Below are 72089 nucleotides of genomic sequence, written 5' to 3'. Positions count from 1 at the left end.
ATTTATTTGATCATGCCCTAATGTGATGGTGCCATGATGCCACCATTCGTGCGCAATTCCTTCCAAGTGCAATGCAACAAATTTGATTGCTTCTTCTTCTGGCATAGGATTCAACTAGAAGTAGGTATCGACTTTCATTACCCACGCTTGTGCAAATATGGAACTGAATCCATCAAATGGAGATAGATTTACCTTACTCAAATTTCTTCTAAGATCATCGTTAAAGTATCCTCTGTTTCATCCTCCCGAATATCTCATTCTCAAATCCGCGTAATCTTTGTAGGATATATCTTCTTCATGGTTTGCATTCTTTTAGTCTTCTCTCAGTTGTTCTTGCATCTCTTTGAAGGTTGGTTGTCTCCCTCTTTTTTGTGCCTCCATCCATTGTGGAAAGGTTGGCATGGAAGGTCAAGAGCGTGTTGGTTGAGGGTTTGATTTACCCGACACTGAGTCTACATTGTCACCATTTGGTTCTCTAGATATTTTGTTGTCTGCCAACTTCTTGAGAGTTTCTTCCATGAGTCGCTATGTATCAGTGATCTGTGCCTGATTCTTGTCAAGTTCCCTTAGTAGTGCCACAAGTTTGGCAGTGGTTGGTTCTAGTTTGATAGCCATTCGATCAAAAAAAATTGTCCTTCTCTTCTGGCTATAAACTCTCATTCACTACCCACAAGCTAGCAGGATTGAAGCACTTTGATACCATTGTAGTATTCCGTTCCTATCACCTTTCTCAGACTCTGATAAAAAATATGATGTATTGAATGTCCGTATAATGGAGATGTTTATTGGGATGGTAGTACATTGATGCTCTGATGGTGATGCCCATATGGTGGTAGGGGAATTAGTTCGTACAGTAGAGTGGAATGACCATATGGTAGTAGAGGATACTGCAGTATTGGAGATGGGGGTGTTCATCCAGTGGAAATACTGGGAATCATTACAAGTTCTGATGCATGTCGTACTATAGTTGTTAATGGCCATACAATGTTTGTGTATGGGTGTATGGTTAGAGGATGGAAGCCATATGGTACTATGTATGCAGGTGTGCAGTTGGGTGTTGAAGGCCATATGATGGTGAGGAAAGAAAGGCCGTACGGTGGAAGATTCACAGGTGAGCACAATGTCCGTGCGGTGAGATATCTATAAGCCTTATAGAGTGGTGATTTCTTGTGTGTGCTAGGGTATATATGGCAAGTGTTTACCAGACTCTTAAGCATACAATTGTAGTTCCAAATTCCTCAGATAAGCCTAAAAAATAATGGAGATTGTACACAAATAATTCTTCAGTTAATAATTGCTGAAAGATGGTGCTCTGACTTGCCAGATTCAAGCGAAGTATTACATGAAACAATGAAATAGGATGAGGGTTGAATTCGACCAAAATTAAAATAAGCCAAATAGGGAAGATCTTTCACTTTCGAAATGGTGAACAACAGAGAACCCTAAATAGGAGTTCGCAGTACAAAGAGATAATCTATAATGCATGCCTATAGACTACCTACAAGCTATGCTTAAATACCTATTGGAAAACTTTTTGAGGATGTACAAAGATAGCCGAAAATGACATAAACTATGGAAACAAAATAAAAATGGGTCTGAGATACATTAAATCAATCGGCTCGTTACAAAAGTTTGATTTATTATTTATTTTATAACAGGAACATTACATTCTCCACAAAATCACCAATAAAAAATAAACCAACCTTAGAAAACATCTCTTATGCCTCCTTAAATAGGTAGCTATGATCTTTTGCTGCATAAACATCACCATAGATCTAAGGGTTTGATTAGATTCAATGAATCTATCCATCATTTTGTCCTTCAAATCATTTCTTGATACTTCTAGAAACTTCTCCTTAAATCCTTTCCTTTGATTGCATAACAAACTTAATTCATGCATTTAATATGCCAGCTCATCAATCCTTATCATCCATGCATTTTGGCTAATCCAAAAATTCAACTATGTTAGCCTCAAACTTGATTCTTTTGCAAACTATTAATTTGCAAACACTCGGTCATCACTGTGTTATTCTACTCAACCAACACTGTGTAGCTCAGTCATCACTATTCTATCTTTCTTAGCTTTTACTGGCTTGCTTGGTCTTTACTACACTTGATTGCTATGTAATACCCCTCATTTTCTATCATTGTAGACTTAGTTTATAAGTTCTATATGACTCTTCTATAGATGTGTTAGCTCTTATTTGATATTTGAAATGCAATACTTTGATATGTTGAGTAATTGATTATGTCAAGTTGTAACAATTTCCTACTTGCACCAATGATGCTTTGATTGCTACTAGTTAGTTACGATGATGAGGTATTCATATTAGAATATGATGTTATTTATATTTAGGGTTTACTATTTTACTTACCCCAAACTTGCATGTGTATGGTGTGTGTATTTGTTTTACATTTATATTTGATGTGCCTAATATGGTTGAGAGAGGGAGTCATAGTCACCTGCTAGCTGAGATCTACATGATGTACCACTCTCGACCATTGTCTATTTAGCTTAGATATATATGCACATGTACATGCTCATCTTTTATACAAATTTGTAGGTATCGAACATCAATTTTTCTAAATTGCCAGGATGAGTGTGCTTTATCGCAATAATTCAATGGTAAGAATGGAGAGATAATGTTTAGGTCCAATCCCAACCATAACCTAATTACTTGTCCTAAGAAGGAGGACATGTATCTGACTTTCTACCATTTAAAAAACCCATGAGTTTATTTTTGTTTGCGTTGTTTAATTATGACTTTTCGTCAATTTTGGTAATGCTACTTTTATGTGGATTTGACTATGTGATTTATTTGGTAAATTATTTAATTATAATATTTGGGTTAACCATATAATATTGAGAATTATTAAATATTATTTGATTAAAAATGAAATATTAAAATATGAGAATATTTAATTAATTAAAAACTAATTAAATATGTGCTTCAATTTAAAAGATTTAATTTGGAAGTTTAAATTGAAAAATTGGTTAAAGAGAAATTAAAATATGATGATACTAAATTAATTAGAAATTAATTAAATATTTGCTTCAGTTTAAAGATTTGATTTAAAAGTCTATTTTAAGAAGTTGGATAAAAAGAGAATTAAAATATTAAAAGAGTACAGATTTAATATTGTTTAATTATAATTATTCAATTAATAATAATTAAATTAGGTTTGCGTTTAATAATGAACTTTAATTATTATTATCGATTTAGATAATAAACTACGCTTTAAATAGTGCTTGCACTAATTGATAAAGTTAAGAAAAAGAAAATAAAAGAATACTTTAATTAAAAAGTTGTTTAAGTGTGCATGAAAAGATTAAACAATTAAAAATATTAATATTTTTAATAAAGTTAATGACTTTTTCAATATTGAAGAGCACAAATCCTAGTTAGAGTTATGGTTTTTTATTAGAGGGTTGGTAGTTAATTTGATGGACACACAAATTTTTGGGAGCAAAATTCAAAATTGGATTAAAAGAATTGTTGAAAGTTTTAGAGGGTTTGGATTTGCACATGTTCACAGATTGTGTCAGGTTTTAGTTGTGGTGTAGAATTTTATAGAAAAATTTGTTTACTTTGTGTCTTGCTAGGTGCTTCATTATACTTATTAATTTATTGTATTAATTCTAGATAAAGAATTATGTTGTAGATTTTGAAAAGAAAACTTGTTAATTAATAAAACTTGATTGGGGAAGACTATATTAAAAAAATTGAATTTTTTTATGATTGTATTATTTTAAAACCCTTTCTAATATAGGGAAAATTCGATCATAGAAAATTGGAAGAAAATAATAAATTGAATAGCTAAGGTTTCAATTTTAAATTTGTCATTAGAACAATGTGATTATCATGAATTTTCTAAATAAAGATAAATATTCTTCTTATATCTAAAATAATGTGGTTGCAAAATTTATTGGAAAAACAAAAGATTAATTGAGAGGACATGATGTTGTAACTAAACTTATATATGCATGTGAAAACTTATACGAAAGATAGACAACTAAGTATATTATGGGCGCATGATTTGAGAGATCAAAGACATGCAAAAATACTAATTGCATGTTTATTTTAATTTTATAAAAATATAATATTATTTTCAATTTTTTTAACAATAATTTTATTTATGATTAATTATTAATTTAAATTTTTTTAAAAATAAGATTTATTTATTTTGAAAAATAAATAAATACATAGTATTTATTTTCTTATAAGTGGGTTTTTAATATATATTACTTTAAAAACTTTTAGTGGGATATAACTTTTTATATATTTAATAATGCAAGTGGAGTTACAAATTAATAAATATATAATTGTGATTTAGTTATATTTTAGGAGAAGCTATAGCGTAGTTCACTATATAATCATCTAGTTATGAATATTTAATATTATGAGAGATTGTAGATAACTTACTTAAAATTATAATTTTAAATTTGAGTTATCTCTAGTTGCATTATGAATTAAAAAGGAGAGTAAATATTAATACCGAACTTAAATAAAAGTGAAATTAATATTGTAGAGATAAAATTGATTTTAATATTTAATATAATAATATACATTTATGTTATTAATTAAATCATTTATGATTTAATATTGTTTAAATTAATAACATGATAATTTATATGCACATAGAAACTTGATATTTAATTACTTATTGATTTAAATAAGTATATTAGCATAACAAGTCATATTAACATATATATTTTTACTTTATTTTTTAACACATCTTTATGAGTAAAACTAAACAACAGAAATTGATGGAATTAAATCATATGGCTAAAAACTATGTGTTTTCTTATAATCTATTTATAGTCTTGTGATGTTTATTTTCATGATGATTTTCTTTGTGGGTTGTTTACTTGTCCAAGTTAGGATGTGCACTAGAGACATTTTTGAGATTTCTTTTATGATTATTTGACTTGATCTCATGATACACTTTATGATTTGAATTGAGATTTATTTTATCATATATCTTTTGATGAGCATTTATTAGAACTTAAGTTTTGAGAACTGATGTTATTTTTGGGTTTCCTATTAAGGAACCAGATTTGATCAACATTACTTTTGTGGTATGAGACACAATTATAGTTTGTGAGTTTTAGGAAGGTAGTCTAGGTGCTTGTCTATGGGAGTGGCTTGCAATGGGGGCCAGGGTCCAAAGTGGCTGCTAGGGTAACTTATTGTAAGTTGTGTAACAAGTGATAACATAGTAATTTTAAATATTTAGAAAGACATTAAAAAGATAAGTTAGAGACGTTGCCTCTCCTTTTATAGGCTAAGGATGGGAATGAGATGATATCTAGTGAGAGGTATGACTAGTTTTACTTATATTCATGAGAGGGTATTTTGGTTTTGCATGTGTCATGTTGAGGGTTTGGGGTCCAGAGTGACAAGTCCAGGGTAACTCAATGCTTGAGGGTTTGGGGTCTAATGAGAAACCAATCCATGGTAACTCAAGTAGTTTTACCATATGATGACACTCCCTAGTATGCAACCTTACTCTCTTTCATAGTTTTTTAGTATTTGCCTCTAGTGGTGTACTTGTTGGATGTTACTTTTGGAAATGTATTTTTTGGTGGTGTTTTATCATTGGATATATTTATTTTTGATGATTACTTTCATTGACAATAGTTGGTGATTTGTTGGTTATTGTACTTTTGACATGTGACTTTTGACTTGGAGTGGATATCTTTCATTGATGTTATCTATTTTTAATTTCATACTTGATTTATACTTGGTATTTGTATGTTGACTTGGTATGTGGTGTTGGTATTGGATTAAGTGTGTTTTTAATTTTAATTATCTCTTGTGGATCATTCATTATCTTCCCTGCACAGTGGGAGTGGAATCCTGACTAGGTGACAATGCAGTCAGGAGATAGTGTCTTCTTACCATTTGGGCCCCCCTCAGTTTGACAGATGTTGGATGTTCATGGATGTAGTTGTACCATTACCATTCTTATTCTTGTCTTAGATATTTCTATTTAATTAATGTATGTATGCTATCATGTATCTTGTATTATGATGTACTTGTTAGAGTGTTTTTTAGTGGTGAATATTCATAATTTTGGAAATTTTAGATTTTTTTTGCTAGTAATTTGGCTAATAATTTAAGATTTAATGCAACCTAAATTGCCAAATTTTTATAAAATTAGTTCTAAAATATTTAAAATTGCTCAATAATTTATTTTGTTAAAAAATTTAAACTAAAAGATTCGATACATAATTAGACTTGATTCACTTAAATATTATATATTATCGAAGAAATTAAATTTAATTCGCCAATAATTATCATTATTATTAGTAACTTTAGGGATATATTACCAATATTTAGTTTTCATTATTGATTTAAAATATAATGTAATTATCCTCATAATTTCTATGAGATAAAACATGTTCAATTTTGATTTGTAATATTCTATGATGATCAGCGAACTTCCTATTAATATTGAGATTTGCCATTATTTTCTACTAAAAAATAATGATTCCAAAATAATCACCAATATAAATAATATTTATAATAAAAAATTGAGAGGTTCGCTGATTAAAATAGTTTGGTTTTTCAAAATAATGAAAGATTCGCCAATAATTTATATCTTTTTCTAGAGGGGGGTTTCTTACCCTAATACTTGTATCTATTCTCACATACTGTGCAACATGTGTAGTGGATGTATTTTAAAATATTAGTTGTAGTTATGCATTTTCTTATAAGATAATTTATCTATTATTTCTTTATGATTCATGAACATGTAGTGAATACTTAAACTAATAATTATAAACTTCTTAAATATGACTCAACGTGAAGGAAACCTTGAGGAATGGAAAATCGTATTTGTAATTGCTTATGTGTACTTGATGTGTATGTGTATATTACTTTCACATTGTTATCTTGTGTTGTTTAAACTTAAAAAAAAAATAGTTCAGTAAACATTGAATCATGTTAGGTTATTTCTCTTGGGTTTTGTTAGTTGCTTTAACCCCTCCAATTGTATTGCCCTAATGTCATTTGTGCCCTAGGTCTCTAAAATTGGTTGACATTGTTCACATTTTCAAATATGTGTAGGAAGGTTGTTTTTAAAATAAAGCCCTAAAACCTTTAAAAATCCTTTTATTATATAGTTTTGTGCAACCTTTTTTAATAATTTTGTGAAAATATTTTTACCCTATTGCCTGACCCATCTCCAACCTAGGTTTACTTTTGGTTAGCCGCCCTTTGTTTCATTTTATTTTCTTAACCCAAGGGAGTCTTTTTGCGATCATTAGATCTCAGATGATCGACAATTGTCGCTTTCTCACTTTTGGAAGATGCACAAAAATTAACTAAAGAAAGGAAGCAACGAGTTGATACCTATCCTTGTGGGCCCCTCTCTAAGAACTATAAATGATACATCTTCTGAGCCGTTGATCAAATGTAGATCAATGCTTGTCATATTCTCACTTTTTGAAGTTGCACAAAGGATAGCCAAAGTGGGAAAGAAAGCGTTTGACATGTGGACATAGTGGGACTGGACTCAGGTGTAGGACACAAAAATAATTTTTTCATATCAAGTTGATAGAGTGGTATGTTTTGGTTGGTTGAAGGTGCTGACTATGACAAAGGAACTTTAGTTTTATAGAAATCGTTAGATCTTGTTAGATTGATGGATGTCGTATTCTTGCTTTTCAAATATGCATAAGGGATAACTAAAGCAAGAAAGCAATGAGATGACATGTGTCCTATTTTCCAAAAAGGTAAAGGTAGGAGATCGCATGATTGCATGTAGTATCAAGCTTAAGATATGTTAAGTTACAAAGGTGCTATAAAGGGAAGCAATAGCTAAGTTCATAGTTATCACTCCATCAAACATGGTTAAGGGATACCTAGAGTTAGGGTGGCAAAGTAATGAAATTCTTTGATCACAACTTCATAGGTTTAAGTGTTAAGTTAGATTTTCAAGTTGCGAGGTTGGGATTAAAAGGGAATTGTTAGCTTCAAGTAGTTATCGCAGTGCTGCACCATTAGAGCATGCCTTATGTTTAGTGGTTGCAAAGGGGTGACAAAGGTAAGGATAAAGGCATCGTAGCATCATAGGAAAAGGAAATGTTAAGTCATCAACATTTGTAAGGATGTGAAGTAGTTAGTTTAATGGTTATTGCCGGATCATTACAGTTAGTGAATTAAAGTGAAAGACAATTGTGAAGCAACAATAAGGCATATAATGAAGAGGCCTCCATTTTTCATGACCAAATAGTCAGTAGAGAAAAAGGGTTGAGAAGTAGTGATTAGAGGAAAGTGCAATATCACAAGTTTGACATGGCAACAAGATGATTTGGCATAACACTTCAAAGATATAAGGCCACATGGAAAGGTTGACTATTGAATTCAATTGAATCGATGACATAACTAGCCTGGTACTATTATAACACTATAAAAAGTAGGTCATTGATGGTGAACAAACCCTTTGATCACTTGAAACCATATTTTTGGTATTCTTGATGCCTAATAAATGCAAATTTCATTCCACCACTGCTATGGTTATCCATCTACTAGTCAGAGTAGTTATGGCCACCATCCCTATCTCTTTAGGGGCCGAGTTGCACTTAAAATTCAGGTTTTTTTGTATCCAATCAAATCTTCCTCAGATCAATAGTTATTGTTCTTTGCAACTTGAAGATAGTGGTTGAGTTTTAGGGTTTCAGTTGAAGTCTTCTCAGTTATGCCTAAGCTATAAAGGAAAATTTTGTAACTCTTTCAGGGGTCAATATTTTCTCTAATTTTGTATCAACTATATTGCATACTTTGCTACTTTAATTTCCTTTGCCTCTGAGTGAATATACTTCTTTTCTATACCTCTTTCTTCCATTAATATATTGCACAATATCTTCTTGCCTTTTGTTAATGTATTTCTTCCATTCTTCAACTTGTATGTTGTATCTATTTTGCCTTTGAATGATATAGAGTGAAGCTCCTTCCTTATAGCATTGTATTGGTTTTTGATCTATATGTGATTTTTAAGTTTAAGCAAGGATTGAATCTATATATTTTGGGATTATATTGATAAACTATGCAGTTCTAGGCAGAGATAAGACTGAAAGTACTATTTAGTGTATCACCCTTCTACATTAGATTAGGTAGTTTGATTTCATGCATTTCCTTCTCCCTTTTCCTTCAAATAAGTAGTTAGGTGCATCTTGATTTTTAGGAAGCCAACCTTCTCCAGAGACTCAATCTCATTGTTCAAGTCCCACAACTTGGAGATTGTTTCTATGTTTCACAAGGTTGCCTTTATGTCAAACTTCGGGCAAGAGTGCAAAATTTTGTGAAAATAGGTTCCCGAGTGGGGCATTACACACTACTACATTTTCTTCTTCATCTTACTAGGCCATAACTAATACTCAACTAATACTATTTACTCGACTAACTCTTAAGTTTCTTAATCTTTTGTTTCAGTAGCCTAGTAAAACAATCACTTGGTTAAGCTTAGTATTTTTCTCAACTTCTTATTTTCTCTTCTAAACATCAACTCAACTATCTTCTTCACTTTCCTATAATGATTAAACAACACATTATCTTGTCAAAGACTAAATGATCAAGTGCCCATTATGATTTCAATATACTCCTCATTACTCAACAACTTCACTAGTTCATATAGTTTTCTCTCTTTTCAAATCATTTTCATCAATCAATTGATATGACACTATACACTATTAGTAAATGGCTCTCCATTAGGTTTGACATCAATGAAAACATAACAATTGTTTCAATTGTTATTTCCAATACTCCTCATCTTTGACATTAATGACAACACATTTAATTGCCATACAAATGTAAAATACTTTGTATGATTCATTGGTATTGACTTCCTTTATGATTTGATTCATATCTTCATTAATATCCCTAGTTTCATTCTGATTCTCATATTGCACTCACTTACAATTCTCCCTCTATGATACCAATTTATATTCTTCAATGCTGACACCAAATTATAGTACCAACTGTATTGGCTCCGTCTTTCATATTTCTTCTTATAATTTATCTTCTCCCTCTATCACTGGATGGATGGCAACTATACATATTCTCCCTCTTTGACAATAATGCCAAAGACATCATCCATTCCCATACACATCAACCTCTCTATATCACTCTTTGACTAATATTTCAAGATTACTTTCTCTTTCATGTTTACCTTGATTCCATGTAATCTCATCTTCTCATGCTTCAGTTCATATTTTTGCAATCTTTAGGAAGCTCCTAAAGTCTAACATCTTGCATCAATGTGTAAGATATTTTGATTTTAAAATTTAATACAATGTTGCATATCTTCTTAGCTTTCTTTAGACAGGGGAATGACCCCTAACTTACCTCTTAGATACTCAAAAGCATCCTTAGGTAATGTCTTAGTGAATATACCAACTATCTGCTCCATTGTGTTCACATACTCCAATCTCACTTTTTTATCTTGTACCAACTCTCATAAGCAATGATACTTGATAGCAACATGTTTGGTCTTTGCGTGCATCACATGATTCTTTGATATATTTTTAGCACTTGTGTTATTACAATAGATCACAATAGGTTTAGTAATTTCTTCCTTCATCCCTTTGAATAATTTCTTTATTCACACAATGTTTGAACAATTAACTACTGCAACAACATACTCAACCTCTACTAAAGATTGAGAAATACATTTTTGCTTCTTGCTTGTCCATGAAATCAATCTCCTACCTAGAAAGAAAGTGCCTCCACTTGCACTTTTTCTGTCATCAATATTTCCTGCCCAATCAACATCTATGTAAACTTTTAGTTCAAACTTTTCACTCCTCTTGTACCATAATCCATAGTATTATGTTCCTTTTAGATACCTTAGTATCCTTTTTATAACCATCATGTGATTTTCTCTAGGATTAGCAAAAAATATAGCAATAATACCAACTATTAATGTAATGTTAGGTCTACTATGTACAACATATTGCAATTTTTCAATCATCTACTTGTATAATGTTTGATTAACTTTAGAAAAATCACCATTCTTTGAAAGTTTATGACCAATAAATATAGGTTTTCCAACTAGTCTAAAGGCCTTAGATATCTCCTTGATATACTTTGATTGAGTAATGTGAATACCCTTCTTCATCTAATAAACTTGCAAATGAACAAATAACTTGATCTCTCCAAATATTGACATCTCAAAATTCTTTATTCATCTCATTAGAAAATGATTTACACAACATATCATGTCCTCTAAATATGATATCATCAACTAAAATTTCAGCTAGCAATATCTTGTTCTCAGGTTCACTTTTCAAGTACAAATGTCTATTGCCATTAGTTCTTACAAAACCAAATTTCACTAGATAATTATGCACCTTTCATACCAAGCTCTAGGAATTTAAAACCATATAATGCTTTGTGCAGTTTACATACCATATTCCTCTTGCTAGGATCAACAAATCTTTTAGGTTGATCAATATAGACCTCTTCTTCTAGGATGCTATTTAGAAATGCAGATTTGAAATACATTTGGTATACCTTGAAATCTTTTTAAGCAGCATATACAATAAATTTTCTCACTCCTTCCAATCTCGTAACTGGGGAAAATGTGTCTCCATAGTCAACTCCTTCCTCTTGTGAATATCCCTTACAAACTAGTCTTTCTTTGTTTCTTATGACTTCACCTTCCTCATTTAGTTTTTTCCTAAATACCCACTTTTGTTCTAATCACACTCTTATCCTTTGGCCTAGGTACCAAGGTCCATGTCTTTCTATTTTATATTTATCAATTTCCTCATTCATTGCCTTAATCCAATCTTCATTTTCTAGTGCAAATTAACTAATTTAGGTTCAACCTCAATAAAAAACATGTATCATTATTCAACTTACTCCTATTCATGACTCCTAAAACTTTTCTTCCAATGATTTAGTTAGGTAAATGGTTTCTTCTTACATATTTTTCTAAGATAGGTTTAGGTCTTCTTTCTTCTTCATGTATTTCATCAGGTTCTGCTTGTCCATCTCCTTCCAATATCTTTGGATACAACTCAATGTGGTTGGTGTTCAGTTTCCTCTCTTTGATGTTAGGCTTCTTCTATCTATGACTTGAATCCTATAGCTTGATGCTTGATAGCATGTTAATGCTTTATAGAGCTTTTTTGCTTAACCTTGGTAGTGCCTAGCTGCTAATGTTTGACAACTTCTTTCTCTAGTTCAGGTAAAGTACTAGGTTTTCCTTCATAGATGTGGGAAAATTTTATGCAATATCTAGGTTTTTTCTTGTATTCCTCTTCATTCTTATCTGCAAATTCATCAGCTCAAATATTTTCTTTTTCCATAATTTTGTTAGTGTTGAAATTTAAATGCTTATTTGCCTTGCTTTTAGTGGAATATCCTAGGAATATACCTTCATTACTTTTTGCATCAAGTTTTCCTTTACTTGCACCTTTCAATATGTTACACTTCCAAAAAAATTGAAATAATTAACATTAGGTGCATAGCCATATCAAAATTCAAAAGGTGTTTTGTTTGTACCTTTCTTAACTTGAACCTAGTTTAGAGTATAGACTACAATACTTACAACTTCTCTCCAATACTTTTGGTAAACATTCTTCTCCATCATCAGTATCCTTACACAATCCATGATATATCTATTCCTTCTTTTAGACATCCCTTCTATGGTGGAGTCCTTGGTGCACTCATTTGTATCTTTATTCCTTTGTCATAGAATAATATGTTGAACTCATCTGATATAAATTCACCATCTCTATCTGATCTCAAATACTTCAAACTCTTACCTATTTCTTTTTCAACTCTATCCAAATACCAACTAAATATTTGAAATGCATCATATTTTTCTTTAAGAAACATCACAATCATCATTCTAGAGAAATCATCAACAAATATAATTAAGTATTTTCCACCACAATAGCTTTGCACTCCAATAGGACCACATAAATCAATATGAACCGACTTCAAAATATCACTAGAACAATAATTCTTACACTTGAAACTAAACTTTCTCATTTTTTCCATTTGACATTGTTTGCACACCACTTTATTAGGTTGTCTCAATCTTAGTAATCCTCATACTCTTTTCATCTTACTAATGCTTACTGAATTATCAAAGTTAACATGACATAGCCTCTTATGCCATAACCAAATGTCTTCAAATAATGCAAATATACAAGTATCTTCCGATAGGTCTAGATAAAACAAGTTACATATTTTTTGATTGCTACTTCCAATTAGTTCACCAATAGCATCATAAATATTTGCCTTCCTATTTTGGAATTAAACTCAGTAGCCTAAACTATTCAACTGTTCCACACTTAATAAGTTATATCTTAAACCATCAACCCAATATGCATTATCACATCTAATCTTATCATTTAGTATAATTGATCCTTTACCTTTCACATAATATGGTGCATCATATCCAAAATTTGCACCACTTCTATTATAATGTTCTATCTTTTCAAGCTTACTTGTATCACCAGTCATATGATGTAAACAACCACTATCAATTATCCATTTGTCATTCTTATTCACATGTGAAATCAATTTAGTTTTTCCATCTTCATTAGATTCATATTTCATTGCAACATAAATAACTTCATTATTTTTTCCAGAATCACTATCAAAACCATATTCTTCAACAATGTAACATGATTTCTTACCTCTACCTTTGTAGTCTTTGTTACCTTGAATATCTTTGCTGTCTTTCCTTCCTTGATTTTTTTGTCCTTCCTTTCTTCCTTCTCATCTTTGTCAAGACATCTTGTAGTAACATGACCAACTTTGTGACATGTAATTTAGATAATAGGAAGTCTACCTTTGTATTTTCCTTTCCTCTTAGTATCCTTCTTACCAATAATACTTCAAGATCTTCAAGATCATCATATGATTTACTATCACTATCCACATGCTTTCTCTTTTTCTTTCTCTTAGATCCATCAAGGGTTAGTTGAGACTTAAAACAATATTAAATACTAGATGGTTTATAGTTATCAAATTTGACAATTCAAATGTAGTAAGTCTACAAATTAGACTCTCCAAGGTTAGGTCATTACTAGATGTCCATATTAGTTTTTGAATTATAGATACACTAATTACATAGATCGAAAGTAAAGTCCTCAATACCTTACTTATCACAGTCTCATCACATATGATACCTCTAGCTCCTCTAATAGTATTCACAACCTCTTTGATTCAGCCACAATATTGCAAAAACATTTCTCCTTTTTTCATTCTCATGCCATCAAATTTGCCTCTCAAACTTTCATCTTTAGATCTCAACACATTTTTGTCTCCTCCATGGATTTGTGCCAACTTGTCCCACATTTACTTTGTAGTAGTACATTCTTTCACATCATCAAATTTGACATAACTTAGGGAAAATGCCAGATCTATCATCAATTAATTATGCTCCTTCTTCTCCTTTATTTGTTCAAGAGTCATGGGTCTAGGAATTTCAATGTATTCATTTTCTAGGTAGTACAATGTAGAATCTCCAACTATAGATAGATGCAATTTTATCAATCTTTTCCATGCTGGAAAATTCTCCTTGTTCAACTTAGGTACCTCTCTCTTGCACATCTTTATCTTTATCTTAAGTCCTTCAAACTTTCCTTACAAGCACCAAAGCTCTAATACCAATTTTTAGAATATTCAAAAAAAGTGAGGGGGTAGGTAGGGATGAATTAGTTATCCTGAGGTTCAGATGTACCATTTCAACTTTTACTAACTTCAAATGACTTATTAAAACTCATAAAACCACTTAGTCCATTTAGCAACTCATCACCAACTTAACATATTCATTCATCACTCAACTCTATGTTTAGGTAGTGCTGACTAACAATAAATAAAACATAGTAAATAAAATGCATCACACATATATGATACCAAGATTTAATGTGGAAATCCAAATTGGAAAAAAAATCACCAAGTAACATGCTACCACTTTTCACTTTCTGAAGTGAGCTTAGTTAAGAGCCAACACTATTAATGGTTACAAAACACACTACTAGGTGTGAATTTGTTAAAAGATTTAATCACCATGTTAGGAGTGGCATAGTTAGAGGACCTTGATTAAATGATTTACAAAATTACTATTAGGTCAACATTGATGAAATGATTTTGATTGCCACAATAGTTAGAAAGTAACAACTAGGTTTGATCTATTTAGATACAACTCACTTTGCTAATTCAGATCTCTATTTAGCTCATTTTCTAGTTCATTGACTGGACTTTGTTATCATCTCCTTTTTTGATCTTCTTGTCAACCCTTTAAGTAATGACACTTCTCCAATCTTCTCACTTTTTTGCTGCTACCATATTCTTCACAATCTCTACAAAATTTCCAAGCAATGATGAACCAACCTTATAAAACATCTCCTATTCCTCCTTAAATAGGTAGCTATGATCTTTTGTTGCTTAAATATCACCATAGATCTTAGGGTTTGATTAGATTTATTGAATATATCCATTACTCTATCCTTCTACTCCTATCTTGATACTTTTAGAAACTTCTCCTTAAATCATTACCTTTAATCACATAGCAAACTCAATTCATGCATTTAATACACCATCTCATCAATCTTTATCATCCACGCATTTTGGATAATCCAAAAATTCAACTATGTTGGCCTCAAACTTAATTCTTTAAAAAACTACTAAATTGATAACACTTAATCATCACTCTATTGTTCTATTTGATCAACACTATGTAGCTCAGTCACTACTATTCTATCTTGCTTGACTTTCATTGGCTTGCTCAATCTTCACTACGCTCAGTCACTACTACATTTTCTTCTTCATCTTGCTCAACCATAACTAACACTCAGCTAATACTATTTACTTGACTAACTCTTAAGTTTCTTAATCTTCTATTTCATTAGCCTAATAAAAATATCACATAGTTAAGGTTAGTGTTTACTCAACTTCTTATTTTCTCTTCTAACCATCAATTCAATTGTCTTCTTCACTTTATATATTGATTAAAGAACACATTATCTTGCCAAAGACTAGCCGATCAAGTGCCCATTGTAATTTCAACATACTCGCTCCACATTACTCAACAACTTCACTAATTCATCTAGTTATCTCTCTTTTCAAATCCTCTTCATCAATTAATTGATATGATGCTCTATGTTGTTAGTAAATATCCCTCTAGTAGGTTTGACATCAATGACAACATAACAATTGTTCCAATTATAGTTTCCAATATTTCCTTAAGCTACACTAAAAAGATAAGTTAGAGATGTGTCTTTCTCATGCCTTGAGTGCTTGTATAGGCTAAGGATGGGAATGGCATGATACCTAGTGAGAGGTATAATTATTTTTCTCATTTTCATTAGAGGGTATTCTGGTTTGGCATGTGTCACATTGAGGGTTCAAGGTCTAGAGTGACCAGTCTAGGGTAACTAAATGCTTGAGGGTCTGGGGTCTAATGAGATACTAGACCAGGGTAACTCACTTAGTTTGACCATGTGATGACACTCCCTAGTAATTAGCCTGATTCTCCTCCATAGATTTAATATTTTCCTCTTTTAGTATTTTATTTGTTAATTGTATTTATTGTTGATGATTTACTTTCATTAGTGTTTGTTGATGTTTGGTTAATTATTATACTTTGACATGTGGCCTTTGACTTGAAGTGGATATTTTTCATTGATTTTGTCTCTTGATTGATGATACTCAATTTATACTTAGTATCTTTATGTTGGCTTGGTATGTGGTGTTGGTATTGGATTGAACGTCCTTTCGATTTTGACTATCTATTCTTCTTCAGTAATTGTGTACCCTTGAGATAGTTTTGGCTATTAGGATTCCTTTCCTAGGATTAATTTATGATTGATTAATCATATATAGATTTTTCATTATCTTCCCTACATGGTGAGAGTGGGATCCTGACAGTTGACCATGCGGTAGGGAGGTAGCAACTTCTTATCATTTGGGTCCTCCTCAATTTGACAGATGTTGGATGTTCATGGATACAACTGTACCATTATCAATCTTATTCTTATATTAGACACTTCTATTTAGTTTATGTATATAGTTAACATGTATCTTGTATTTGTATGTACTTGTATCTATTCTCACATACTCTGCAACATGTGCAATGGATGTTATTCATTAGATATATTTCATTGTATCAGTTATAGTTATGAATTTGCTTATGAGATGATGCATCTGTTATTTTTCTTATGATCATGAAAATTGTACTTAAGATTTAAACTAATTAATGAAAACTTCTTGAATGTGACTCAATGTGATGAAACCCTTGAGGAATAAAATCTATATAGTATTTTCTTATGTGTAATTGATGTGCGTGTGTATTTTATTTTTGCATTGTTACTTTGACATTGTTTAAAATTAATAAAAATACTTCTGTTAACATTGTAGCATGTTAGTTTTATTTATCTTTGGTTCTCGAGTGGGGCATTACGTTGTTGCAATGTAATGAAGAACACAAGCTTAACTGAGTGACAAGTTTAATGAAGGGATATTGTATTCATTGAGTGACTGCAATAATGGTGGAGTGATTGGAAAAGACAGAGAAACACAATATTGTCCTAGTGAGTCGAGTAATAACTAAGTGCTAAGGAAATGTTATGTTTATCAAGTAACAACTGGATGAAAGAATTTGAAGAAATGGTATCCAAGGTTGAGTATTATGGAATATGGAAAGTTTGAGATGGTCTAAGGCATGAGTCAAAGTTTTTTAAAAGATCCACAACTTGGAAAATTCAAGAAGTATTTGATGATGGAGATTAGAGAAGGATAAGGACAAACATAAAGTTCTATACAAGTTATATTTTTTGAGTGTCTAAATTTATTGTATGGAGTTTGAATATGGAAATTTGGTATAAACACTAAGATTGATGATTATATTAAGTGGTAAAAGATGGAAGAATCTATAATCTTGAAGAATAATATTTAAGAAGGAGATTAAGACAATTTTAGGTTGCTAATTGAAGGTTTCTAGTTGGAAGCTGATCAAGTAATATTAAGGTTGTTATGAATGTGAAGTTGTTGAGGTTGAAAAGAAGATAGTTGGGCCAAGTGAATCAAGTAAAGGAAGGAGAAAGAGAAGGTGTAAATAAATGACTCAAAAGAATAGAGTGAGAGATCAGATAGAGATAAGAGCAAGGAATAAAGATCTAAATAAACAAAGGTAGTTACTATTCTTAACATATCATTTCTACTATTACTTTTAAACCATTTAGCATAAAATATTAGAAGTATCAAGATAAAATCCTATATGGTAACATTGATTAGTGGTGTTGTGAGTCCTTTAGAATAGGAAACTCTTTAGAAAGGTCAAGGAGTGATAAGGTCTAGATGATCTTTTGGTAGAATCCTCTAACAAGGTCACATTAACAATGTGTATGTAACCTATAACAAGGTTGGCTCTTAGCAGAGCATACTTCAAAAGATTGAATATTTTTGGGTTGCCATTCCTAGGTGTTTTTTTCCTTCACAAGGTTTCCACATTAAAATCATGGTGTCAAATGTGTGAATATTATTTGTGTTGCAAGTCATTTTACATATTTTTACAATTTACTGCAACTTGGTAATAACTAAAAAATTGCAAAGTGATAACTAAGATATTATATTGATACTCGGTACTTCTGAGATTTATGAATGGTTAAAGTGAGTGATTGTTGTTAAATTTTATGAAGTTTTATTAGTATTGAAACTATTTAAAGGGACTATACAATAATTGGACATAACTGATTCACCCCTCCTTCTCAATTGTCTAACAAAAATATTTCATACAAGAACTTATTAATGGTGAAAATGTTGGTGTGGATGGATTGATAATAAATTCTAATCATAAGGATTTTAAGGAACCTTTTCCAAAGTATGAACAAGGAGACACATCTAAACCTTAGAATGGAGATGCAAAAATAAACTACACTTACACTAGAGCCAACAATGTAATTTTTATTCTTGTAACTATGGATGAGAGCATTTACATGATTTGATCAAGGGGAAAATGAACCTATTATGATTTAAATGTTGTTTAACCTAGGATGTACCTTATGAGAAGATAATCTAAACATTCACACAAAGACACAAATGATGAGAAACCTTTGATCATGATTAGGGGTCCTAATTTACATTCCTTTGAGAGTTTGAATGTAGTCACTAGAAGTTAACAACCCCTAATTATGCTTAGAGGTCCCAAAATTGTCTCAATCATCTATGTCAAAGAAATTGTGTCGAAGCATACTGTGTTTAAGCAAGTTTCTACCTCAAGTAAGTCACGCTATAACCTTGTGGATTAATTACAAAGAACCTGTTGTCACTTAGGTTTGCACCCTTTTCCAAGGCCTATGTGCGAGGACAACCTAGTGAAACATGGAAACAACCTCCAAGTTGTGGGACTTGAACTGCGAGGTTGAGTCTCCGGAGAAGGCCGGCTTCCTCTTACTATCAGGGTGCACCTAACTACTCTTGGAAGGAAAAGGGGAAGAAGGAGATGCAAAAAACAACTCTACCCTACCTAAACTATGGAGGTGATGCACCAAAATAGAGTGTTCAGACCCATTTCTGCCCATATATGCACTATTGAACTAGAATGAAACTAAGGATATATACATACAGGCTTGTTTTGATCTAATAACCTCATGCAGATCAAGAAACCAAACTGAATAACACAAGGAAAGAGGAATCTCACTTATATATTATCCAGTAGGCAAAGATAGATATAGTATGCAGGTTACAGATCTCGATAATACACCAATGAGAGGTGAAAAGGAATGCACATACACATTAATGGCTGAAGGAGATAAAAAAAAGAATCACTTAATTCACAGATACAGGGAATGTTACACTGAGAGTTGCAAAGCAATATCAGAGAAATCAGAAAGAGACGACTCTTGGAAAAGGTTACAAAATTGCCTTTATAGTTCAGGCATAACTGAGGGAAATGATTCTGCATTAACTGCTCAACTACTGCCATTGAACCCCAAAATATCTAATCAAAGATCACACTTGAGCATGGTTCTGAAGTACAAAATTAGATATTCGACTGAAGGAACACCTCGAGTAGACAAAAGCGGTGCCAATGAATGATCCTGACACAGTAGATGGATCGAATGAGACAGTGGAGCGTTTCCTTATGCCTTGCATTCATTTCTGGTAGGTCAGAATTGATCGCGAAGATCAGATCGCAAGATAACCTTGATCATCTTTGCTTCCTGGTTCATGAATCAACAGGGTTGAAGCAAGTCAAATAGGCTATACGAGCCAGCTAGGTCATGTGGGCCAATCACCTTTCTTCATTTTGCCACCTAGGGAAGTCTTTCGTGGTTGACCTTCTTTCATCGAACTAACCGCGCCACCCTTGCAGATATTAATATTAGCTATGATGATTACATTAACCGCCAGCCACTGACCGTCCTTTCTGATGGGGCCAGCGAGACACGTGTCAACAAGGCGCTGTATCACTAACATAAACCTCGAGCGACTTACCCATAGCGAGGTGGCGATGACCATCGATCGGCCTTGATCTGATGATCATGAAGACTCATCATACTCCACGCTATCCTTACCCTGGGCCCATCATTTTTGGTGCCACCTTTGCAACCGCTATCGTATCCAATTGACACCTGGCAACACCTCAGTGACCGCACCCTGGCGAGACCTGGCCTCACTGACACATGGCGAAAGGGCGCCATGTTGCTATGGTAAAGATCACACATCTTTACCATGGTGACATGGCGATAGTCGTTGGTCTTCTCTAATCTAATGGTCATGAAGACCCACTTTCCTGCGACCTTCCCTCCTCATAATTCGCTGGGCTCGCGATACATGTGGGACTTCCTTGTTGGTCCGTCAGTCGTTTAATCCCTACTGCATTGGCGGCATGAAATACAGTCCCACTAGGACATGTGGCACCCTGTCGCTACGTCGCCGATGTTATCTCTCGAGCAGTTTCTAATGGCAAGATAGCGCCAGCCATAGATCTCTGCAGATCTGACGATCGTGAAGACTCGTCTCTGTGCTGGCTGAGCTGAAGATCCGGTGCACGTGGTTCCCTCTGATTTGCCACCATGACACTGGACTCTACCAACTGGGCAGATGAAGTACGTAACCCAACCGCTTGCCTGAAACCTTGCCATTTATCTTCTTCGACCTGCCAAACCTTGCCGCTGAACATGCTGACTCATCGTTGTCGGCACACCTTTTTCGACGGGCACTATGTCGCCATGGGAATTTCTCGACCAACACGTGATAGCGACATAGCGCCTATGGTGCCGTAAAACATTTTTGACCCGCACCATCCTCTGCCCTGCAAGCTAGACCCACCGGAAACACATCGACCAGATGCTATGTTGCCATCGTAACCCTCGCACAACTTCATCATAGCAAGATGGCGACGACCATTGATCAACCTTGATCTAAAGGCAGAGAACTTGCGAGGTGTAAAAATATCATAAGGTTCAGAACTTAGGTAATTTCGATATCTTCGTGGGTATTAAAATATTAGTAATCGGGGAGGTGACCGTTGGGTGGGGTAACATTCAAATTTTGAAATTTGGCGGGGCAAAAAAAATGTGGTAACATTCTGGCGACTCACAGGGGGCATAAGCCTACTCGATGCATAAGACCAGTGCCTGTAAACAATCCATTGGGCTATGGAGTCAAAAATGGGTCTGAAAGGTACAAGTTTGAGAACTACAAAACCCTAACCCCTCTGCAAGGAATTAAAACATAAAAAAACCCTAGATCTGCCTTTGTAACTAAAACAAAACAAAACTTTCTCTGCAACTTGAGATTGTCAAAACTTCAGAAGCTAGCAACTCAAAAGGAGAACCCTGTGCACACGCACTTCTTGAAATGTAAGAAATAACAGAAAAGGAACTAGACTAACTATGTACATGGATTCACAATCTTCATCAAAAGCAAGCTTTAAGATAGATCCCATTGACTGGGATGGGTAGAACTTCACCGTTGGGTCTGCTCAGTTGGAATGCATTAGCCTATTTGCAACTAGCAATTAGGTAAGGGCCACTCCATAATGCATCAAACTTAGAATGTCTTCCTAGTTTCGCCCTATCAGCATCCCATTTTAGAACTAGATCCCCCTCTTTGAAAGTCCTGTCCCTGGCCCTCCTGTCGAAATTCCTTTTCACCTGTTGCTGATGCAACTCCAGGGTCTTCATAGCTTTATCTCTTTTTACTTCTAGCTCCATCAGCTCTGCCATTCTTACTGACATGGCACTATCTTCAATCAATTCCAGCTGATGAGCCAACTCTAAGAAAGGGAATTCCAGTGAAATTGGGAGTCTAGCCTCCCTACCATATACTAGCACAAAAGGTGAATTCCCAATAGATCTCTTGGGTGTTATCCTATCAGCCCATAGAGCAGTTCTTAATTTCTTATGCCAGACCCTCTAATTGTCTTCTATTGTCCTCTTCATGATCCTGATCAGATTCTTGTTGGAAGACTTAGCCAAACCATTGCCCTAGGGATAATAATTTGATGATGTGCTTAGGTAGATATTGTGATTCATTGCCCATGCACAAATCTAGATTCCAAAAAAATATTTAGAATTATCTGAGATGATAGTAGAAGGAGCACCAAACCTAGACACAATCCCATCAAGGAATTCAACAACTGATGGTTCTACGGCATCCTTCAAGGCAACTACTTCTGTCCACCTAGTGAAATAATCAGTAGTAGCCAAAATCCATTTATGACCTACACTAGATGGAGGATTAATAGGGCCTATAAAATCCAACCCCCACTGGGTAAAGGGTTGATCCACTTGAATAGGATGAAGGGGGAGAGCTGCAAGCCTTTGTTTGCCTGAAAAGAAAGCACATTTCTCACATTTTCTCACATACCTATAACAATCATGGAACATAGATGGCCAATAATAACTAGCCCTCATGATCTTCATGGCAATTGTTCTTGCAGAAAAATGGCCGCCATCAGGGCCATCATGAAGTTCTTTAATCATCCTTTCAGCCTGGTCCTCTTCAATGCATCTCAACAGGGTCCCATTAAAATCCCTCCTGAATAGGATACCATCAACTACAACATAGGGAATGGACTGCAATCTATATTGTCTTCTTTGAGCTCTATCCAATCCCTGAGGGTATCCATCCCCTGATAAGAAGCTCTTCATATTATTTATCCAGCTCTTTGGGCCGTTAACATTTCCTTCCTCTTGCTGCTTTGTTAATACCATAGCAACCTCTTCATCAGAATCCTGACCTGATAACATTTCTTTGCACAATCCTCTCCCTCTTACCAGCTTGGTAATCTGAATATCAACATCATATTCCATTACCCTAGCGATCCATCCAGCTCTCTTTTCACTGATATCCTTGCTTAATAGAATTTTTTTTACATTGGCATGGGGCACCAACAAATGGATCCTATTGTGGGATAAGAGGTGCTTGAATTTCTTCAAGGCTCTGATGACTGCAAGGGCTTGCTTCTCAACAAAGCTATACTTATCTTCATATTCTTTGAGCCCTTCACTAAAGAAAGCTATGGGCTGCTCCTCATCCTTGCCATTTCTTTGAGTCAAGACAGCAGAGATACTCGACTCACCACCTAAAGTGTAGAGGATGAAATCTTTCTCAAAATTTGGGTTCATGAGAGTAGGGGCTGAGGCTATGGCTATCTTGATCTCTTCAAAACTCTCCTTCCCATCCTTGGTTCATGAGAAAACCATGTCTTTCTTAAGCATTGATGTAAGAGGTTTCACCATGGTAGCGAGATTAGGGATAAACCTTCTCACAAAGTTTATTCTACCAAGGAAACTTTGCAGCCCCTTCTTGTGTTTAGGAAGGGGAAGGGCAAGTATTGCCTTTGTTCTTTCTAGATCAACGGTCAGACCATCCTCAGATACAATGTGTCCCAATAATTTTCCTTGGCTTGTAGCAAAGACACACTTGGCTGGGTTGAGGGAAACCCCAAACTCTCTACATCTTAGAAATACCTGCCTTAGATGATCAAAATGATTTTCTACATCTTTTGAATATATAGTTATATCATCAAGGTATACTAAGACAAACTTATCAATTAATTTTTTGAAGGCCATCTCCATTACCTTCTGAAATGTGGCACCTGCATTGGTTAGTCCAAATGGCATCTTGTAGTAAGCATAGGTGCCCCATTTAGTAGTAAATGCTATTTTATGTCTATCAGATTCTTTAACCAGCACTTCATTGTAACCAGAGAATCCATCAAGAAAAGAGAATCTCCTTGATCCACTGACCTTGGATAGAATTTGCTCCATGGAAGGGAGAGGATGGTGATCTTTAAGAGAAGCCTGATTAAGATCCCTAAAGTCCACACACAATCTGATTTCCCCATTCTTCTTCCTTACAGGGACAAGGTTAGCTACCCATGATGAGTGTTTGACAAGAAATATTATATTGGCCTCTATCAACTTGGACAATTCTTTTCTCATTAGGGGCTCAATCTTAGGATTCACTGGTCTCTGTTTTTGCCTTACTGGTTTGGCCTTATCAACTAGATCTATGGTATGCTGAAACAAACTAGGGTCAAACCCTTTTAAGTCATCATATGTCCAAGAAAATACATCATTAAATTATTGACATAAATGACTGAAGTTTTCTTGCTCAGTTTCAGAACATACCTTCCCCATATTCAGAGATTTTCCATCAACAATTGTAACTGGGGCATAATCATCCTTTTTTGCAGCTAGATTTATTCCTTTGCCTCTTATTTGATCATCAGGATTAAAAAAAATCTCCAAAGTAATGAAACCCTTGGGCAACTTGTTAGAACTAAGGTGAATGATCTGATCACCATACTGATCTTGTAGCCTTGACTGGTTTCTATCTAAGAATTCTACCTCATTCTACAAGAAACTCACAATTTTCTCATTAGAGTCAAACACTTGCCAATGAGTGTTGTTGTCAGGGATGGTAGGCCTCACTACCACCCTAATTTGTTGCTTCTTCTCCTCCTCAAGATTCCCTGGTACATCATAAGCTGCACCCACCACTGCAAGTCTATCAGCATGTTTATTTTCTTTCCTAGGAATGCTCTGAATATTAAATGCATTGAAACCCTCAAGAAAATCCCAGACTCTGTGTTTGTAAGACTTGAGCAGGCCATTTTTGGTGATATTCTAGCCTCTCACCTGATTCACTACCAAGTCACTGTCTCCATATACTTTCAAGGCTTGAATCCCTCTCTTTTGGGCAAGTAGGAGACCTTGAATCAAGGATTCATACTCGGCTAGATTATTGGTGCAACTAAATTGGAGCCTAAAGGAGAAGTAGTATCTTATTTGTGTAGGGGAGACCAACATAACACCGGCCCTTGATCCATTTCTATTCCTTGAGCCATGAAAGTACATACTCCATATTCTACTTATATCATCATTAGTCCCAACAAGATCAGGAACTTGAACCTCTTTCTCTATTATGCAATATGTACTAAGGCCTGTCTCAAGAATTTTCGACATAGGCTCAAACTGATATGCATTTTCCCACTCATCCAAGAAGAAATCAAGAATCTCTGCTATGGAAGTGACAGGCTCATTTACTATGTCATTTTCATCCATCTCTAGAATAGGGCAATTCATATTGATGAAGTTGGGGGTGTAAGATTCAGTGTGATGAAGGGCTTGAGGTTTTGCTCTAATTGAGGCATTGGCTCCATATCTGGTCTTAAATGACATATATGACCAATCAGTAGATATGAATCCACCAATCTAAGCAGTGAAGTCTCTTGAAAGATAGATGGTAAAATAGGGCTTGACTTCAGCAACAGATATATCTTGAATCACAGTGCAACCGGGGCATGCATGTAGGGCCATCTCCACATTCCTAAGGATACCTATGGTTTTGACAGTACTACCATCTAGTTGTAACACATCCCTAGCAATGGGCTCATATTTCATCCCTAAAGCATCAGCAACACACCTAGGCATTACTGAACTACTAGCCCCTAAATCTATCATGCAATTGTGGACTAATTTGCCTCCTATAATCAGGGAAACATAGAATGGGGGAGGTCTAATCCTTTTATTTGTCTCCACATCCCCTGCTAGTTGTACTAGACTTGTGGCATTCTCCATGATAGATGGCTGATCCTTGAGTTCAATCTTCTCTAATTCTTGCTGCAGCATCCTCTTCTGCATTGGTATGGTAGCAACAACATCCCACATAGAGATATTCACATTGGTTTTCTTCATTTGCTCTACCACATTGAAAGGTGCATTAGGAACTTTGGTAGAAACTTTGGGAGCTGCACTTATAAGAGGTTGAGGTGGGGCAACATAAGGATCACCTACATCTTTCTTTCTTGGATCTTGCTTTTGTTGTTGTGAAGTACTTGCTTGTTCATTTGCTGCTTGTATATGAGGTGTGGCACTCGAAGTTGAGGCCTGCTTAGGATAAAGGGGGGCAGCATGTTCCATAGCTCTCTTCCTGCTTCTTGTGTTATGAACAACAGAATCCTGGTTTACATTACAATGCTCCCCATCCTGATGATTCATGAAAGAGAAATCATCATGCCCTTGAATATATGATGCCTCCTTGGGATGATCCTCCTTGTATGATTGCTTTGCTGCAGGTTCTTGGACAGTTAGGGCCATATAAGATTCTGCCTTCTGGCACATGCAATAGGTATAAGAATAGTTGCAAGAAGGACAGAAATCTTGATCTTGGGCCAAGTTATTTTGAGGGACTATAGCTCTGTTTTGATTTGAGCTTGAAGCAGAAGCATGACTATTTTGCCTACCCTGATCAAAGGAGCTATTCCACTGATTAGGAAGCCTACCACCACTTGGAGCTTGATATTGCAGTTGGGGAGGCTTGCCACTTTGAGCTTGCTGCCTTTCTAAGGTCACCACCTTGTTACTCATTTTTTGTATCATAGAGAGACTATCCTCTAATCTCTTCCCCTAGTCCTTCAACTCCCTCCCCTGATCTTGCAATTTTTTATCTAGGGTCTTCTCTCTTTTATCTGTATTCAGCACTAGACCTTGGAGCATTTCTTTGAGCTCATCTATCCCATTTGAGGATGTAGAAGCTCAAGGGACTAGAGTAAGGGTTTGTGATGTAGACGTTGTAGGAAGAGGGGTCATTGCTGGTTGGTGATTAGGAACATTAGGAAGGAAAGGCATAGGAGGCCTTGGAGCCAATTTTCCTCCTTGTATTAGGATGTTCTCAGCTTTTACGGCTATCTCATAAGCATTAGGCAAGGTATCTCCTCCCATAGTTTGGATTCTAGTGGCAATATCACTATTAAAAGCTCTAAGGTAATGCAAGAAGGCATTACCGGGGGTAGGTTTCATTGCAATAGGTATTCTATCCCATGTCTTTTGAAATCTATAATTAAAGTCAATCACACATTCATGGGGGGCTCTTTTTATTGTAGTCAGCTGCTCTAATAGTGACAAATGGTCACTCTTATCCTCAAAATGTTTGCATAATCCTGCTCCTAATCCATCCCAATCAGTTATAGAACTATGAGCTAAGCCCTTATACCATTGGAATTCTTTTCCTTTTAAAGATGAGGCTAGAAGTCTGATAGCAACATCATCCTCTGTAATACCATGAATATTACAGACATTAACTACTTCTTGGATATGCTCTAAAGGGGAGATAGAAGTCTCACCAGTAAAATTAGGTATGCTTTTTAGTGCAGATACTGGTATATCATGTCTTTGGGCTAACAACAGAGGACTTCCACCATTAAAGGTGGCAAAAGCATGAACTCTTGGTTGTGCCATGTAAACAAGTGTTCTATTGATGAGCATTGATGGCAATCTAGGCTGAGTTCGAGCAGTAGGAGGAGTAGAGACGGACCTTACAGGTATATTAACTATTTTTTCACCCCTAACTGGTGATAATGAAATTCTAGTCCTCCTTCTAGGATTTGAAAGGGAAAGCTCTTGATATTGAAATTTACCTCTAGAAGACGCCCTTGTTTCAGCTCTGGGCATGAATCACTACAACTTTGGCCTGGAACCAGGTTTGTTGATGTTCAGAGTCTCCAAGTACTTTGAAGGACCAGCCTCTTGAAGGCTTGAATACTGAAGCCAACACTACCTCTTCAGCATTAATCTCTGAAATTCTTCCTTCTTTGACACCAGTAGACTTTAAATCTTCAATAAGATTGTCCCACCGGGCATGCCAAAAACTATTGTCACTTAGGTTTGCACCCTTGTCCAAGGCCTATGCACGAGGACAACCTAGTGAAACATGGAAACCACCTCCAAGCTGTGGGACTTGAATTGCGAGGTTGAGTCTCCGGAGAAGGCCGGCTTCCTCTTACCATCAGGGCGCACCTAACTACTCTCGAAAGGAAAAGGGGAAGAAGGAGATGCAGAAAACAAATCTACCCTACCTAAACTACGGAGGTGATGCACCAAAATAGAGTGTTCAGACCCATTTCTGCCCATATATGCACTATTGAACCAGAATGAAACTAAGGATATATACATATAGGCTTGTTTTGATCTAATAACCTCATGCAGATCAAGAAACCAAACTAAATAACACAAGGAAAGAGGAATCTCACTTATATATTATCCAGTAGGCAAAGATAGATATAGTATGCAGGTTACAGATCTCGACAATACACCAATGAGAGGCGAAAAGGGATGCACATACACATTAATGGCTGAAGGAGATAAAATAGAGAATCATTCAATTTAAAGGCACAGGGAATGTTACACTGAGAGTTGCAGAGCAATATCAGAGAAATCAGAAAGAGTTGACTCTTGGAAAAGGTTACAAAATTGCCTTTATAGTTAAGGAATAACTGAGAGAAATGATTCTGCATTAACTGCTCAACTACTGCCATTGAACCCCAAAATATTTGATCAAAGATCACACTCGAGCATGGTTCTAAAGTACAAAATTAGACATTCGACTGAAGGAACGCCTCAAGTAGACTGAAGTGGCACCAATGAATGATCCTGACACAGTAGATGGATTGACTAAGACAGTGGAGTGTTTCCTTATGCCTTGCATTCATTTCTGGTAGGTCAAAATTGATCGCGAAGATCATATCGTAAGATAACCTGGATCATCTTTGCTTCCTGGTTCATGAATCAACAGGGTTGAAGCAAGTCAAATAGGCTATACGAGCCAGCTGGGTCATGCGAGCCAATCACCTTTCTTCGTTCTGCCACCTGGGGAAGTCTTTCATGGTTGACCTTCCATCACTGAACTAACTGTGCCATCCTTGTAGATATTAATATTAACTGTGATGATTACATTAACCACCAGCCACCGACCGTCCTTTCTGACTGGGCCAGTGAGACACGTGTCAACAAGACGCTGTGTCACCAACACAAACCTCGAGCAACTTACCCATAGCGAGGTGGCAATGACCATCGATTAGCCTTGATTTGATGATTGTGAAGACTTGTCATACTCCACGCTGTCCTTACCCCAGGCCCATCATTTTTGGTGCCACCTCTGCAATTGCTATCGTATCCAACTGACACCTGGCAACACCTCAGTGACCGCACCCTAGCGAGACCTGGCCCCATTGACACGTGGCGAAAGGGCACCATGTCGCTATGGTAAAGATCGCACATCTTCACCATGGCGACACTCATTGATCTTCTCTAATCTAATGGTCATGAAGACCCACCTTCCTGTGACCTTCCCCCCTTGTAATTCGCTAGGCCCGCGGTACATGTGGCACTTCCCTGTTGGTTTGTTGGTCATTTAATCCCTACTACGCTGGCGGCATGAAATACAGTCCCACCAAGACACGTGGCACCTTGTCACTACATCGTCGATGTTATCTCTTGAGCGGTTTCTAATGGCGAGATAGCGCCAGCCATAGATCTCTACAGATCTGACGATCATGAAGACTAGTCTCTGTGCTGGCTGAACTGAAGATCCGATGCACATGGTTCCCTCTGATTTGCCGCCGTGACATCAGACTCTGCCAACTTGGCAGATGAAGTACGTAACCCAACTGCTTGCCTGAAACCTCACCATTTATCTTCTCTAGCCCACCAAACCTTGCCGTCGAACATGCTGAATCATCATTGTCAGCACACCTTTTTCGACGGGCGCTATGTCGCCATGGGAATTTCTTGGCCAACGCGTGATAGCGACATAGCATTGTAGAACATTTTTGACCTGTGATAAAACTTTTTCGACCCGCTCCATCCTCTTCCCTACAAGCTGGACCCACCGGACACGCATCGACCAGACGCTATGTTTCCATCATAACCCTCACACAACTTCATCATAGCGAGATGGAAACGACCATTGATCGGCCTTGATCTGACGGCGGAGAACTTGCAAGGCATAAAAATATCATAAGGTTTGGAACTTAGGTAATTTTGATATCTTTGTGGGTATTAAAATATTAGTAATCGGGGAGGTGACCGTTGGGCGGGGTAACATTCAAATTTTGAAATTTGGCAGGGCAAAGAAAATGTGGTAACAGAACCCCCACACATATTTTGATCTTTGAGATGTTGGAATTGTTGCCTAGTCATAAGAAAATCCTTAAGAACTCTTTACAAATGACTAGTGTCCCTAAAGAAATTAATACAAACTAATTCCATTCTATGGTTAATCAGAATGCTACACCTTACTACCTTTCATTTTGAGAGGAAGATGAAAAATATTTATGCCATCTTCATGATAATTTCTTTCATATAGAAGTTATGATCCATTAAACCTATTAGATAATTGAGAGTGGGCGGGGGGGAATCAGTTATGTTTAGTTATCCTACAATCCCTTCAAATATTTTTAGTACCAAACAATATTCATAATCAACATAAGAAACTGCTTAGTATACTCATTCAACTTCACACCTCCAAATTCTTCATTTACTTTTCTATTATAACAAATTGACAGTAATAGAACTTAGTTATTACTAACCACTAATTTAGTTATTACTATTTTGTAGTAAAATGAAAATAACATGAAAATTAATTAGCACCATAACAAAATTCACACATTTTGACACTAAGATTTTTAACTTGGAAATCCTATAAAGGGAAAAACTACTTGGGACCATCAACCCAAAACTTTTACTCTTCTAAAGTGAGTTAGCTAAGAGCCAACCTTGTTATAGATTACATACACATTGTTAATGTGACCTTGTTAGAGGATTTACACCAAAAGATCATCTAGACCATATCACTCATTGATCTTGTCTAAAGAGTGTCCTACTCTAAAGGAAATTGTTGGCTTCTGGTTTGATAGAATTTTAACAATCTCTTAATAGATTAGAACACCTAGGAATTAGCTAGAAACTATAATGGGTACTAAACAATGCAAATTAAAAGGACCAACTGACAAGACTCTGTGATGTCTTCTCCACTTTAAACTCTATAGAATTAGGTAGGTATACCTGGGAATCTATTCTTTAACTCTTTTAAAACCAAGACTCTCAATAGAAATTCCATTATATCACATGATTTAACCTTAATTCTTCTAACTCTAGGATAGTAAAAGATATGACAAATGACTACTTTATCAACCCCTAGAACTCCATGAATCAAGCACAGGATGATGTTTCAAAAATTCAACAACAAAATATTAAAATGATTGATTTATATGACTTTTTGCACCATATAAGATATTCCAAACTAGATCAACTTTAGAGGATGACTAGTGCCTTATCTATTAGGCTATTAACTCACAAGAATTAGACATCTACTTTTGGATCTATCTTAAAACTTTATGTGAATATTATCAACATTCATTTCCAGATCTCATACTTATCAAAATATTCAATGAAAACTATAAAGTTCTTCCAATTTACATTAAGCATTTACACAACCCATTAGATTATTAGTGATAGTAAATTGAAATATAACTTAGAGTGAATTACAAATGAAATTTAATAAACTTTTTTGATTAAATCTCAGAGAAAATAATGGAGAGAAAAGAAGAAACAAGATCTAGAATGAACAACCAACTTTTTGTATTTTGTATTAACTTCTTTGAAATGTATACAATTCAATGAAAATCCCTATCTGAATAAAACTCAATTACACCAAAAACTATTAACTTTTGTCATTCAAACTTTGGAAAAAAATTCTACAACATATATGGACTGATTTAAAATTGAACAAAACTCTATTCAAACTAAAAATCTCGGACCCTTACTCCACATCTTGAAAATCCTTTTATAGAATAAGGATTGCAACAAGCTTCAGATGGGAGGATACCTATTCAAAAAATAACATACAACAACCTTTTTAGATAAAGACAAAAAAGTTACAAAAGAATGTTGGAGATAGCCAAAATTAGAACAATTGTCAATTTGGATGTCTAGGATCAACTTCACAATTTGTAATGAGTGCATACCCATAGTAGGTGAACTATAAAGATAAGGTATCTCTATCAGATAGGTGTCCTCCCTCTTGATGTTCTTTGACTTTTCCTTGCTCATTCAGTCACTATCTCCATATGGAATTGCCTTTATATTAGTTATCACCTCTTAGATAGTAATATCTAATTCTTCATTTGGCTAGGTGTCTTCTCTAACTATGTTAAGCTTAATTAGGCACTTATTCCATTTGGCATTTGTTAGGGCTCTAACCTCTACAACTGTTTTACTAATGTCCACCTACAACTTATAAAGAATATCAACAATATAAAAAACTATTTCTATATTAGTTTCCCCACTGCTTTAGGAAATAAACCTTTCATGTTTCAAAATGTTGTCGAATGAATCCAACTATTTGTGCCTTTCGCTAAGCTTATTGTCATCATCAACAATTTTTTGAATAAATCCAAGTACACCATTGGAAACAGTCTTCATTTTATTGTTTATTAACTACAACTTACTGGAAAATAATTCATTTAAATCTTTGACTTTATTTACCATTTTCCTTATGGAAATGATTGTTTCTTTGGTAAATTTTTTCTTTTGGACTAAAATTGGGACCAACCTATTGGCTCCTGATTTAACAATTTTGAAAATGACCAAGAAACCAGACAAATGCATCTAAGGCTAGCAACTTCCTATGATAGATACACTCGACTGATGTCTTGGGCCAACTATAAGGCATAACTCCTTCTTCACTTCAGGCTCTGCAAGACCTAGGTGGGTTAACCTTGAGGTTCTAAGATATGGTACCAGTGCAATTAAACATAAATTTGAATCTATTTACTGCAGATGAAAACCCCTTATATCTCCTAATAACTTATGCAATAACACAGATCTACAGTAGCAAATTGCAATCTATGAAATCTATAAGTTGAGTGAGGTTTAATTCCTTTTAGCCCACTACAAGACATGAAAAATTGAATTTATTTGAATAAAAGATTTTGTGCAAATGACATTCATATTAGCTTGCATCTAATTTAGTGATTAGTGCCTTATCCATTGGGACATAGATTCATTACCAGAAGGATGACCTAACTTGTTTGCATTACAATCAAGTTTATCAACTGAAATCCCCAAATCCCATTCTTATGCAATATCCCCTTCATACACCCAGAAACCCTATCAGATAACTAAAGCATTTACCTAACTCCTTGAGTCAGAAGCAACAACAGATATGATACACAACTCATCCAAGCTACCTTAAATCAAATGAACCTTATACATTTAATCACAAAGTTAATGACATATGAAGAATCAGGAGATAGAATAACAGAACTCAGATAATTCATGTAAATCTCCTTTTATATTCATCCATGGAAAAACTTAATATATTAGATTGGTAAGACTAAATGAAACTCAAGATACTTCACATAATCTAGCATCAAATTCTAGTATCTCAGAATGACAATACATGACATGAAATGAAAATCTACACATAAACATGTGTGTGGTCTTCATTGCTAGAGCTCAGCTTAATAGATAGGAAGCAAAACCATCAACAATCTTGGTTTCAACAGTAGAATTGGAACCCTACTAGTATTACCTAGAGCAAACTGCCAACCCTTACAAAAGAGAAGAAGAAAGCATAAATAGAGAGGAAGCAATTCTCGAATTCATTATGAAACTGACATGTGTCCCTTTAGAATTCTTCCTCAAGAAGCTAAAAATAATCTCTATACCTTCTATTTGTAACTGCAAATCAAATCCCCATGATTCTATTTCTTCAAGCAAGGAATATTTGAGATATTTGATTCACCATCATAACTGATTTCTGATGTCAAAGTAAATTCATGGTAAAAGTAAAAATTAGTTGAAAAGTGATTTCAAGAAGCCAAAATAATCTTTTCCAACTTATCTTTACCACATTTAGACTTCAAAAGGTCTTGAAATATGCTCTTTAACAAACTCTGATGCTCAGTGATCAAATTTGCCTGTTCTGCCGCCAATGACCTAGATTTTACAAATTGGCCTACAACATGAACTAGTGAGGACCTATGCAAAAATTGACTTCAGATTCAAAAAGTTCATCTCATTCTATTTCTAGTGATATATAACATTGCTATGTTGGCCTTCCAGAAAGCCAATTTGAAAAATACCCCTCTGTTATGAGACTCAGGCCTGCAACTCTGATTCTTTGCTCATTCCTTTTTGTAATTCTACAATGTCTTCGTGAATAATAAAAAATTGGTTCACACCCTTGTGTTGGTAGTCAACCCAATGAGATTTAGCCATGTGTATCTTTCTTTCATTGTTGGCACTTTGAATTGGACCCACTGAGTTCTAAAGACATGTGTCATTTAATCGCTATCTTGCTATACATAAAAAGTGAGCACCTTGCTATATCGAGATAGCAACCATCGTTGATTCTGCATTGATCGTGTGGAAGGCATTTTATGCGTTACTAAAGAGAAATATGGTGGGCCCCTTGTCGCTATGTCACTGTTTGTAACCTTCGTGCAACTCACCATAGTGAGACAATGATGATTGTAGATTTGAGATCGATCTGACGATCATGATCTTTCATATGTTTTATGAATAGGGCGTGGGTCTAGTTATTGATGACATGAGAAAAAACCTACACCGCTAGCATATAAATTCATATTTTAAAATCTTGGTCACATTACCACATTTCTTGGGTCCCAACATCTATTTACTTCCTGGCTGGGCGCTATGTCCCTAACGACGAGAAGCACAAGTTTCCCGATAGCAATATAGCGACCTCTGGTGCTATCACTTTTCTCAGTGTATGTGTATCCCACTAGATGCCACCGTGTGCCAAAAATTTATAAATGATATTTGAAAAAGCATTGTCTGGGACCCACCTTCTGAAAAAGTTGTCGCAGGATTACTTTTCATCAAGGTGCTACTTCACTAACGGCGAGAAACAAATATTTCTTGATAGCGATATAGCGACCTCCGGTGACTATGCTTAATTTAGGGCCAAAAAGATAAAAGCAAGTGAAGTCATAATCACCCTCATTAATTCTTTTGACATAACAATAAAACCGCACATCTATTTGATGGCACCACCTTTCAACTTAGCGGTAGTTGCTATGTCGCTAAGGGTAAAACACTTGCATCTTTTCATAGCGAGATAGTGACCTCGATAGATCTTTCAGGGATCGGGTAGTGAGAAACAAAAAAGAAAAGGGGAGACTCGGGGCATAGAAAGTTTGAAAAGGATGGAGAATATTCGCATATTTTTAAAAGGTTTTCGCGCCATCAGTGGATCCAGTCTGATTTTTTACCTAGGCAAGGGAAAATTGTAATGGGAAAAATCAAACCAACACAACCTATCAAAAAATGGAATGTAGGGGCCTCACTTAGTAAATAATAAAGAAAGAATGGATAATACCTTAGTGCACTGATATTCTACTCCTTGCAATGTAATATATCTATTGTGGTGATTCTGAAAAGCCTATTTGAGGATATTTATTTTATGTGAGAGCATAATCTCCATAGTCCTAAATTCAACTTCCTTTCCAGCTTCTAGCTCATCCACTTCCATTGGTAGATCCATACCCATATTTGCTGTATCAACATCAATTTGGGTCTCTTGATTGTTGACCTTTATGATATGCTTGGTTACATTCCTCAAAGTTCTTACTTCATTTTCTAGGGTAAGCACTCTCTACTCCAGTGTATACATTTTCTTCAGTTCCTCCTCATACTTCTTCCTTATCTCAATGGATATGTTGTATGTTTGAAACAACTGTTCTTCAAGCATATCCATTTTACTCTTCCCCATGAGTGAAATAGTGTTCATCATATTGTGAATCTGGTCACTTGATGTAGTAGTGAAATTCCAAAATATCACATTTCCTTGGGTTGAGTCTTTGGCTTCCATCAATTTGGCTTGTCAGATTCAAGGGCCATGCTCCAAATTGCCATTTTTTTGGAGTCAACATTGAACCTAGAACCCTACAATTCTCCAAAAATGTTAGCCTCCTCAAATGAGACAAATTTTCTTTGTCTTCTTATTTGGTCTAGAATGAAGGATGAGCTATGCTCCTTGTTGGCCATTTTTACCCCCCCATTCAGTCTATCACTGATAACCAATCAGAGAAATCTTCAATGGATTGGATTCTTTGCTATGAGTTAACATGCTAAAGTTGGTGGCTAACATTTTGTGTTAGTCTAGTTCCTTCATTAATCTAGTTAGCTTGGTTTACTCTTTGCCCGAATGACTCTATTCTGGCTCGATTTGTTCTTTAACCAAGTGAACTTGGTTTCTTCTATTACCAGGTTGGCTCATTTTATTCTTTGACCAAGCTGCAAGTTAGCACACATTTTCTACTAGGGTCAACATTTATTGCTAACCATTTTCACTATTTTGGAGAAAAACTTTGTTGCTTTTTCTGAAATAGAAAAATTTGCCATTTTAGAAAGTCTCTTTTCTTGCTTTTCGTAAATGGAAAAGTTTTTGTAATCTCTTCCACCATGCATTTAGGAATGTACCAACTGTTAGTTTTGTGTCACATGATAGATAGTTCTTGTGCTGGGTTATTTTTGATCAAACGGTTCTTGTATTTTTGCATTCTTGCCTTTTTCTCTTGCAAAGACGTAATGGCTATTATATTTGGATGCATCTTGTGGGTATTTCAAGTGCATATTAGCCATTCATTTGACATGAGGAAGATCTTGATCTATAGTTGGGTTTTAATCACTTGTTGAAGAGATTTTCACAGCATCTGGGCCATCCATTTTGAAAAGGAGATCTACATTGACAATTCACACTCTTTTGGGGTAGATCAGATTTATTTCACCTAGGTCAACTCTATAATTTAGTGTCACGTTAACATCTCGTGTTATCGGACCCTGTATTTTTTTTGATAGTAGTGTGAATTAATTTATTATGGCCATGACACATTACAAGGACTATTCCTTTATTGTAGAACCAACATTTTGGGCCTTGTTCCACGATGTTAATGCATCTCCATACCTCTTTATGGATTATAATGATAAAATCTTTTGGATTTGATCCTTTTACGATTGGGTGCATTTTTTTTGCCCTTCTTGTCACTTCATTACAATAGATTGCACTTCATGATTAGATCTTAGTTTGATTCTTCAGTTATTGCTCCTCTGCAACTCAACTCTAATAGTTGGGGTTTGAACTCCATGGTTAGATCCAAGGTATGCCTGAAATCTTTAGAAGGCAGTTGTAAATATTATTTTTGGGTTCTTCCCTATTTATATTTTGCAACAACATTATGCTCTATAATCTTACCTTATATTAATGAAATAACCCTACTTCTTACCTCTTCTTTCCATTCACTATTTGTGCATGTTTATTGCCTTGTTGTGGATGTTTCCCTTCCATTTTTTAGATTTACATGTTATGTTTAGTCTATTGATAACTATTGCATAGTGAAAATTATATTTCCTTTCAACATTTCCTTAGTTTCAAACTTGCCTATCATTTTGGGATATAGATTGGAGTCAAGTTTAGTGTATTTTGGGTTTTCATTGATTTATTATGTAGTTATAGGCAGATTTGTAACCACATTATTAGTACATTGTTCCCCTTTCCCTTTTTGCACTTTCTTTTAGTTTTCCTTCTTCATTTTCCTCCCTAGTTTTAGTTTAGGTGCATCCTAATAGTCAAGAAGCACGCCTTCTCCAGAGATTCAGCATTAGAGTGCAAGTCCCACACTTGGAGGTTGTTTCCATGTTACACAAGATCTCTTGAGGGTCATATCTCAAGCAAGAGTGCAAAATTTTGTGTCAACAATTTTTTGGCACACCCGGTGGGACAAACAACTTTAGCTACACAAGTCTGATGGAAGCCATTTCAAAATCCATTCACTAAGAATTTGGGTGTTATTCTTGGTGCTATCGACGTTTAAAGGCATTTCATAAAACACCATAGTGATTCTAAGTGCAAATCTACTGGTTTCATACAAACCTAGTGCTAGTATGTGTAAAGATCATCTTTAATCTTTTGTGATTTCCAAAATATTTTTTTATGAAATTTTAGCTTTTAGGAAATTTTAAGCCTGGACCCATTTCATAGAAAAAGCTACTACCTCCCTCCCCAATATCATGAAAATTCTATTCCTTAGCCCTCAAATTGACAATTTCAATCTCAACCCCATGTTTTTTTTATAGCTAATCTACTCTGAGCTATTACTCTCCTCCTACTCCTACTCCACCAGTCCAAACATCCCCATATAGAGAACTTGAAGATATGATGTTGGAATTGCAAAAGAAGATTGTATAGAAATTTCATGAACAAAATGTGAAGATATTGGACATGAAATTCCATGAGAGGAGTAGGAGAAAATACTCATAGTTTCATGAGAAAAATGAGCAATTGGTAGCCTGTAATAAGCGGCTTGATGAGATTGCAAGGTGGCAAGAGATTGAGAGATAGTAGGAGGAAATGGCATACCATGCCTATCTCAAACAACAATAGGAAGAGAGGGAGAAAAAGAGACACATTGAGGAGAGACCTTCTATGCAAGTTGTTACAACAAAAGAGGAGGAAATGAGTCTCTAGTTATCTCATTTTTAGGTCAAGGAACCAAAGGTAACCCCTTATCCAAAGAATGTCATCCCAAGATTCAAGAAGACCCCTCCATTACAAGAGCCTACTATTGTAACTTCTCCACTCCCTGTGTGAAAAAGATGGCCCCATGAGGTTTTCGTACTTGTCACCATTCACTCTTTGAGGGTGGACAAGATGTATGGACTCCTAATGGCCCAAACGTGGAGTTTTGGGATAATGAAATGAAGCAAGTAGAACCACAAGGGAGGAGTTACAACCTACTAAGGAGGATAAGGAGGTATCTATTAAGAAGAAGAAAGAGGATCCAATCCTCTTATGTAAAGAGCTTCCCTCCTTTGTTGAGGAAGAAGAAGAAGAAGAGGGTGTTCCCTCTCTTTAGGAACAAATCCATTGATCTCATTTTTGTTTTGACAAGGTAGTGACAAAATGCTTAGTCATTATTTAACAGAGAACAATGCCATCTGAGTGCATAGTGTATGTTGAGCATAAGCCTCCAAACAATACATGCTGAGTAATATAAGTAGTTAGTGACAAACAATAGTAGGTGCCAAGCAATCAGTATGTGTTGAGTCTCTCTAATGTTGAGTAGTCAATAAATGTTGAGTGATTCAGGTGCCAAGCAATAATAAGTGCCAAGTTATAAAAAAGTTGAGTATCAACATATAGAGCACAGTGAAGGTTGAGCATCAAACCCTATTGATGCCCAGTGAATAGTCTTTGACATAGATGCTTGTTATGGCACAAATTTATATACAAACCATTTTTGGTTGGCAAAAACATGATTTTTTTGATCACATTAGATAAGCATTGAATCATATTACACATCCTTATGCCATGCATACAACTAATCAGACAAGGGAAGCAATTAGGTAGAAATATGGATCAACCATAGCCATTGATTATAACCTAACGCATCTACACAAATAAATATTTAAGGAAAGTAAACCCTAATAAGTTTATCCATGCATGAGGAGACAAATGCTAAGAGTTAAGAAGGCATTCATAGTGGCTTAGATGGCTATGACAGAGTTATACATTATAGAATTAGTTTAAGGAGAAAAAAGTGAAGAAGTTAAAGGATAGAAAAGACATATCTAATCAGGAGGATCAAGATTTGAATAGTAAATAGGAGATACAACATTAATAAGCAAGGTGCTAACTGAAGGATTAGGTGTTGGATCATTCTAACGGGTGATACAAAATAAATCTCTTAATAGAGTAGTCTTAACAGCCTATTGTAAATCTTTTAACAGAGTGTTTACTTAATTGTGAGTTTGAAATCTTTTAGTCAAGGTGAGACCTAATAGTCTTGTAAGCCTTTAATAGGGTAGACCCCTCAGAGGGTAGATCATAGTTTATGATCAAAACTTTGTAACCATAATAGGCCACACTTTACAAATATAGTAGTGAAGATTTGTGGGTGCCATGCCCACCCTAGTTTAACCTTCTCCTTGGAGAGTTTTTGGGTAACCACAATCTTATGTGTTATGTGTTAATTTACTTTATGCTATGTCTGTGATGAATGGTTAGTGTTGACATGAAATTTTGCACCCTTCCTTAAGGTATGACCCTTAAGTGACCTTGTGTAACATGGAAACAATTTCCAATATGTGGGACTTGAATTGTGAGATTGAGTCTTTGGAGAAGGTTGAATTCCTTACAATTAGGATGCACCTAACTACTAGTTGAGAGGAAAAAGGAGAAGAAGATGCATGAAATTAAACTACCTAATCTAATCTAGAGGGGGTGATGCACCTAATTGAAATGGTTACAAATCTTCTTAGAGATGCACAACACATTGATGAAACACCCAAATACACAATTCTTGATTCTATTATATTCTCAAAGAATCATATGTAGGTTTAGAACTGATCAAGTGCTAAACAAAAAGACATCTTCACAATACAACAATCATTAATAGTTTGGACACAACATACAAACCTTAAAAATTAGAAAGAAACATTCAAAACAAGGCAAGATACATGCACAAATCATGAATGGCAAGAAGAGGTAAAAAAGATCTATTCATTAATGAAAAGAAAGGAATATAGTTGCAAAGCACAAGACTACTACAAGTAGACATAACTAAACATAGGAGAACCCTCAAAACATGTTTACATTTTCCTTTTATAGAGTTTAGGCATAACTCTGATGTTTACATTGAAACTCTAAAGTCAACCATTAAGTTAAAGTTGCAAAAGAGCAATAACTACTAATTAGATGCATGTCCCCATGTAGAAAATCTAATCTTTCCATTAAAATTTGGTCCTGAAGAGATAGAAACGATGACCATAACTTTTCTATTTGGTAGATAGATTACCATGGTGACAAAAGGATAAAAAACTAAATTTACTAGGCATGGAGAACACCAAAAGGTAGTTGCATGTGATTAAAAGGATTTGATTGCCATCAACAAGCTACTAGTTTTGTGTTTGCAATCATGCCAAGTTAGTTATGTCATCAAGTAATGGGATTCAACAATCAAACCTACCATGCGACCTCATAACTTTAAGCATTCTGCCACCTTGCCCAACCTTCTTTCTTTATGTTGACTTGTTGACTACCTATATTTATGGTTTCACAACTGATTTTCTTATTTAACTATTTGGTCTTGCAAAACCATAATATCTTCATCTCATGCCTTTATCACTACTTCATAGCCTAATGTCTCTTCAACTTACTAACAATTGCGACCTTGTGATAACTACCAACCTGACTGTGCACTCCATCGCAACTACTTGTTGCTTCCTATTTTTTAACCTAGTAATATTTTGAAAACCCTCTTGGAGTTAACATTTGTATTGAATTGAAACCTCACAACCGGAAATCTTAACCCATCATTAACTCTGTGAAGCTGTGACAAAAGGCATTCGCTACTTTGCAACCCAAACTATGGGTTAGCCTTAACCATGCACGATGATGTGAAACACTAAATTTGATCGTGGCTATTTGACTTTTGCAACTTCACAACTTGAACACTGAAGCCTATTTTGATGGAGTGTATTGATCCAATTTCTCTGCTCTCATTCAACAAGACACCCCTTTGAAATGTCTAACATTAAACTACCTTATGACCTTTGCGATGATGCAATGAAGAGAACTCAAATACACCTAGCCCACCATGACACACCTTGCATGCTCACTTTCCCACTTTGGTTAAAATTTGACCATTTTTGAAATGCGAGGAAATGTCAAGAATTGATCAACTAGGATCTGACAATTGCCATGAAATTGAAAACCCTTTGTGATGTCAGCATCCTTAACCAATCATAAATTGCCATCCTAACAACCTATCTTGACACATTTCCATTTTGCAGCCCATAGTTGAGTTCAGTCCCACCAACTCCACATGGTGAACTCTCACTTTCTTGCTTTGACTAAATCTCGAGCACTTACAGAATGCGGGGAAGTGATGATCATTGATCTTACTTTGATCTAATGACATTAAGAAAATAATAGTCATTCATCAGACCTGGCACATACAACCAATAGAATCATACCACTTGGACCCTTTGCTAACATATTTCTTTTTGTGGCCCATAAATAGGCATAGACTAACCAACTCCATGTGGCAGTTGCTCACTTGCCCACTTTCATTAAAGTTAGCACATCTTGAGAAAGAGAGGATACACTAGACATTGATTAATTTGAGATTTTATAGTTGGGAAGATCGCAGGTCCTTAAGATATTCCTAAGCCAAGAATGGTCTGTGATGTTATGACTGCCTCCACACCTTCCCAACATGAAATTGAATACTAGCACTAACCACTATGAAGCCACACACTGTGATCTTGATTACCTCACATCTTTGCAGCCCATCTAATAGTTAAGACATAAACTTGAGTGACAAGGTGATGAAAGATGGTCACAAGATTGCAACTTGAAATATCCATGAGAAAATTGTCATACAAGAAAATATAAAGACTTAGGGATATAATAAGAAGACCTAAGAGCAAGATTTTAAGTATCTCTCTCATACTTGCATGACAACTATGGACAATTTGAAGAACATGAACATGGCTATCACCCTCCTCTTTCATTACATTTGGAAATACTAGAAAAAATGGTTAACATGTCTTGCAACTCAGGGGGGATGCTTTCTTGCTAAGCATGAACTAGTGCCTTAAGAAATCCATTGGGCTATAGAGTCTCAAAAATGAGCTTTGATACACAAATAATAAAGCTAGCAAAATTTCAAAACTTGCTATTTCATAGAGAAATAGCCTATGCTCATGCACTTCTTGAAAATAGAAAACACCTAATCTAATATGTAATTTTTTTTATAGAGATAGATGGTCAAACAAATCCATTAACTGGTTTTTTGAAGTAACGACCCTTCCTAACTAGGTAATTTCTTGTTCCATGCATGAGGGCAACTAAAAATAGCAGCAAGCATAACAATCATATTGCTATATGGAATACCTCCTTCCCGATGCTAAAAAAATAAAGCTCTCTAGCACTAGGACATTGTTAATTTGAGAAAAACATGCCTTCTCTTCCTTGTAGAATTCTCCCTCATACTCTATAATGAGCATGAATAGGGGAAACTTGCATTGGTATAGAGCTAGATGCCTGACAGGGCATCCTCTTGATGGTGCAGTGTCAAAGGAATCATCCTTGACCACTCGGTTGTGCTCTGCAACCTTTGAATCCTCTTGGCTAGTAGGGGCTAGCTTTGATGGTATGGTTAGTACTATGTTCTCCTCATGTTGCATCTACAACATGTGTCCTCTTCAAGCCCATGTGAATCCCTGCAAGCAAGAGGTTGTACTTCCTGCACTTGTATAGGGTCTTGTGATGTGGGAGGGAGGGATGGTCATGTCTTTTCTACCTTTGATGTAGCACTCATCATGCTCATTAGCCTCTCTTGTAGTTCCTTCTCACATCATTCCTTTTGTGCAAAAAACTCCCTTGTAAGAACTACCTCATGCTCTTGTTGTTGGGATTCCAACCACTTTGCAAGATCTACCTCAAACTGCTTTCATTGTTATTCTAGTTGCTACAAAAATATTTCTCCCTCTAAAGTATGTTTTGGCTCATGAGTAGCAACCTATACCTCTTGTACTTGGGGTTACAAAGGAAATTATTCTTCCTCTATCATATCATGGGGAACCTCCTGGTGCAGCACATGGTCTAGATTTTCTTCCTTTTGCAATTGGCCCTTAGGTTTTATCCTAGGGTCAAAAGCCAAATTTTTTTCCTCAGGAACATGAACAACCTCATTATTCTTTGTCTCTTTCTCTTCCACCCTTGGCAAAAACTCAACATAAAATTGAGGAGCTACCAAATCTTGATCATTGTAGCAAGGAATAGAAATCTAGGGAGGCTCACTCCTTCTAAAGCTAGAAAACTTGCATTTGGGTGGCTCTTCTTTAGATGGATTTGGAAATGTTGCTTGTGAGTAGGCCTTTGGCTCTAATATGCTATCTTACAAGATAGGAGGGCTACTTTTCAAGAAGTGAGAAAATTTTCTCCTCAGAGGTTCTTGTGCTTTAACAACTTGCATTTAAGCAAGCTTGAGACTTGTCTCCTGCTGATCTGCAACCAATCTTCTTGCAAGATCCTCCTCTACCTAGGTTTTTCTCAACTCTTACTATGGAGAGTGAAAGAGGGCCTAATAATCTGGTTCTTGTTGTTGAAGAGAGGCCTAACAAGAATAATCTTGTTCATACTACCCCTGTTAGACCTCCATTTTCTACATTTGGGGCTTCTCAACCCCATATCCACTGACATCCATCATAGCTTGAAACCATAGAGCCAAGGCCATAATTTCATCCTCTAAAGGTGTCAAGACTGGTGAAGTAGGTGTGGGAGGAGAATATCATATTGGATATGTTGGCCATAATTAGGTTGTGGTTGAGATTGATGTTGATAAAAAGAGGGATGGGGAATAGCATTTTCATGATATTAGGGCTAGGATAATATGGGTTTCTTTGATATGGATCCATGGTTAAAACATCATTAAAGTTATGAAATCATAGAAAAACCTTGGAGATCATAAAAGATTAGAGATGATCTTAACACATACCAATGCTTGGTATTCTTGAAACTAGTAGATGCATAGAGTCATCACGGTGTTGAATGAATGCCTACAAAGGCTAATGACACTGAGAAAAACACCCAATTTCTTAGTGAATCAATTTCAATTCGCTAACTAGTGGACTTATGAATCTAAATTTGTCCCACTAGTCATGCCAAAAACTGTTGACATGAAAGTCTGTACCCTTGCTTAAGGTATTACCCTTAAGTGACCTTGTGTAACATGGAAACAATCTCTAAGCTATGGGACTTGAACTATAAGATTGAGTCTTTAGAGAAGGCTGACTTCCTTACAATTAGGATGCACCTAACTACTACTTGAGAGGAAAAGGGAGAAGGAGATGCATGAAAAAAAAACTACATAATCTAATCTAGAGGGAGTGATGGACCTAATTGAAATGGTTACAACTCTACTTAAGGATGCACAACACATTGATGAAACACCCAAATACACAAGTCTTGACTCTATTCTATTCTCAAAGAATCATATGCAAGTTTATAATTGATCAAGTGCTAAATAGAAATACATCTTCACAATACAACAATCATCAATAGTTTGGACACAACATACAAACCTTAAAAACTAGAAAGAAACATTCAGAACAAGACAAGATACATGCACAAATCATGAATGGAAAGAAGAGGTAAAGAAGAACTATTCATTAATGGAAAGCAAGGAATATAGTTGCAGAGTACAAGGCTATTGCAAGTATACATAATAGAACAAAGGAGAACCCTCAAATATATTTACAACTTCCTTTTATAGAGTTTAGGCATAACTTTGATGTTTACATTGAAACTATAAACTCAACCACTTAGTTTAAGTTGTAGAAGAGCAATAACTATTGATTAGAGAAAGATCTAATCAAATGCATGTCCTGATGTAGAACATCTAATCTTTGAGTGCAAATTTGGCCCTGAAGAGATAGAAACTATGGCCATAACTACTCTTGCTAGTAGATGGATTATCATAGCAGTAGAAGGATAAAAAACTATATTTACTAGGCATGGAGAACACTAAAAGGTAGTTGTAGGCAATCAAAAGAATCTGATTGCCATTAACAAGCTATTGGTTTCATATTCGTGACCATGTCAAGTTAGTTATGTCATCAAGTAATGGGATTTTACAATCAAACCTACCACATGACCTCATAAACTTTAAGCCTTCTACCACCCCGCCTAGCCTTCTTTCTTTATGTTGACTAGCTAACTGCTTATGTTTGTAGTTTCATAGCTGATTTTCTTATTTAATTGTTTGGTCTTTCAAAGCTACGATATCTTCATCTCATGCCTTTATCATTGCTTTACAACCTGATGTCTCTTTAGCTTACTAACTATTGTGACCTTGCAAAACTACCAACATGACTATGCACTCTATCACAAGCACTTACTGCTTCCTATTTTTTAACCCAAAGATGTTGCAAAAACCCTCCTAGAGTTAACATTTGTATTGAATCACAACCTCACAACCAAAAATCTTAACCCACTATTAACCTTGAAAACTTGAACAAAAAACATTTGCTACTTCATAGCCCAAACCATGGGTTAGCCTTAACCATGCACAATGATGTGAAATACTAAATTTGACCATGGCTGTTTGACTTTGGCAATTTCACAACTTGAACACTGAAGCCTATTTTGATGGAGTGTATTAATCCAATTTATTTGCCCTCATTTTAGAAGATACCCCTTCAAAATGCTTAACATTAAACTACCTTCTGACCTTTGTGACAATGTAATGAAGAGAACTCAAATGTGCCTAGCCCACCATGACACACATCACATGCTCACTTTCCTACTTTGGTTAAACTTTAAGCATTTTCAAAATGTGGGGAAATGCTAAGCATTGATCAACTAAGATCTAATGATCACCATGAAATTGAAAACCCTTTGTCATGTTAGCACCCTCGACCAATCAGACATTGCACAACTTGCCTTAACCAATTTCCATTTTGTGGCCCATAGCTGAGTCTGGGCCCACCAAGTCCATGTGGAGAATACTTGTTTTCCTACTTTGACTAAATCTTGAGCACTTATAGAATGTGGGTAAGTGACAATCATTTATCTTCCTTTGATCTAACAACATCAAGAAAATAATAGTCCTTCATCAGAACTAGCACATGGAACCAATTGAATCATGCCAATTGGACCCTATGCTAACATATTTTTTTTTGTGCTTCACAAATAGGTGTGGACCCACTAGCTCCACATGGCAGTTGGTCACTTGCTTGCTTTTGTTAAAGTTAGCACATCTTGAGAAAGTGGGGATACACTATATGTTGATTAATCTGAGATCTGATGGTCAAGAAGATCATAGGTCCTTGAGACATTTCTAAGCTAGGATTGGTCTACAATGTTGTGCCAAACTCCCTCTACATCTTTGCAACATGAAATTGAATGCTAGCACTAACCGCTATGAAGTCACAGTTAAGCCATGAACTGTGAACTTGACTGCCTTGCATCTTTGCAGCTCATCTAACAATTAAGACATAAAAAGGAGCGACAAGGTGATGAAAGGTGGTCGCAAGATCACAACTTAAAATATCCATGAGAAAATTGTCATACAAGTAAGAAAATATAAAGACTTAGGGATATAAGGAGAAGACCTAAGATCAATATTTTATGTATCTCTCTTGTACTTGCATGGAAACTATGAATAATTCAAAGGACATGTACATGACTATCACCTTGGTCTTTCATGAGATTTGGAAATACTAGAAAAATAGGGGGCAGTGGTTAACATTAGTTACTTTACATGCTAAGATATGAGATGGATATATGGTGAATTATTTTTATGGTTAAATTTTGTTAAGTTCTTTCACCCCCCTCTCAGAACTTACTTTCCCATTCACATTTCCAACAATTAGTATCAGAGCTGTGTTCTCTAGAAAGGAAAGTTTGACAACTTTGGAGGTAAGATCTTGAGGATTTAAGTCTACAAATTAGGAAATATTTTGAGAACTAGAAGATTCAAATAGAAATTTCCCTATATCAACTCAAGGAGGCAAGAGATGAACTGAATCATTCATTAAAGAGAAGAAAGGAAATAGCTATTCAATAAGATGAAACTCAATATCAAGAAGTAGATAGTATTAGATTGTTTGAGGATAGGAACTTAGAAGAGTTTGATGCAATAATTATAGATATGATGGAAAAGAATGAAGCCCTAAGTGAAGAAGTTAGCAATATGAAAATAGAACAAGAAACTCAATCAATATTGCTGCGTGAGACAACTAAACTAAAGAAGAAAGCTAAAGAAGAAAGAGCCATAATTGAAGAAGACAAAAGACTACTAGCTAATAGACTTGAGGAGAAGACATCATATGTGCAAAATCTTGCAAACATGCAATTGGATACAATGAATCAACTGATGATTGTAAATCAAGAATTGAATAGGAAAAACATTGAGATTACAACTTTGGAAACACAAAACATCCTATTGCAGAATGAAATGAAGACTTATAAAGAAAATACTAACAAGCCTAGTGAAGCCATTGAAGGTGAAACAACGACACTACTAGTTTGGGATATTCTACTACTAAGGAAGGAGAATCATCTAGGAATGGTGAACAAAGCAACAATAAGGGAAATAACATCAAGCCCATTTGTCATCACTATGGAAAATTGGGTCACACAACAAACTCTATAGTAGTGACATTGGAAATCAAAACCCTAAATAGAAATTCAAGGGACATTGTCATCATTGCAACAAGAAATGACATTAGGAAAATGAATGTAGGACCAAGACCACCAACACTCAGAGATTTGAAGGTTATTGTTACAACTATTAGAAGTATGGACACAAGACATATGAATGCAGATCCAAACCCAAGTGAACATCAAACAAGTAGCCAAAGGTACACAATAATGGAGATTCTTATGATTTGGATTACAACACAAGGTACAATTTTCATTATTGCCAAGAATATGGTCATATCCCCAAAAATTACATTAGGACACGCTTTAGAGGTAACTACAATAGATGGTTGAATGAGATTGTAGGCTTTAGTTATCTTAAGATTGGTCATGTCAATAGCAACTGTGCAACTTCATCACCTGCACAAAGAAATGAAGTCAAAAGGAAAAGGAAAGGTTAATACTTAAAAAAATGAAGATGTAGATGAGCAAGACATGGAGAAAGAAGGAAGATTGTAATACATCAAGTCCAGATGAGATCACTTTATCCAATGGATCAGGTGATCATATCACCTCCAACTAGGCAATCAAAGGTATGTGTGGAACTGATATTTGAAATATAGTATTATGCATCAATTCCAAATATTTAAGATCTAAAAAGATTATATATGCATGAATTAAGATGAATTGAAGAAGTTAGAAGTAAGATTTATTCATTATGTTGTTTTCTATGTTGTTTCCAAGAATGGAAAGAATTATAGTTGTTATCGAGTTATGGAGATATGGTAGTAATATATGAGCTCGCTATGATAGCTGAGCATGTTGAAAATCCTATCATAGCTGAGCTTATAGCTGTATAAGCATCGAGTAATTAATGCAAAATTTGAAGGGTTATATAGTCAATTTTGACTCATTTACAACTACTAGAGTTTGAAGAGAACAAAGGCAATTTGTGAAAGGAGATTCAAGCATATGCAAACTAGATTCTACTACAACTTGACGTCATTCTATGGATTTGAAAGGTATTTAGCTTGTGTCGAGTTTCACTATTTCATGTTTTGCAAACCTAGGAGTCAATACAACAGCTAGTTCTTTAGCAACACTAAGGAAAGAGGGGAAGGAAGTTTTCAATGTGCAATTGATCATCAATGATTTGAGGAAACCCCCATTCTATGCAATTACTAAGATCACTTGTAAAGGAGATCTATCTGGTGCATTATCTATGATACCACCAAAAGTTTTGATGATCTAGGATGCACAATGTTGTTACACCTGCAAGGTAGGAGAAGTAGGTGACATGAAAATAAGAGATATCTACCAAACATTATGTGAAAATAGAGTACTAAAGGAGGAAAATAATATCATAGAGCAAAAAGGGTTAACGTGTGCCCTAAATTTTCCTCAAGTTTTCAAAACAGAGTGGATTAAGATCATTTTGAGCCAGATACATGATAACTAGCTATGCCTAGAGAATGGACTTATCAAGATTTATAAGAGGATTATATACAAAGTGATAGGGTATCCTACCCTTGATAGACTAAAGAGTATGAGAAATGATGACAAGGAAATCAAAGAGAAGAACACTAGAGCCATGTGGAACAAATGAGGGATGATAATTGATATAATCACAGATCCCATGGAAGCATTTGTAGTAAGAGTTATTGCACGTAAGTTCTTTCCTTCAAGTAGACTGAACAATATTTCTTACATGGCAATTGACATAGGTTAAAAAGTTATAAAGAGAGATCAATCTTATGACCTAGCTGAGCTACAACTTCAACAAATTTCATAAAATTTAGAAGCTATTAGGAAGGCTAAAAGTGCCTCATGTAAGTTTGGTTCTTTGATTATTTCATATCTTTTATGTACAAAATACATTTCCTCATTTGGAAAAGTTGTTTAGAATATCAACAGACCAGTTACACACTAGATAGTAGATTTTATAGAACAACTTGGTGAGAATTTTGAGTAACTAATGACTAGCTATTTTGAGGATTTCAAGAAATATATGAAGCAAAGGTTAAGAATTCATGTGTTACTAGTGGAAAAATATTATAATGATGTCTATTTCCTAGTTGATGCTGACTATACATATGTGCAAGAAGCTATTCCAAGGGCAAGATGGTTGAGACCCTTACCATATGAAATCAATGTTGATGAAGCCTCATCAACTCTAATTTCATTACTGATAGAAGAAGTTTATAAGGATGCCACATCCTTTGGAAATTCCGAGGAGGCAAAATCCATAATGACAATTAATTTACAGACTGCTCAAGTCATCAGAAAGAAGAATAAAATGGTTAAGAAATTGAAAAAAACATTTGGTGAAGGAGATGAGGAAGAAGAAGAATAAGAAGATGATGAAGAAGGAGGGCATGCACCTATGGAAGTTACTCATAAATTGGGAGAAGATAAAGGTGCTAATGTAGAAGGTGCCAAGGAAGAAGAAGATGAGGAAGTACCCAAGGTAACTAAGAAGAAGAGGAAAGCACAAAAAAAGGCAGATGAAAAACAAAAGAAGACTATAAAGAAGTCACAATGAAAGTCAGCTGTACCTTTGAAAAGGTCAAGCATAAGGGCAACCATTACATAGGAAAAAGAAAAAACAAAGGCCAAAGGCAAAAGAGAAAGTGCCACAGTAGAGCCAAGATAGCTTGGCAAGAAGCCGAAGAGGAAATACAAACCTTAGGAGGAATCATATAAGGAGAGCACTAAATTAGATGAAAATAGTCAATTCAAAGTGGTAAGCTACAACCCTTCATCTGATATTGAGAATCTTTGTGAAAATGTAAAATCAAATACAGATTTATCTGGTTTTTCATATATAGATTTTGATAAGCTAAGGAGCATGGATAAGAATAATGTAGAAGAGGTCATACATGATATGATGGCAACATTCAAGACCACTCCACTTAAGATTGATAACTCTATACTAAAAATCCTATATGATAGAGTTGAGAAAAAGTGTCAGTTTAGCTTAACAATTGAAAGATAAATTAGAGAGACTACACTAGCCCAGGTCATACCTACTATGGATAAGTAGATGATTGAAAAGGAAATGGATAAATAAAAAGGGAAAATTTCCCCTAAATATAAAGCATTTCATATTTTGAAAAAGAAAGTAGAAGATGTGGTAACAAGGAGCGTAACAAGGAGCACACTGCTTTAGAAATCTATATATGGGTTATCCACAACAACTATGACAAAGAAAAGAGAGCAAGAAGAGGGAGACATTGAAAAATATGAAACAATAAAGGAAGGTATTATGGAAGAGAAAGAAGATGGAGTAGAAAAAGTTGACATAACTGAAGAAGAGCAATGGGATGCTCAAGTACCGAGCACCAGTCCTCCACATATAGAGAAAGAGAGTCAACAAGACTTAGTAACCATTGAAGACATACTAGATAACTCCACTTATAATGTAAATTGATCGAGTGAGGAGGATATAGGGAACCTACAATTGGAATCCACCAATACTATAATCCCATGTTCAAACCCCAAATTGGCAAGGATTGATGAATCTTAGAACCTTGAGATTGCATCCACTAAGAATGAGGAACAAAAGAATACATCATCAGTACCATCTAGTGTTGCAGATGCAAAAAGAAAGAATCACAAGAAAATCAAATAGATCAAAGTCTAATTCCAGAATAGAAAGGTGAGTTAAAAATGCAACATTAGATGAAAGAGATAGAGGCAGAAACTCAAGTTACATCATTGCCAAGTCTACTAAGTTCTAGATTACCAACCATTGTGGAAGTTGATGCAGAGGGAAATGTAAAGAGAAATGACAAGGAAGAGAATCAGAAGGGTGATTCACACAAGGAAGAGGATAAGTTGACTATTGGAATAAAGGATCAGGTAGCAATTCAGAAATTGGTTACTTTAGTAGTCTCTACACCTATTTCCAATAGCCAAACTCTTCAAAGGTTGAGTCCACAAGACACACCATTGTAGATAGAAAGGCCAAGTACCATTACCCCCTTGAGTATTGAGACTACACCATTTGGTGATGTAAGTTTAGATGAGGTGATTGTTCTACCACAATTTGATCTTGCAACAATCACAATAGAAAAAATGAGCATTCTTTAGTAAACTCTATAGAGAAAGAAAAGGAAAGAAATTTTGAGAAGGGAGTATAAGTAGAAACAAGTAATTCATGATATTAAAGATATTTTTGTAGATGCATTTGATATTTCTGATTCTTTTGCAAATAAACCTATTATTAAACAACTTGTAAATATAGTTGACAAAATAAAGGATGAAGATATAGAGACTAATGTAAAATTGTTGGAATGGTGCGAGAGAAAATTTCACACAAAGTTATGGACAAGATATCTAGTGAAATTGCACTTAGTCAAGTTAGAAACTAAGGTAGAGGGTGTGAAGACAATTTTGGGAAGAATTTATTCTCTATATAGTAAACTATGTGATGTTGATATCTTTACTCAAGATACTCAACAAACAATTGACAAGTTGCAAGGAGAGTTGAAATCCACTAGAATTTCATTACAAGTATCTCCTACAACTAGCCAATTAATTTTTTATAGAATTATGCTAACATAGAGTAGGCTTGCCAAGCTACAAGTGAAAGATGAAACTATCATATCCACTCTAATAAGCATACAATCCATGTTGACCCCACATATGGAAGTGTTATAGAAGGAACTAGCCCAAGCAGAAGCATTGATTCAACAAAATTCACATCTTTCTACACATGACGACTTAGTTGATATGGTTGCCAGATTACTAATTCAAATTCATACTCTAGATACAACAAGAGACAATTGGGATTCCTCTCCAGGAATCATCATGCAAGTGGATAAGACATTCTTGGATAAACACACTATAAGTGTACCACCGAAATGACATAAGTGTCAAAAGGGAGTATTAAAGTTTTTGTACATTTTGAAGAAATTTTATCAAGGCTAATATATCTACTTAGGGGGATTCACAACAATGATATGAACTATTTACTTTGGGGGAGTCACAACAATGATATGAACTATTTACTCAGGGGGAGTAATATGTTAAGGTAATACATCATTTTTGTAAATTTTGAAGATTTTTGAAATTTTGTATTGAAGCTGAGAAAAGATGATAATATTATCTGACTTATGCATGAGATAAGTATGTATATGCTATAAAAAAGTGTTTTTTCCACTCATGTTAAAGGGGAAGATTGTTGATCTCATTTTAGTTTGAAAAGGAAGTGACAAAATACTTAGTCATTATCTAGTAGAGAACAATGCAAGCCAAGTGCATAGTGTATGCTGAGCATAAGCTTCTGGACAATACGTGCCAAGTAATATGAGAAGTTAGTGCTAAGTAGTTAGTATGTGCCAAGTCACTCCAGTGTTAAGTAGTCAATACATGCTAAGTGATTTAGGTGCCAAACAATAGTAAGTGCTAAGTTATACAGAAGTTGAGTATCAACATATAGAGCACAATGAAGGCTAAGCATCAAAGCCTATTGATGTTGAGTGAATAGTCTTTGACATAGATGTTTTTTATGGCACAAACTTCTAATTAAACCATTTTTGGCTGACACAAACATGATTTTTTGATCATATGAGATAATTATTGAATCATATTATGCATCCCTATGCAATGCGTGAAACCAATCAGATAAGGGAAGCAATTAGGTGGAAATATGGATCAACCACAATCGTTGATTATAACCTAGCCCATCTACACCAATGTCTATTTAAGAAAGGTAAAGCCTAAGAAGTTTATCCATGTGTGAGGAGAAAAATGCTAAGAGTTGAGAAGGCATTCATAGTGGCTTAAATGGCTATGAAAAAGTTATACATTGTAGAATCAATTTAAGGTGAACAAAGTGAAGTAGTTAAAAGATAGAGAAGACATATCAGATTAGGAGGATCAAGCTTTGAAAAGTAAAGAGGAGGTCTGACATTAAGCAATAAGGTGCTAACCAAAGGATCAGGTGCTGGATCATTCTAATAGGTGATACAAAGAAAATCTCTTAACAAAGTATTCCTAACAAGCTATTGTAAATATTTTAGAAGAGTGCTTACTTAATTGTGAGTTTGAAATCCTTTAGTAAAGGTGAGACCTAACAGTCTTGTAAGACTTTAATAGGGCAGAATCCTTAGAGGGTAGATCATAATTTATGATCAAAACTTTGTAGCCATAATATGCCACACTTTACAACTGTAGTACTGAATATTTGTGGGTGTCATCCCCACCCTAGTTTTACCTTCTCCATTGGGGGTTTCTAGGTAACCAAAATCTTATGTGTTATGTGTTAGTTTACTTTATTCTATGGATATGATGAATGGTTAGTTATTTCAGTTCACATGCTGAGTTATGAGATGGATATATGGTGGATTATTTTTATGGTTAAAAAGTTTTAAGTGTTGATTCACCCCCATCCTCTCAGAACTTACTTTCCCATCAATATTTCCAACAAAATCATGGCTTTTGAGTCTTTACCAGAAGATGATGATTTGCTACTAGCTAAGGAGGAAGAAGATCATTCATTACAATAGACACTCCTCCATGATATGGAGGATGGAAAAGATGATCCCAAGGATAGATCTATCCTTGAGGAGGAACATGTTGACATGAACGAGGTTGCCTCTCAATCTATACACGGTATTGCAGCTATGATGGAGGAGATCAATGATAAGGATGACATTTTGGATGAGTTTTATGCTATCTTCTCTTTCATAGATGCTGAATCATCATCTCTTATATATGAGGAGCATGTTCTATAATAACAAAAGGAGACTCATACCATATAGATAGCTCCTAAGGAGGTGGTTCATGAAAAACATGAAGACATGGTGGAGATTCTTTCTTCAAAAGAAGAGGAGCCACTTCCAAACCAGTTGGATGCTAGCATTGTAGAGCACAACATGGTCAAGGCTAATTTTCTAGACCCAAAGCCATCAATAGGATACCCCATAAGGCATCTAGCTCTACAAAAATTCAATAAGTTTTCCTTGGTCATGCTTACTCTTGAGCATGATAGTGAAGATCACAATGAAGAGCAAGCATATCTTTCTCAAAAAGGTAATGCCCCAGTACTAGAAAGCTTCATTTTTTATAACATTGGGAGGAAGGTACTACATGCAATAGTGTGTTTGTTAAGCTTGCTTCTATTTTCAGCTACCCATATGCATGGGAGAAAAAATTAACTTGTAAAGAAGGGAAACTACTTCAAGAAGCCAATCAATGGCTTTGTTTGATATTTTTGCATTGTAAATATTTGTACATAGTAGAGTAGGATTTTTCTACTTTCCAAGAAGTACATGAGCACATTTGCTCCTTTTTCTTAAGCCATTCTGAGCTTTCTAGAGCTCCCAAAATTTTTTGTTTTTGTTGGTTGCAATTTTTATGAAGTTGCAATTGGGAAAATGCTTCATTCTTTTGGTGAATCTATGCCTAATGGATTTCTTAAGGCCACTAATCTAGGCTTAGCAAGAAAGCATCCCCTATTAGTCACAAAGAATGTTGACCATTTTTGCCCCCCATTCAGCCCATCATTGATAATCGATCAAAGAAATCTTGAATGGACTAGATTCTTTGTTGTGGGTTAATATGCTAAAGTTGGTGGGTAATATTTCATGTTAGTCCAGTTCCTTCATTAACAGAGTTAGCTCAATTTACTTTTTGCCTAAGGAACTTTGTTCTAGCTTGATTTGTTCTTTAACCGAGTGAACTTGGTTTCTTCTATTACCAAGTTGGCTCATTTTCTTCTTTGACTGAGCTGCAGGTTAACATGCATTTTTTGCTAGGGTTAACATTTTGTGTTAACCATTTTCAGCATTTTAGAGAAAAAATTTTCTGCTTTTTTTGAAATTGAAAAATTTGCCATTTTAGAAAGTCTCTTTTCTTGCTTCCACAAAATGGAAAAGTTGCTATTGTCTCTTCCACCATGCATTTGGGATTGCGTCGACCATCAATTTTGTGTCACGTGATAGATTCTTCTTATTTTGGGTTACTTTTGATTGGATGATTCTTGTATTTTTGCATTGGTTCCTTTCACTCTTGCAAAGATGCAATCACCATTAGATTTGGATACATCTTGTGGGTATTTCAAGTGCATCTCAACCATCCACTTAACATGAGGAAGATCTTGATCTATGGTTGGGTTTTAATCACTAGTTGAGGAGATTTTTGCAACATTTGGGCTATCCATTTTGAAAAGGAGATCTATATTGATGGTTTACACTCATTTTGGGAAGATTAGATTTATTTCACATAGGTCAACTCTATATTTTTATGGTAGGTTAACATCTCATGTTATCCCAACCCACATTTTTTGACATCATCATGAATTGATTTTTTTTAGCCATGACATGTTACAAGGACTATTACTGTATTGCAGAACAAATATTTTGGGACTTGTTAAACAATGCTAATGCATCTCCATGCCTCTTTATGGATTGTAATTATCAAATCTTTTGGATTTGTTCCTTTTACGGTTGGGTGTATTTGTTTTTCCCTTCCTATCACTTCATTACAATAGATTTCACTTCATGATTAGATCTCAGTCTGATTCCTTAGTTATTGCTCTTCTACAACTCAACTCTAGTGGTTGGGGTTTGAACTCCATGGTTAGATATGAGTTCTACCTAAACGCTTTAAAAGGTAGTTGTAAATATGTTTCTCAGCTTCTTCTCTATTAAGATTTTGTAGCAACATTATTCTTTGCAATCTTTCCTTCTATTAATGAAATAGCCCTACTTCTTACCTCTGCTTTCCATTCACTATTTGTGCATATTTATTAACTTGTTATGGATGTTTCCCTTCTATTTTTCAGATTTTCATGTTGTGTTTAATTTATTGATAACTATTGCATAGTGAAAATTATCTTTCCTTTCAACATTTTCTTAATTTCAAATCTACATGTCATTTAGGGATATAGATTGGAGTCAAGTTTAGTGTATTTTAGATTTTTATTGATGTTTTGTGCAGTTATAGGCAGAGTTGTAACCACATTCTATCTTGGTGCATCACATCCCTTTCCCTTTCTACATTTCTTTTAGTTCTCCTTCTCCCTTTTCCTTCCTAGCAATAGTTTAGGTGCATCCTGATAGTGAGGAAGTTGACCTTCTCTAAAGATTCAACCTCAGAGTGCAAGTCCCACACTCAAAGGCTATTTCCATGTTACACAAGGTCGCTTGAGGGTCATACCTCAAGAAAGGGTGCAAAATTTTGTGTCAAAGCTACCATTTAGGGAAGAGAAACATCCTACTTCTTTTTACCAATTCTTTGGCCTCATCCATAGTGAGAGTTTCACTATTTGGATTATACTACTATAGTTTTTGTACTAGCTCAACACCTTTTTCTTGGGAGTCTCCTAGATGTAATTGAAGAGTGAGTTCATTCTATTTAATTTTGAATAAGAATGATTTAAATTCCTCAAAATTCATGAATTCATCATCCTTCATAAACTCTTCAGCTTGGGTTATTCTTTCATCCAACATCCTTGCCTTAAGCTCAATCTTATTTAGGATTCGTTCATTTTGGCCTACCTATCTTATTAGGAAATTATGCCTAATATCATCAAAATACTTTGCCCCCCTTGGAAATATTTACACCACCTTTTCTCTTTCCTTGTTTGGGATTTCTATCATCTTCTATTTCTTTCTGCCACCTTGGGCCTAGGCTAAGCTCTTTAGCTAATCTTCTTCAACATCAATCTCTATTACATCATCATGCTCAGGGGATTGAGGTGCTGCCCTATTGCTTATTTCAGGAGGTACCTGAGACATTATGGTATCATAATTATTGATGCATTCTTTGTACCTATCAAGATACCTCTCCTAATGATAAAATACTTTAAAGGAGGGATCTCTTCTTTTTATCTCCTCTTCTATTCTCACGAGCTCTCTCCATTTTAAGGCCCCATCTCTATAGTCCCTTATTTCTAAATAATTCATTATTACATCCTCTTTGATGCAGAGCCTCACCTTGGAAAACTCAGGAGGAATCACTCACTCAATTGAGTTGCTTTAAGGGACATATGTGCCCACCAAGATCAGCCTAAAACCAAACTCAATGATTTACTAACTGCATCTCTTTATATATATGTACTTTTCATGAAAATCTGTGACATAAACTTCATGAACCTCCTGACACTGTATTTATATCCTTTTCCATACAATATACTTATATGACAATTCATAACATGAAGTTTAGGAACATCTCGACACCACCCTAAAATTCTTTAACCATTCAGTGTGATTCAACCCGATTCCTTTTTTTTTTCTACTATGAAAAACATGGACCAAAATCTAACTCTTTTCATACACAAAACTGAGTGTTAAAACACAACAACCCATCATCCATCCATACTAGAACATATTTCCATGAACAAATATCAGTGTTGTATCTATTTATGATTGACATATCGATGATTACATAAAATATTCAATCGATTTACATATCCAATTCCGGTGAACAGATAACCAAATTCACCAATCTATCATTCAAACCCGTGCGGCTACTGATGACAGAAAATAAATAATAAAATGAAGAAATAAAACTATATCTATGCTCATCTATGATCTTAGAATTGATCACAGGGAGTTGAATCGATCCTCATGACAAGAGAAATGATTCTCAAAATGATTTAACTTACATATGCTATCTCACAGATCGATTCCCTGGAAAGAAAACTCAGAAAATCTAAAGTTTTGGATGAATTCAAGAAAATAAAAAAATAAAAAAAGCTTACATACAAATTGCCTACTTCAATACATTCTTGGTTTTTTTCCTCAGAATTTTGACTTGTAGAAGATGGAAAGAAAAAATAAGAAATCCACACTCTAGTCTGAAAAAACCAAAAATCAATGCAAAACATGGAAACTTTTTATTTTCTTTGATCTCCACTGCCGTTCTTTCCACAAGACAGGCTTTTAAAAACTGACTTTCCTTTCCAACTGGAGGGAATATGAAACATTTTCTTTCTATCCAGAAAGAATTAAAAAAAACTTCTTTTGTCCAAGAACAATATTCTAAAAACATCTTTTGGATACTCTAAAAACTGTCACCGACTTCTTGATGGGATTCTTTTAATTATTGAACGCTCAAACTATGAATTAAAATAACTACTCTATTTGAAAAACTCCATCACTCCTGGTCCTAGGTGGCTGTATCTGGAGAGCTCATTGAATTGCTACTCCAGTTATGCCACCACATGTAGGACATTATTGAAAACATTAAAAATTAAAACAAACATAAAACATAACATTAGTTTCCTATTGCATTTCAATGATGTTGCCTTTGGTAGCATTTTTCTGCTCTACCACTGCAGCATACTCCCCTGTAGAAAGAATCTCAAGTTGACTTGAGATGAGATCTTGAACTGATGAACCATACTTGTTGATTTGTTTCTCATCCATCCAGATAGCTTCTGTCACTGGTCTGTTCTTCCATTTGACTAAGTACTGAGTGTATTTTCTTCTGCGAGTCTTCTTTATTTTTGTATCTAGGATTTTCTCCAATTGAAGTGGTGTTGTTTTAGGTACTTGTTGCAGATCTTCTATTACTGAATCTTCATGTACTACCTGTGTTGCAGAACCTTTGTATCGTGTGAGATCACAAACATTGAATATGGGTGAAATACCAATGTCTACAGGTAATTGAATTTTGTATGCATTATGTCCATATTTTTCTAGAATTTGACAAGGACCAACCTTATTAGGTAGTAACTTTGTATTCTTCATTTGAGGTAACCTCTCTTTCCTTAGATACGCCCATACTAAATCACCAACTTTGAACTGTACTTCTCTTCTTTTCTGATCAACAACTTCCTTATACTTCTGATTTGAATTTTGTAGCTGCAACTTGACTTGATCTTGGACCTCCTTAATAGCTTCAACAAATGCTTCACCATGTGAACTACTCGGAAAGGTTTTTAGAAGTTCCCTCAGTTCAAGAATTCCTCTTGGATGTGTACCATACACGATTTGAAATGGAGATTTCCCTATACTTCTATTCATTGTATTGTTGTATGAGAATTCAGCTTGAGCAAGTACGGAATCCCATTTTCCTCCATGTTGTTTTGTAAGGCATCTTAATAAATTTCCCAAAGATCCGTTGACAACTTCTGTTTGACCATCCGTTTGTGGATGATATAAAGATGAAAAGGATAAATTTGTGCCAAGTTTCTTCCAAAGGGTCCTCCAAAAATGACCTACAAATCTGCCATCTCTATCTGAAACAATATTCAGTGGTAGTCCATGAATTCACACTATCTCCTTGAAGAATAAATCTGCAATGTATGATGCATCTTTGGTGGATTTACATGGTAAGAAATGTGCCATTTTACTGAATCTATCCACAACAACAAAAATGCTATCATATCCCTTTTGAGTTCTTGGTAATCCCATAACAAAATCCATACTAATACTTTCCCATGGTCTTGAAGGAATAGGCAGGGGCTGATATAATCCTGTATTGGTACTTTTACCTTTACTTTTCTAACAAATGGTGCATTCTTCCACAAATTTCCTCACATCCTTTTGTAATTTTGGCCAAAAATAGTTTCTACGAACCAACTCTAAAGTCTTATCTAGTCCAAAATGACCAGATAATGCCCCACTATGTTTCTCCTATATGATATTGCCTCTCATTGAACACTTTGGAATGCAAAGTTGTCCTCCCTTGAATAATAATCCTTCTTGAATAAGAAAATCAGCATACTCATTATTGTACCTTTCATCCAAATTAATACATACCTGATAAATGTCTTTGAAATCAACATCATCAACATACATACCTTTCATATTTGAAATGCCTGTAGTTTCCAACTGAATTTGTGATGTAGTTAGAGTTCTCTTGCTTAACGCATCAACAACCTTGTTTGTGACTCCCTTCTTGTGCTTAATAGAAAATGTGAATTCTTGTAATGTCTCTACCCATTTCATATGCCTATGATTCAACTTCTCTTGACTGTTTATGAAACTAAGTGGCTGGTTATCTGTGTAGACAATGAATTCTTTGGGTAGAAAATAGTGTCTCCATTTCTTTAGGGATTGAACAAGGGCATACATTTCCAAATCATATGATGAATATCTCTGTTTGGCTTCATTGAGTTTCTCGCTGAAAAAGGCTATAGGTCTGTCTTCTTGACTAAGAACACCTCCTATGGCTATGTTGCTTGCATCACATTCTATCTGAAAGACTTTATTGAAATCAAGAAATGCAAGGACTGGTTGTTGGGCCACTTTTTGCTTAAGAAGTTCAAAGGCTTTATTTGCTTCTTCTGTCCAAACGAATTTACACTTTTGCCCTCCTTTTATAGTATTCAAAATAGGTGCACAAATCAAACTAAAATTTCTAATGAACTTTTTGTAGAAAGTGGCTAATCCATGAAAAATTCTAACTACTGCAATAGTTTTAGGAGTTGGCCATGAAATAATTGCACTTACCTTATCTTGATCCATCTTGAGCATTCCTTTTGAGATCACAAAGCCAAGGTATGTCAGTTCCTCTTGCATAAAACTGCATTTCTCTAGATTGATCATTAACTTTTCTTCTTGTAATCTTCTCAACACCAAATCGTAGTGTTTCAGATGCTCCTCTTTTATTTTGCTAAAAACTAAAATGTCATCTGGATACACTATCACAAACTTTCCTGTAAAATCCTTCAAAACTTCATTTATAAGTCTCATAAACGTACTAGGAGCATTGGAAAATCCAAATGACATTACCTTCCATTCGTATAATCCCTCATTTGTCTTAAATGCTATTTTCCATTCATCTCCTAGCCTAATTCTTATCTGGTGATACCCACTTTTTAAATCAATCTTTGAAAAATATCTTGCTTTCCCTAAACAATCAAGTAAATCTTCTATTCTAGGCATTGGAAATATGTACCTTATAGTGATCTTGTTTAGTGCTCTTGAATCAGTGCATAGTCTCCATGTTCCTTCTTTCTTTGGTGCTAGGACTGTAGGTACTGTGCATGGGCGGCTTAAACTTTTACCAATCAAACCAGTCTCGAGTAACTCTTCAATTTTTTTGGCCATTTCTTCATTTTGTTGTGGTGTTAGCTTGTATGTGGCTTTGTTGGGTAATGTTGAGCCTGGTATGAGATCAATACAATTACTGATTTCTCACACTGGTGGGAGACTTCTTGGTATTCCATCAGCTATAATTTCTTTGTACTTGTCCAGAATTGGTTCCACTTCTTCTGGTACCTTTTGTTTCTTCTTTTCTGTCACTTCCACCTTCAAGTTTGAAGATTCCATTTCTAATTTTTCTTCCTCATTCCGATTTCTAGCATCATTATGTAATTTATCTTTGAGTACAGGAACCAGTGGAAAGAGTGGACACTTCTTTCCTTTCACTTCCTTCAAAAATTCTTTCTTACCCATTACCATAACCTTAGCTTCTGTAGCTTTTGATTCTTCTTGACTTGGTTCAACTAAAGGTATCAATTCAATGACTTTTCCATTTTTTGTAATGGTGTATGTATTCTTCACTCCATCATGTTGTGCCTTGAGATCATATTGCCATGGTCTGCCAAATAGTAAATGGCATGCATCCATATTAACAACATCAAATAATAATCTGTCTTTATAGGCTCCAATCTGAAATTCCACCCAAGCTTGCTCTTCCACTATAGTATGCTTCCCTTTATTTAGCCAAAATACTTTGTAAGGATATGGGTGTGGTATTCTTGGTAACTTTAACTTTTCCACCATTTCAAGAGCTACGAAATTTTCTGTAGAACCAGAGTCTACCAATACCTTGCAAACTTTTCCTCCAAATTTACAGGTAGCTCTGAAAATGGACTTCCTTTGTGGTGGTTCTTCTTTGACAGGCATCTTCAATAGTGTTCTTCTCATCATAAGTGCTTCCTCTTTTTCTAGATAACCATAACTTTCAGAAGCTTCTTGTAAATTAGTTTCTTGTGTCAAGTGTATTCTCTTTTCGCCATGAGTACTAAAGCTTGCTTTTGCTGGACATTTGTGTGCCATATGACCTTCTTGATTATAGTTGTAGCATCTTATTGGTCCATTCATTCTTCCTGGTGATCTTCCTCTAAAATTTGGCCTCCTACCCTGAAAACTTTCTCTAAAATTATCAAATTTGTTAACTTCATTATGCATCTCTGTTTGTGGCTGAAAATTTGGACTTCTTCCTCTAAATGTACCTCTTCCTCTGAATGGTTGCCTTCCTCTGCCTCTATTGTTATTTTCTTGTCTCCTTTTGATTTTCTCTTCCACCTTCAAAGCTAGTTGATAGCACTTAGTTATGGTGTTAGGACTCAACAACTGCAACTCCTCTTGTACGTTCATCCTTAAACCATTTAGGTATCTTGCTACCTTGATACTCTCAGGTTTCACAAATTTTGATCTCAGACTCAACTTCTGAAATTCTTCTGTATAAGTGCAGACATCCATATCCCTTTGCCTAAGATTCTACCTTTTCTAATGTAACTGTACTTCATAGTCTTTAGGGAGATATGTCTCTCTTATCATAGAGACCATCTTCTTCCATGAGCAAATTTTCCTTTTATCCTCCTTTACCCTTTCTTCCTGCACAAAATTCCACCATGTAAGGGCTGCTCCCTTCATTCTGGACTTAGCCAATTTAACTTGCTGTGATTCTGAAACTTTCTCACATTCAAAATGATTCTCTAAAGCTTCAATCCATTCCAACACTAATTCAGCGTCCATCTTTCCTATAAACATAGGTAACTCGACGAGTTTTCCTCCCAAAGCCTTTAAAGCTTTAAAAAATGGCTTCTCATTCTTAGATATTTCATCCTCCTCATCCTTGGGTACTTCTTCCTCCTCTTCTACTTCTTCTTTCATTTCTTTTTTCTCAACCACAGTCTTCATGTGTTCCAACTTACTGGCTAATTCTGCCAATATCTCCTTCAGTTCACTATTTTCTTTCTGGAGAAGTTCTTCTTGCTCCTCAACCTTCTTTGCTAACTCTGCATTGGTCACCATCTTGTTTGACCTTGTTGAAGAATCTTGATCAGGGGTGCTCAACATATGATTTCACAACCTGCAACTTTTTAGCTCTAATACCAAAAATTGATGCAGAGCTTCACCTTGGAAAACTTAGGAGGAATCACTCACTCAACTGAGTTGCTTCAAGGGACACATGCACCCACTAGGATCAGACTAACACCAAACTCAATGATTTACTAACTGCATCTCTTTATATATATGTACTTTTCATGAAAATCTGTGACATACACTTCATGAACCTCCTGACACCGTATTTATATCCTTTTCCATACAATATACTTATATGACAATTTGTAACATGAAGTTTAGGAGCATCTTGACACCACCCTGAAATTCTTTAAACATTCAATGTGATTCGACCCGATTCCTTTTTTTTTCTACTATGAAAAACATGGACCAAAATCTAACTCTTTTCATACACAAACTGAGTGTTAAAACACAACAACCCATCATGCATCCATACTGGAACATATTTCCATGAACAAATATCAGTGTCGTATCTATTTATGATTGACATATCGATGATTACATAAAATATTCAATCAATTTACATATCCAATTCTAGTGAATAGATAACCAAATTCACCAATCTATCATTCAAACCCGTGCGGCTATTGATGATAGAAAACAGATAATAAAATGAAGAAATAAAACTATATCTATTCTCATCTACGATCTTAGAATTGATCACAGGGAGTTGAATTGATCCTCATGACAAGAGAAATGATTCTCAAAATGATTTAACTTACATATGCTATCTCATAGATCGATTCCCTGGAAAGAAAACTTAGAAAATCTAAAGTTTTGGAGGAATTCAAGAAAATAAAAAAATAAAAAAAACTTACATACAAACTGCCTACTTCAATACATTCTTGGTTTTTTTCCTCAGAATTTTGACTTGTAGAAGATGGAAAGAAAAAATAAGAAATCCACACTCTAGTCTAAAAAAATTAGAAATCAATGCAAAACATGGAAACTTTTTATTTTCTTTGATCCCCACTGTCGTTCTTTCCACAAGACAGGCTTTTAAAAACTGACTTTCCTTTCCAACTGGAGGGAATATGAAACGTTTTCTTTCTATCCAGAAAAAATTAAAAAAAATGTCTTTTTCCCAAGAATAATATTCTAAAAATGTCTTTTGGATACTCTAAAAACTGTCACCGACTTCCTGATGGGATTCTTTTAATTATTGAACACTCAAATTATGAATTAAAACAACTACTCTATTTGAAAAACTCCATCACTCCTGGTCCTAGGTGGCTATATCTTGAGAGCTCATCGAATTGCTACTCTAGTTATGCCACCACATGTAGGACATTATTGAAAACATTAAAAATTAAAACAAACATAAAACATAACATTAGTTTCCTAGTGCATTTCAACGATGTTGCCTCTGGTAGCATTTTTCTGGTCTACCACTGCAACACTCTTCCCAGTAGGATTTACTACTCGACAAAGTGTACTTTATCATATGCTTTAGGGCATTCCTAACAAGGTCATTAGGATCATAGGTCCTAGTAGGAGTAGTAGGCAATACGAATTCACTCATGAATTCATCTATCTCGTTAGTTGCATCTTTGCCTATGAAAAAATCTCCTAGTTGACATTTCTAGGAACAGAGGAACCCTTTTTTATTGTAGTCCCTAAGTACTCCGTATTCATACTTATTAATTGCCAAACTAATTCTATTGTCTCCATTCTCTCTAGAATATAATTGGGACAAACATGAGGGGGTTGGGGGCATCCATAAACCCTTATTAAAGAACAATTCTTAGAAAGAAAAAGACTTGCCCAATCATGACCTAACCTCCTATCCCCATTACAACATGCAAAGGGTCTAATCAACATCTTAACCCCCCTAGGAATCCTCTCTATTATATTATCTAGCATGTTTAAAATTGGAAAAAAAAATCATTATAAAAAGATATAACATTGGAATAAGGATAAAACTTTTTCCATACTTTGGTCCATCGCTGCACTGGCAGGATTTCTCCATTCTTTTTTGTCCCTTCAATGAAATTAGGACTCATGTACCATATATTTTTTTAGAGGATGATTTACATCAATAATTATTAGTGGTGGAATTTGAAATTCCCCATCTCTCCCCTTTGAGAAACATTAATCTCATTATGCACCACATTTATAACATGTGTCACAAAATCATGCACTAAATTATGGTGCAAGTCTTGTATGTCTAGGGCCATGATATATATATTACTAGGAGCATTCATTGTGTCATCCAATTCAATCATCTTATACACTCCAAAAATAGTATATTGGAAGTATCTGCTAAAGAATTCTAGAGGCATGAAGTCTCCTACCTTCTTAGGGAGCCTGCCCTTCTCCTTTTTGGATTTAGGGATATGTCTTTGCATAACCATTCTAGTGAAAAAAATATTTTGAGGCTTGAATGTCTCATTCATCTTCTCTTTCTCAATAACCTTTGTCATTGGTCCTCTAAGGTCAAAAAATTCAATAAAGGTCTCCATGTCCAAGGCACACAGTAAACTCATATCCTTCCTATGAGATCCACAAGTTGTAGGATTTTATTAGAGCCTTTACCAAGTCTATGTTAACTATCACCTTTGGCATGATTAAATTTGCTAAGTTTCTATTTCAAAGATTCAAAATAGGTGGCTTTTCAAACCTATTATTGTAAAAATACCATAATAACTCAGTGCCATTAGTTTTTGGTACTGCCACATCTCTACAAAAACTTTATGTATCTTTGAAAATAAGGCAATTCACTATCTGGGCATGGGATGACCCTGGTAGAAAGTAAACCCACTCCTCAACATATAAACTGGCTAGCTTTGTCATAGATTTCTCAACACCTCGAGCAAATTCTTCTATTTTGACTTGTGCTATCAGCTTGCCCTCTTCATACACCTTTTTTGTCTAAATTTTATTTCTCCAAACACTTCTTCTACAACTCAATTCTGTGAAACAACTTCACGCTCAATTCTCTTTTTGCTATGAAAATTTGTGAATGATATAATTAGAAATCCCTTGCATCACCTTTTAATAGAAATTGAACATAGAAATACAATTAATGGTATCTTTAAGTTAGCATGCATGAGAACTTTTGAAAACTAAAAAAGCATCATAATCTAGCTTTACGATGCTCGTATTACTAGTATTAAAATCTCATTTTATACTTTTTAGATAGTACCCATATTTTTGGTAATCATGAGGTTACAAAAATCAATTTCCTATTTAAGCCTCATGTTGTAACCATGCAAACACTACACAAATATTAGTTGTTCACAACTTCACTAGGCTTATTTTCTAACTCTTGTCTCTACCTGCAATTGTGCACAACACTTGGTCGCAACATCACTGTATGATCAGGGTTAACTTTAAGAAATTTCCTCCCCAAAAAATATATAAATTCATGGGGAATCCAATATTACTTTGGGGGGGGGGGGGGGGGAGGGGCTCTAATTAATTTCTGTTGGTGAAATCTTTTTTTTGATGTTAGTAAAAGTTTAATGTTACATGCAATTTTTCTCCGACCATTACAAAATTTCATAAAATCAAGGCAATTTTGTCTCTTTTGATATAAAAAGTATATATTATATATGGCAATTTTTACCATTTATTGGGAAAACATATATATTGCATTAGACAATTTTTCTTATTTGTTGGAAAAAATATATATTTGATTAGGTGATTCTTCTTGTTTATTGGAAAAAAAAAAAATTTGGTTAGGAAATTTTTTGTCTATTGAAAAAACATATATAATGTCCTAGCAAATGTGCTAGAAAATGACATGATTACTCAGTGAATCAATGACTAGAAATTAATATTATTTTTTCAAATCAGTTGTCAGATTATCAAAATATTATTCTTATATAGAAGTCAAAGAGTGATAAGAAAGTGAGGTTTCTAAAGGATGACACATATGTGGAATGTCCCTTTGTATTTATGGCATAGTGAAATCTGGTTGAATAAACATTCTTTAAATTGCACACATCCTGCTTAGTGGTTGCCATTATCAGAAAAGTAGTTGGTTTCCAAAATGGGACTTTCTATGGAAGAGGGATCATCAAATGAAAATCCAAGCCCTATTGTCAACCTAGATTTGACTGTGGAGGAGGATGAGGAACAAAGTGATCTTACTATTGGGCTTATTGCAGCTTCACAAGTTCTCTCTACTGATCCCAAGGATGCCATCAAATTAGAGCTCAAAAAGGAGTAGGAAAAGGTAGACCTCTGAGCAATGTTTGTTGAAATGGGTCTCGACCCTATTAATTTTGAAGAAGAAACTGAAAATGTGGTGGAATAACAAAATTGGAACTTCAATGCTTCTGGGATGTTTTGAAGGATAAATGAAGTGTTCCACAAAGAATCATTGGTTTAGTTAGCGTTTATTTTGTAAAACATATTATCAAAAGAGTATGAATTTGAAATGTAATGATTCAAAGTTTTGTCACTTCCCTTTTTGAGGGAAACCATAACTGTTATTGGTATACTATATATATATGAAGATGAAATGTAAAGCAGATACAAAGAATATAAAGTAAAACCCTTTTTATTGACATTTGATATTTTAGTGGGCATGGTTTTTTCTTTTTGGATCTAATTATTTTATAGTAACTAGTTAATGTATTTAATTATTACTTTCTAAATTTGTGTGAATCGTAATTTCATTTTTTAGTAAGTACTTACTAGTTAGTTACTGTAGTACACAGTACATACTACACATGCTGCATGTGACCATGAATTGATGTACACAGTAATGAATTTTTGGGAAATGTTTCTAATAACATTTCATATCTCCAACATATGTGTGTAAAAAGTAACATCCATTTACAATCTATTGTCTGATGATAATATATCAATGGTTGAAGGTTTATTTTGGGCCAAACATCTCAAATGAAGCCTACACCTTGTTCAAGTCTCTGGAATGGTGACACATTTCCTTCTAGCCTATACCTCTTGTAGTGGATAGTAAATACATGTCTTGTCACTGTTAGTGGCATTCCCTCTTCCATTGGCTTCGCATGCACTACACACTAGTACATTTGATCCCATTTTTAGACCAAAATTTTCGACCATCTAATAGAATGGGGTCAAATTGGTCATTTTATGCAAGGCAACGTATATAATTTTTTTAACTAGAAGTTCGTGTTGGTCAAAATTTTGACCAATACAAACTTACACTATGTCAAAATCCAAAGAAAGCTCTTTGCCGTGTGACCGGAAGAAAGGCTATGGATGTGCGGTTAATATTTATCATTTACTGCATTTTATGGTGCCAGCAGAGGAAGGGTTTGAAGATTACGTGCCAACAGTGTTTTACTGCCAGTGCCAACAGCGTTTGACAACTTCAGTGCAACCTCCGCCGGAACAATAAGGAAGCTTTTAGTAATCAAAACTATATTTGCATTGCTTAATGTGTATGTTTCATATTGCTTCCACATTGTGTACCATAGCATTGTATAAACTTTTAAGGAAAAAAATAGTTATAACTTAATAGATTAATTTCTATTGGCTGCCTGAGAGAGGTGTCACAATAGCTGGATCATAGTGTTGCTTAGTTTCAATACATTATGTGCAAATATGAACAGTGATGTGCTTATCAAGAAGACATAGTGTAAATTCTTCCTCATAAATTTTGAGTCAATGTGAATCAATAATCATAAGAAAAGTGTTGATTGAAGTGATAACCGAGTGTAGATCATACTATGCTAAGCTACTTCAGAAAATGATATCTTTTTCAGTATGTAGCTAGAGAAGCTTCATAAATGAAGGGAAGAGAACAGTAGAACGTACATTTATTTGGGTATTCTCATTATCTTCAAGGTGGTATTCATGCATAATCCATTTTGATTTCTGGCCATGAGGGGCTCTCCGAGTGTAGAAGACTAAGGTCTCTCTCATTCCAATCCTCTTGAAGTTCATATAAATGGCCTTATCATGGCCAGTTGCCTTCCAAAACCCTATAGTTGTTGCTCTATTTGTGCAGGTGCCTGTTGGGTACTTCTTGTCTTTATGACTGAAAAAGTACCACTCATTTTGTCGAGAAGAACCTATCTTGCATCTCTCTGGTTCATTTCAAAATAACAATTAGGGGAAAAAGTCACAAAGATAACAAGTCTTAAAGAAAATTCTATTAAGAAGAAATCAATCCATACCACAGAGGTCCCAAGGTTCAAGCTCGTTAAGATCAACATCAAGGTCAATGATCTCATAGCACACATTTTTCTTCAAATAATAGTGTAAAAGTTCTTCATTCATTGGATGAAACCTGAACCCTAGTGGTACACATGAGGATTGCCCATTGTTGATAAACCCATCCTTGCAGTACAAGAAAACATACATATGTGCATCAATCATACACTTTATTTCGCCTCCAAGAGTCATAACAATTAGCAATACCAAGAAGGAAAAGAGAAGAATCAATAAGTCCATTCAAATGACAGAAGAACATATATATCATCTTCTCAAACTACTTAGTGTTCTTTTTTCAAAAGTCCTACAATGAATTTTTTTTTTTCTCAGAACTATTTTGAAATGAACAATATAAATTCATCTTGCTTATCTTGGTTTGATGGAGTATGATACAAAATATCCTAAAATATAATTCAAGATATCAAAAGTATCATGAAATATAATCCAAAAGATATTGAAATATATTCTAAATATCATGAAATATGATGCAAAATCCTCAATATTCCGAGGAATTATCTAAATATATATACCAATTGAAGTTATCATGGATAGTAAAAATGTCATATTAGGGTCTACTATGTTTGGTGGTGCCTACACCCAGCTCTACTACAAGAGTTAGGTAGCTCACATACTAGTAGACCACCAGACACACCAGGATGTTGTAACATAATAGATATATATAGCAATAGCAAACTCTACACTCTGCTATATGTTTTCTTCTTGGAAGAGGAAATAAACTACTACAATATTTTTAGAAAGATAAAAGAATGATACATCAAGCAAACAGAGCTTGATTGCATGATAAGCTTATAGTTCTAAAGCAGTCCCCAGAAGGACAAGCCTCTTCCAAGCCAACATGAAGACCCTATAACATGTGTTATACAAAAATTGGCTGCTCACAGGCACTAGATGTTTGAAAGAAACACAACCATGTGGCCTGAAGATGAAAAACTAAAATCAATTCCCAAACACAAAATTATACAAGTTTGAATCTTTCTTCTACCTAATTCCATTCCCATGTTTCTGATCCTACAAATTAATATCAAAACCAATTCCACTAACCCCAAATTCAGGCTCATATCTAATCAACACTTAAACCCAAACCCAACCCCTACAAATACAAACATCTCAACTCTACAAAACATGAAATCTACTTATAAATCTTGATGACTACCTACAAAATTTTAGTTTTCTCAAATTTGTACACTTTGAATAGATCAGATCAGCATGTGGGTATCAGCCAAAAGTGGTGAATTTGAGCTCCTCCCTTTGGATTCTCTATATCAAGAAACCCAATCAATCTGAATCCACCTAGTCAACAATAGAGTGGAGTCTTTTAGACCTTTCTGAAGAAGATAAAAGGCCAAAAGACTACAAGATTAGCACATGAAGGTTGCAAGGTGCTGCAGATTGTATAGAAAAAATGAATGTTATAAAAAGCTAG

This window comes from Cupressus sempervirens, chromosome 5 (assembly GCF_028749045.1).
Source record: "Cupressus sempervirens isolate cs-2001-9-10 chromosome 5, ASM2874904v1, whole genome shotgun sequence".
In the NCBI taxonomy this organism is placed as follows: Eukaryota; Viridiplantae; Streptophyta; class Pinopsida; order Cupressales; family Cupressaceae; genus Cupressus; species Cupressus sempervirens.
This window is presented reverse-complemented; position numbering follows the sequence as displayed.